General features: G+C 31.7%; 10 protein-coding genes across 12 annotated transcripts in view; 2 read left to right on the plus strand and 8 right to left on the minus strand.

Annotated features, from left to right (window-relative positions):
• Positions 1–3215, plus strand: part of LOC101252655 (uncharacterized) — a 9507-nt gene extending 6292 nt beyond the window's left edge. The window contains exons 4-7 of one of the 2 annotated variants that reach the window (XM_010317841.4): positions 547–748; positions 831–1130; positions 1220–1914; positions 2192–3215. In XM_010317841.4, coding sequence (XP_010316143.2) covers positions 547–748; positions 831–1130; positions 1220–1914; positions 2192–2818 — 1824 coding nt within the window. In that variant the 3' untranslated portion in view covers positions 2819–3215. The remainder of the gene's footprint in view (positions 1–546; positions 749–830; positions 1131–1219; positions 1915–2191) is intronic. The other variant, XM_010317842.4, reaches the window with a different exon arrangement.
• Positions 3216–4841: 1626 nt separating this feature from the next.
• Positions 4842–5453, minus strand: ERF-J1 (ethylene response factor J.1). The gene has a single exon (XM_010318975.2). The coding sequence runs from the start codon at positions 5451–5453 to the stop codon at positions 4842–4844; it is 612 nt and encodes a 203-aa protein (XP_010317277.2).
• Positions 5454–9463: 4010 nt separating this feature from the next.
• On the minus strand, positions 9464–12648 carry LOC138342200 (uncharacterized). The gene is made up of 5 exons (XM_069294422.1): positions 12583–12648; positions 11911–12016; positions 11593–11840; positions 10202–11384; positions 9464–10114 (listed from the first exon to the last, which is right to left on the minus strand). The coding sequence occupies exons 1-5, from the start codon at positions 12646–12648 to the stop codon at positions 9867–9869; spliced, it is 1851 nt and encodes a 616-aa protein (XP_069150523.1). The 3' UTR covers positions 9464–9866.
• Positions 12649–17414: 4766 nt separating this feature from the next.
• On the minus strand, positions 17415–18181 carry ERF-J2 (ethylene response factor J.2). Its single transcript, XM_004233583.4, has one exon. It carries the CDS (start codon positions 18136–18138, stop codon positions 17455–17457), a length of 684 nt encoding a protein of 227 aa, XP_004233631.1. The 5' UTR covers positions 18139–18181; the 3' UTR covers positions 17415–17454.
• A 2291-nt stretch (positions 18182–20472) lies between these two features.
• Positions 20473–20775, minus strand: LOC101251748 (ethylene-responsive transcription factor RAP2-6-like). The gene has a single exon (XM_004233582.4). It carries the CDS (start codon positions 20773–20775, stop codon positions 20473–20475), a length of 303 nt encoding a protein of 100 aa, XP_004233630.3.
• A 1714-nt stretch (positions 20776–22489) lies between these two features.
• LOC101244728 (caltractin) lies at positions 22490–24844 on the minus strand. Its single transcript, XM_004231987.5, has 7 exons — positions 24665–24844; positions 23455–23572; positions 23324–23360; positions 23230–23257; positions 22987–23139; positions 22802–22904; positions 22490–22713 (listed from the first exon to the last, which is right to left on the minus strand). Exons 1-7 carry the CDS (start codon positions 24665–24667, stop codon positions 22649–22651), a joined length of 507 nt encoding a protein of 168 aa, XP_004232035.1. The 5' UTR covers positions 24668–24844; the 3' UTR covers positions 22490–22648.
• Positions 24845–26429: 1585 nt separating this feature from the next.
• On the minus strand, positions 26430–29714 carry HSTF24 (heat stress transcription factor HsfB1). Its single transcript, NM_001321450.1, has 2 exons — positions 29080–29714; positions 26430–27432 (listed from the first exon to the last, which is right to left on the minus strand). Exons 1-2 carry the CDS (start codon positions 29281–29283, stop codon positions 26731–26733), a joined length of 906 nt encoding a protein of 301 aa, NP_001308379.1. The 5' UTR covers positions 29284–29714; the 3' UTR covers positions 26430–26730.
• A 7802-nt stretch (positions 29715–37516) lies between these two features.
• On the minus strand, positions 37517–38777 carry LOC101244139 (uncharacterized). Its single transcript, XM_004231985.5, has 2 exons — positions 38191–38777; positions 37517–37942 (listed from the first exon to the last, which is right to left on the minus strand). The coding sequence occupies exons 1-2, from the start codon at positions 38594–38596 to the stop codon at positions 37860–37862; spliced, it is 489 nt and encodes a 162-aa protein (XP_004232033.1). The 5' UTR covers positions 38597–38777; the 3' UTR covers positions 37517–37859.
• Positions 38778–44512: 5735 nt separating this feature from the next.
• LOC101243842 (uncharacterized) lies at positions 44513–52673 on the plus strand. 2 transcript variants are annotated; one of them, XM_004231984.5, is made up of 13 exons: positions 44513–44888; positions 45670–45708; positions 45799–45947; positions 46093–46168; positions 48050–48344; positions 48417–48526; positions 48627–48674; positions 48761–48970; positions 49201–49302; positions 49447–49577; positions 49729–49867; positions 52207–52374; positions 52447–52673. In XM_004231984.5, the coding sequence occupies exons 1-13, from the start codon at positions 44692–44694 to the stop codon at positions 52466–52468; spliced, it is 1686 nt and encodes a 561-aa protein (XP_004232032.1). In that variant the 5' UTR covers positions 44513–44691; the 3' UTR covers positions 52469–52673. The 2 variants fall into 2 exon arrangements, with proteins under 2 accessions (XP_004232032.1, XP_069150082.1); XM_069293981.1 differs by having other exon boundaries at positions 52450–52673.
• A 587-nt stretch (positions 52674–53260) lies between these two features.
• LOC101268820 (phenylalanine--tRNA ligase alpha subunit, cytoplasmic-like) lies at positions 53261–64165 on the minus strand. The gene is made up of 18 exons (XM_004231983.5): positions 63801–64165; positions 60122–60244; positions 59892–59984; positions 58808–58864; positions 58584–58639; positions 58366–58458; positions 57557–57647; positions 57397–57434; positions 57206–57244; positions 56509–56585; positions 56356–56440; positions 56180–56276; positions 55995–56091; positions 55051–55122; positions 54799–54865; positions 54595–54720; positions 53730–53784; positions 53261–53645 (listed from the first exon to the last, which is right to left on the minus strand). Exons 1-18 carry the CDS (start codon positions 63954–63956, stop codon positions 53595–53597), a joined length of 1473 nt encoding a protein of 490 aa, XP_004232031.1. The 5' UTR covers positions 63957–64165; the 3' UTR covers positions 53261–53594.
• Positions 64166–71243: the final 7078 nt, after the last annotated feature.

Below are 71243 nucleotides of genomic sequence, written 5' to 3' on the forward strand. Positions count from 1 at the left end.
TTTTATGCAGCCATGTAAGACCGCTTCAAGTTAGATCACTGTCATTCCTGTTATTAAATTGTATTCTGATTGAATAGGCTACAAAAAGTTTGATGCAATTGCAAACTTGATTGTAGAAAACGTAGTCTCATTGGGCACCTCTACTCCCAAAAGTTTCCACTGTGATAATTTGCTTCCTTGTTTTTCCCTCTGCTATCACTTTATTGATTATTAATTTTTCCTCTTGCAAACCCAAAATTAGAGTGACTTATCTTTTCCAAGTTATCAATATAGTATTAAAAGATACTTCATATCTGAGCCAAAATTCCAACACAATTTCTTTCTTGAACATCAGCTAGGTAATGTTTTATGTTGTGACTGGATTATGTTATCCTTGTTTTCATAAATGATACTAGATATTCACAATCTAACCCTTAGTCATTGGTGGTGCTATTGTTCGTTGGTCTTTTGTTTAGTAGATTGTTGACTATGAGATCTCTATTCGTTATGGTTTAATGTTCCTGTAATTGTTGGCTCCAAGAAATTTTCTCACTCACTTTGGCATAGGTTATGGCCTTGTCACAGAGCCAACTTGAAGAGGCTATGAGCCCTGCTAGGTTTGAAGCACATGCAGCTTCTGGTGGAGCTCACAGTAGTGCAGTCACTGAGCCCATTTTACCATCATCATCCATCTTAACGAAGGACAAAGCTTTTTCTATTGCTGCAAGTCCAATTAACTCGCTGCTTGCTGGCGAAAAAATTCAATTTGGTAACTTGACTAGTCATCTCATATATATGTATCTCAAGTTATGATTGTTTTATATGTATAATATAATCCCCCCTCTTACCAGGTGCTGTTACATCCCCAACGGTCCTTCATACTAGTAGTCGTGTTGTTTCACATGGGATTGGAGCTCCAGGGTCTAATCGATCTGAAGTACAAATTTCCCGTAATATTTCTCCAGATGAAAGTGATTGTACTCTTTTCTTTGAGAAAGATAAATGTGCCAATGATCCATGTCTAAATGTACAAGATTCTGAGGCTGAAGCAGAAGCAGCTGCTTCTGCTGTTGCTGTAGCAGCTATCAGCAATGATGAAATTGTTGGGAATGGACTTGGCTCTGCTATTTCAGAAGCTAAAAATTTTGAAGGTACAGAATTTGTTATGCCCAAATACGGCTTTGTTTATCATCTGATGGTTCTGTCAGTTGCCTGTATTAATCAGTTTGTGTTATGACAGGTGATCAGCAATTGAGCAGCCAATCAAGGGCAGAAGAGTCTCTTAGTGTATCTCTTCCTGCTGATCTCAATGTTGAAACTCCTCCGATATCATTGTGGCAGTCCCTACCAAGTCCCCAGAATTCTTCTAGCCAAATCCTATCTCATTTTCCTGGTGGCCCGCCATCTCATTTTCCTTTCTATGAGATGAATCCCGTGTTGGGTGGTCCTATTTTTGCCTTCGGTCCACATAAGGAATCGGGTGGCTCCCAATCACAGTCGCAGAAAGCTACTGTGTCTAGCTCAGGTCCACTTGGTGCATGGCAACAATGCCATTCTACGTTAGACTCATTCTACGGTCATCCAGCAGGTTTCACTGGCCCTTTCATAAGCCCACCTGGAGGTATCCCGGGAGTTCAAGGTCCTCCGCACATGGTGGTCTATAATCATTTTGCTCCAGTTGGACAGTATGGCCAGGTTGGATTAAGCTTTATGGGTACCACTTATTTACCTTCTGGAAAGCAGCCTGATTGGAAGCACACACCCTCATCCTCCGCAATGGGTATCAACGAGGCGGATATGAATAACGTAAATATTGCTGGTTCTCAGCGAAATTTATCGAATATGCCTTCTACCGTGCAGCACCTTGGCCCTGCTTCATCAATTATGCCCATAGCTGCTTCTCCTCTGGCCATGTTTGATGTTTCTCCTTTCCAGGTAAAGAATGCCATGCCATCAATTGATGATAACAAAAAAAGAGGGCTTGTAGAATCTTTCACCCCATCATAGTGGAGTTACTTGTCAATTTTAGTTGCTCACTTCTTTTTAATTTTAAAATAATCATAATTGTGTTCATTTCTTTCATCTTGTGAAGACCTATTGATTAATTTCTAAGAATATGAACTCTGTCATGCCTTAGATTTTTGTTATATGATCTATTAGTGCAAGCAGTTCTCTCATATAACATTTTACTTCGCTTTTTGTTTCAACTCAGTCTTCACCAGAAATGCCAGTCCAAGCTCGCTGGTCTCATGTCCCTGCATCGCCTCTTCATTCTGTTCCCATTTCTCACCCCTTGCAGCAGCAAGCTGAAGGTGCATTGCCTCCTAAATTTGGTCACGGTCATTCTGTTGATAAGTCATTGAGTACCAATAGGTTCTTGGAATCTCATCCTCCAGAAGACTCTGATGGTACCCCCAGTTTTAATATTGCGACAGTTGCCAATGCAGCTCAGTTTCCTGTTGAAATTGGTCTTGGAGATTCCTCCAAGCCAGGGGTTACTGGTGGTTCTGCTCAGAGTTTGGCCAGTCAAAGCTCCTCTGGATGTGCTAATGCAGAAACAGGCAACATTGATGCTCTCAGAAATGGTGTCAGCAACAGTGGTAAAGATCAAAGTGTCAGTGGTTTCAGAACGCAGACCCAGCAGAAGAATACCTCTGCAGGCTACAACTATCACAGGGGTGGTGGAATGTCTCAGAGAAATATGGCTGGAAATGATTGGTCCCATCGCAGAATGGGTTTCCATGGCAGAAATCAGTCCTTGGGTGCGGTTCCATCTACTAAGGTGAAACAAATATATGTGGCTAAGCAAACCCTTGGTGGGTCAAAAACCACGGGATGAGAAACCACATGGTTGTTTAGTGATCTTGATAGGTAAGGATCTGTTATTGAGTGAATATATGTCGTGGGACAATCAAGCTAGTTCTGGTGCCTATGGCCTCTGAAAATAACTTAATTTGGACTTTAGATAATTGGTTGGTGATTATAGTGATCCTCTCAATTTTGTCCGGAATATGGATTTACTAGTGGTTTGGCTGCTGAGATTTGAAATTAAACTGTGCCCGGCTGTTATCTGCAAAATTTTCGTCATCTGCTTATTGCTTTGGCTTCCATTCTTTGAACAAGCTATCTGTTAACATTAGTAGAATGCTCTTGTTTTGCCTGGAAACTGGAATGTTTGGAACTTTACTCAGTCATTGGCACTGTATAATGATAACTAAGTGGTTGGAGTTCTCTTAGTACTGTTTTGTTGCTGCAGTTTCTTTTGAGTTTTTAGTCGTAAAATTGTTCTCTTACTACTCTGTTTTGTTCAATGAGAAATGCTTTTTCTGCATTTAAGGGCACGCCAATGGTTATCTAGTTATATGAGATTTGAAGGCCTGCAAGTAATGCAATCTGAGATTGCGCATGTCAGGTTTCTGGGTATGGTTGATGTCTCAGTTGTACCAAAAAGAATCATGTGTTTTTGTAATGACAGAACACTCATCTTAAAGAAAATTTCTTTGTATTCTTAATAAAATAATTTATAATCATACAAATAGTTGAGGAGTATCTTTTATGTCACAAATATCACTAGTCTCCCTCTTTTAAAATTTGTGCCAACTCAATCAATGTCACCTGCAAGTTTTGACATGCTTCTTTAAATTAGCCCCAAGCGTCCTTACAATTACCAAATTAAGTACCACGTGAAATAGTTGAGTTGTACTTGAGCTAACTCGGACATACACATAAGCTAGTTTGGTTACGTACATTACATTTTATTTTGTTTTACATAAAATTTATAAAATAACACGTCTACTGAAACACAACCAATTGGACTGATAATTAATAGATGGATTGAGTTGCAACCAAACACTCATTATTTCTTCTATCATAACACGATCGCAAACCTTAAAGCAGGTTTTTGCGATTTGAACTAGCACATTTAGCAAATTGGGTTGGAGAAATAGTTTTTTGATAACAATTTTAATATCTTAAGAAGGTCCAGATATACCTTTTTTTATCGACAATCACTTGTATGTGGAAAAACACCCTGCTCATAAAGGTGAAAAAAATCACGATCTAAATGAGCCTCAATAGTCTTTAGATTACAAGGAACTAACTATCGTACAACTCGATCATCACCTAATACAAGAATTCTAGATTCTAAAACCATCAAGTATGAAACAAGTTCTTCAATGTGGTTCATCTTCGTATTAGACAACATCTGCACAACAAGTCAGAATTTCTTTTCGTATATACTCTTGCTTATTTGCTTGAGTAATGAGTTCAGCCTTTAGCTCTCAGTATATATACGACTTGCACTTCTATACTCGTACGTGAAAGTTCGGTTCATCATGTAAGATTAAACCCATCACGTGTAGATGAGGACAACATCTTCTCCACTACACTTTGTCTATCGTCAAAACTTCATCAGATTCGATAAATTAGAATTTTATTAATTAATAGATATCAATTAAAAATAGATTAAGAAAAATAGACTTTAATGTGGCATGAAGAAAATGACAGTTTGATAGATTTTTTTTTTTATAATTTCTGAAAAAACATAATAATAGTTGAATAATTTTATCAATTAAAGTAAATTTAGTAGTCAAATTCTAAAATGTTTGATAAGTTGGATGACTTTTCGAGGGAACTAACTTCACTCATTTTATATTATTTTTAGGACGAAAATAAATAAATGATTGCAACATTAATACTCGAGTACAATACTTAAAACAAGAAGATATTTGCTACCACTCCGTACTAGCCACCCAAGAGTAACCAAATAAAAAGAAATAAACAACAAAAACAACCTGCAAAACAAGAAGAAGATATTTTTCAGGTAAGACAAAAAACATTATAATAGTAGAAATTATTAAGGATCAGTGGGACATATCCTGCGTGATAAATTTGACAAGTCTATCATCTTCCAATGTGGCCCAAAAGTCATCACCATTATTATTATTCTCATCACCATTCATCACATTTTGGTCATTTTCATGTTCTTCCACTTTCATCATTGGGGAACTGTTGTCGTGATCATCAATATATTCCTTAAGAGGAAAGTTTGTTTTTGCCTTATTCCCTCTAAACTCTACGGCTTTTTTGTCATAAGCTCTAGCAGCATCTTCAGCAGTAACAAACGTACCAAGCCAAAGTCGTTGGGCTTTATGCGGGTCACGGATCTCGGCGGCCCATTTTCCCCATGGTCTTTGTCTCACTCCCCTAAATTCCTTCTTCGTATTCCTCCTCCTCCTCTGCTTCTTCTTCCCCAACTCCAACTCCACGTGTACTGGGTGAACATTGATACTCCTACGTGGCATTGAATTATCTGACGTGGCTGCATTTTCAACTTCCCATAAAAGCTGAGCAGCTTCTCCGTCGGCTCGACCATCAACGGCGGCTCCAGAGAAAACATGTTTGAGAGCTGACACCATGTAGTGAGATTCTTGTTGATGAGTCAGTTTGTGAGTAAAGCTAGATAAATTATCCATTATTTCCCCTTTCTAGTTCTATAATTGAAAAAATGAAATTACTCGTTTGTTTGTTGTTGTAAATGAAAATAATAATCAAGAGAGGAGTGTGGGCGTATTTATAAGGGTAGTATAGTAATATTGTGTGTATTTTTGGGGTGAGGTGGAACACTAGTCAGACACGAGGTTGACTTTGATGTAGGCCACGTATATTTTTGAGCCCTTTGATGACGTGCCTATTTTTGGAAGATGTGACAAAAGCCACTTTACATTTAACAGCACACCATTTCTAATAAAAGAAATGTAGTATTCGCAGCTTCTAGAAAACTCTTGGAACCTTCCATATATAGGAGCTTCCTTCATTCGGAGGTATCTAAGGAACATTCTACTTTTAAAATTCATCTTAGGTACTCATTCCGTCTGGATTTGTTTGTTATAGTTTTTATTTTTAGAATTAAATTATTTTTGATTAACATTTTGAAATGTATTTTTTCATCATATTAATATGTAAAAAATTATAATTTATAGTATTTTTTTCGAGTAATTCTCAAATATCTATTTTTTTGTTTAAAATAACGAATTAATGCAATCTAATTTATCTTTAAAGATTAATCAAATTGACTCAACATGACAAACAATTCTGGACGGAAAAAGTACTAAGTGACTTGCATAATTCAAAATTATTTTTAATTTAATATAATAAAGTATTTGCAAGGAGTTAAGCGTGTACTATTTTATCTTATGCAGCTTATTTTTATTTGTTAATTATATTAAAAAAAGTAATTATTGGCTCTTTTAGTTGATTTAGAAATTAACATATAATTTATTAATTTATTCTTATTTATTAATTATATTCAGTTTTCAACACATTTCTCAAGGAATAAAATACGTTATATCAAATATAATATATAGTAAAATAGTCATTCTACTTACTAGAGAAAAGTAATATCAAATAAAATTCTACTAAAGTAATATCAAATAAAATTCTACTAGTACATAATGATAATATATACATTATTTTTTCTTATATTTATTACTATTGAATAATCAATCCTTACGAGTATATCAAGTAAATATTGGAGAAGTAAGAATTAGTACTAATTTTCAGTATAAAAAGGTTTTACATACCTTAAAGAGGTCTGTACAAGAATAATTATAACTTCTATGCATTAATATATATATATATTATATTATATATATATAACAGTAACATGTATAGTGTATTTTATTTTGGTTGGGTGTGCGAGCGGTTAGCCATCTTTATGCCACTTGTGTGACCAATCTGCTGAGCCTCACGTTGAGGTTTGACATCAGCTGAATTAACGTGGTCTTTCTTTAGAAATAAAATATCAAATATGCACTTGACAACACAGCATTCTCGTATTCGTAGAATTACGACATGTAATTATCGAAGGTTCCAGAAACAACGACAGATGGAAGCCTCTACACAAAATTATCATTAAATATAAAAACTTCCTTTACCCACAGGCCACAGGAGTGGTAAACTTTTGTCTGGAGTTAAGATTAAAATATCAAATACAAAATATGTCAGAAGTATTAAATACTTTTTTATTTAAATATATAACTGATATTTTTTATTTTATTTCAAATAAATTAGTGTTATACATCATCCAGAAGTATTACAGCTATTACTCTACTTCTTTTCCTTTTAAATTAACGTTTATTTTAAGACATGAAGTTGCATCAATTTTTTTCTTTTTTTTAGAAGGTTTAAATTAAAAAAATTATTTATTTCAAAATAAAGAAATTACCTTATATGTGATCTTAAATATCCACGTCATTCATGTATTTGAAATGGTGACATATATAGGATATAATGTTAATGTTGAACTGAACTTTAATGATCGGACATTTCGTGTGTATATATATATATATATAATGTTGATCGTACTATTATCATTCAATAATTTTTTTTTTAGTTTTGGTTAATACTATTTTATGATGTGACACTTGATAACAATTTTTTGTTTGAATTAATTTTGTATGCATTTATTTTATCTATATCTTACTATTTCTTGAAGATATTTAAAAATATAAATTATTTGCATTGAACCATCACTATCAAATTCATTCCAACTTCAACAGTATTCTTCTCAAGTTGACTATTTGACTAAATGACAACCAATTTCCAAAGTCAAAAAGTGCTTTTTTTTTGCTTTCAAACTTCACAATATGATGTAGTAATAGTTTCAAATGGCCATAAAGGCGTCAATGCTAAATGTCTTAATCCGTAAGTTTCACTGGGACACTTTATTAAAAAATTGAGACTTTCCTATGCAAAGTTGTCAATTCACTAGAAAAGTTCTTTTACGTCTTTTACGCATAGTCAACTTATGTTTTAAATTTTTCACGTGTTCAATCAATTAAAAAAAATATTTAGTGATCTTTTACTATTATTGTTGGTATAGCAATATTTTATAAGTAATAGCTTTTACATTTTTTCTAAAAGAAAAGAATTCAGGCCGCCTTAAATGTGTTGTTCGATTCTTTTCTTGTTTGTATACCGATACTCAGATGGTATGTAAGTGTGCGCGTAAAATATCAAAAATTAAATTATTAAATTAAATTTTAAATTTTTTTAATTTGATATTCGATAATTAATTTATAATTTAATATCATTTGATATTTGATATTTTTCAAATACTGAATTATTTACTTAATAAAAATCATGTATCAATAGGTCTATAACACATTAGAATAAGTTCAAAAGAGAAAGTTAAAAATCTAAACATAAAAACGTCCCAAATGCATATGTTTAGTTGTATCAATATATTCTTCTTAACAATCTTCTTACTTGTTAATCTTCTATTATATCGGACCTTTACATAATCAAATAAAAATAATTGAAATAATAATATTAACTTTGTACTACAATAGGGTATAACTTTAATATAGTATAACTAAAATATCCTGCCGAAGTTAGATTTATCGATCACCAAAATTATCAAACTGAAATTTATAAATTGTACTATTTAATATCTACTTTTACCTACCAATAAATGAATCACCGAATTCAAAATTTGGAAATATTGAATCGAATACAGAAAGCCCACCTCTACTCTCTCTTTTAAAAAATAACTTTTATTATAATCTTAAATTAAAATGTATTTAGTTCAGATTTTAAAACTTATGGATCTTTAAAATGTTAAATTAAATAACTTGTTGATATAATAATAAAAAGAAGACATTCTTTTTTATTTTATTTTTTTCTATTAAGAAAAGAGTGCATATAAAAAAACTTACTGCTATATAATATGATTACAACCTCAACACTTGAGTACTAGAAGATATTCCCTACCACTCCTTAGTCCTTACAAAAGAAATTGAAGTAAAGGAGAAACAACCCAAAAAAAAAACATACATAAACCTAATTAAAGGATGAGAAGAACATATCCTGTGCGACAACTCCATCATCTTCCAACTTCACATAAAATATTCACCTGAAAGTTGTTGTACGGAGTTGTTAATGATTGACGTGCATAGATTCTATGTTGACTTTTGGAGATGTGGCTGGGGTGAGCTGGAACACAGGGTTGACTTATACGTAATTAACAACTCTAATAATTACTTGATGTGCCTATTTGCCCATGTGATTTCGTCAAACAGTTATTCCTCTCGACAGCAAAGCATCTTCGTACGTTATTTAAAAAATATCTTCATAGGTTCTACAAAGATCTTTATAAATTTTACTATATATATATAGGAGGTAGCTTACCATCCAAAAATTGGACTTTATATTTCTTTCTAATTTTTATTACTGTTTCCTCTTGCATAGTCCATATTAATAGGATTGTTGGGTATCTTTCTTTAAAAAAATTATTCTAGACATAAATAAAATATTTATCAATTATTTTAAAACTATTTTCATCATTAAAAATAAGAGCTGTTTGGATTTTAAATTAATTTTGTTTTGGTTGGCTGAAGGCTGTGTAAGGTGCTGAATCAGTAGTTGCACGCATACGTGGTGCGCCAGCCTTTATGCCATTCGTGCATATAAAACTGAGTGACAGCGTAACATTCTCGTATTTAGGAAGTAGAGACATGTCATCCTCGAAGGTTCTGGAAGGAAAATGTAAAAGCTTCTATTATCGGTTGTTTGTTAGTGGAAGATAATATAGAATAAATTATATGATGACATCTATATTGCTACAGTAATATTTTTAAAGCATGTTGCTTTTCAGAACGTACACTATGCTACAACCTACAGTCACTTGAACTTAAGATTTTAAAACGACAAAGTATATTATTATTTTTAAGATAAAAGAAATTCATAGATAACTCTATCATCACCAAAAAAAAATAAAAAATTCTGAAATATTGATAAAACAAAATATAACAAAAAAATTGAAAATGCAGTGATTTGGTCGATAAGTAAACATGGTCAATACACAAATTAAATTGTGCAACTTTTGATTAAGAGTAACAATCTTCATCATCTTCTTCTGGTGGATGAAAGTTGAGATCCGGACGAGGATACTTCACTACAGGAACCACATCATCGCGTATAGCTCTTCCTGCTTTTGTTTGTTGTTCTTCTGCAATATTGTCTCCAACACCCTCCTCTAGCGTTATAGGAGCAGCAACAATCGCTCTTCCTTGTGTTGTTGTATCCATAGGAGAAGATATAGGAAGATCAACGGTCAACTTTATTGGGGGAATTTCTGTATTTATATTTAAAAAAACTTAGTTATAAATAAGTATTTTCAATTCAATAAATAAAAGAAGTTATGATTTCGAATCTTCCTTACTAGAATAATATGAATTTTGATCGGAGTGCATCCTATTCCCATATAAGAGTTGAGGTGGAAGAGTATTTTTTCGTGGAGGTGTCTGATCTTTCTCGATGTAACTAGTGTTAACCGTTTTAGTTGACCCTGATGTGCGTGATCCCTCACCAAATACATCACATAATCGCCTACGTGGAGTGTATGTGCGTGATCCATCACCAAACACATAACGTAAACGCTTAGCCATAATCCGGATGTTCTCTTCTATTTCTGTTTTCTTTTGTTGCTTCGCAATAGCCACAGCTGCAAGATCTGACTGCTTCTTTGTTTTTTCCTCCAAAATCTTCTCTCGTTCACCCTTTTGAGCTTGATCATTAGCAGACATTTCCTTGTTAGATACTAGAGAGGGTTGTAATTGAGCTCCACGTATGGGCAGATTAACGGTCAATCGTATTCCAGGAGATCCCTGAATGTTCTCTTTTATTTCTGTTTTCTTTTGTTGTTTTGCATTAGCAACAGCTTCAAGAGCAACCTCTTTTTCTTGTGCCGCATCCTTTTTTTGTGTTGCCTCATGTTTTGCTTTTTCCTCCAAAATCTTCTTTCGTTTTTCCTTTTGCGCTTGATCATTAGTAGATATTTCCTTGTTAGACACTAAAGGAGGTTGTAATTGAGCTCGACCTATAGGCAGATCAACAGTCAATCGTATTCCAGGAGAACTCCGGATTGTCTCTTTTATTTCTGCTTTCTTTTGTTGTTTTGCAATAGCAACCTCTTTTTCTTGTGCTGCATCCTTTTTTTGTTCTGCCTCTTTTTTTGCTCTTTTCTCCAAAATCTTCTCTCGATTTTGCTTTTGCGCTTGATCATCAGTAGATGTTTCCTTGTTAGACACTAGAGGAGGTTGTAATTGAGCTCTACCTATGGGCAAATCAACGGTCAATTGTATTCCAGGGGATCCATCTTTTACTTTTGCTATCTTTTGTTGTTTTGCAGTGGCAAGAGCAACCTCTTTTTCTTGTGTTGCCTTTTCCTTCAAAATCTTCTCTCGTTCACCCTTTCGCACTTCATCATTAGTAGATATTTCCTTGTTAGACAGTAGAGAAGGATGTAATTGAGGCCCACCTATTGGAAGATCAACGGTCAATCGTATTCCAGGAGATCCTGTATTAATATTTGAAAAGACATTGTTATAAATAAGTATATTGAACTTAAAAAGTTATGATTTTGAAAAAATATATGTATTTTTTCTTACTAGAGCCTAATGAATTTGAATTGGGTTGCATCTCATTCCCAGTCAAGATTTGAGAATGTGGATGAATGTCATGTTGATTTTTTTGGTTGTCTATTTTAGTTGGTCTCTTAATTAGAATGGGTTCTCCAAGTGCTGATATGCTGCGTGATCCATCACCAAACACATCACACAATCGTTTACGTGGAGTGTATGTGCGTGATCCATCACCAAACACATAACGCAATCGCTTAGCCATGAATAGGATCTTATCTTCTACTTGGGCTTCCTTTTGTTGTTTGGCAACAACCTCTTTTCCTTCCTTCAAAACCTCCTTCTGTGCTTCATCATCGCTAGATACATCCTTGTGAGATCCATGTATGGGTAGATTAACAACTAAGCGCATTGCGTCAGTCAATTTTATGGTGCCAAATCCTGCATAAATTTTAAAGATTCAGTTATAAATAATATTTTTAAACCAAATTAATTTTGATTTCAGTCCTACTTTCACTTGCAGGATGAGGAATGACATCACTTGAAAAAATAGGAGGAACAAAATCATTCTCAGTGCCATTGGAATTGGACGAAGAAGTGTCTCTCTTGTTCTTCATCTGTCCAAAGAAATAAAAACAATCATATCATCATACGAGGAAATACAAATAATTGATTTGCACGTATTTGAATTAATTGAAAAAAACAAAATTAAAGTTAACTTTCTACTTTAAGTTACTTGGACTCGGGTTTGAATATTCGATATAAGTGCGGATCTAGAAATTGAATTCTCTGTAACCTAATTTTTTCTAAGATTTGGGGATACAGATCTATGTGTGGATACATGTACAAAAAGTTATAAATTTATATTATGTGAAAAAATCTAGGAGAAAATAATGATCAATAAGAAAATCAGATAAAATGAAAGAGAACAAAAATAGAAATTTATATATACAGCATATTCTATTTTCTTAATTTCACCTCAGGTTTTATTTTAATCACATACATTATTATATTTTTGTAGAAAATTTCTCCCTCGGATTTGATCGACGTATTAAAAGTTGGTTGACCAGAATAGGTACGGATCCCACAACTCACACCCATATTGTATCGACACGGATACACCAAAATAAAAAATTCAAGCAACTTAGCAATTTTCATAGATAACCAAATTAGAGAAACTTACATTCTTTTTATCCTTTGAAGACCTTTTCTCAGTCGAAGCATTGTCAGATTCTGATGATGAAGCCATATGTGCTTAATTGAAAGAAGCAAGATTAGTACTGTTTATGAGTGATGAAGTGAGAAAAATTAATAATGGAAGACTTCTATTTATAGCTCTTACATGTAATCTAGTCATTGATGATTTGTTGACCCTCTTGTCAAATATTTATAAGATTTACTTGCCATCAATTTAATTTGGTATATACATTTATTAAAATTCATAATTTGTTAAAATTGTTTTCCCAAAGCAATTAATTAAGAATTATTACATATTAATTGAATTACATGCGAATTGGAATAATATTTGACAATTATCAAATTGATTTATATTACAGCCTTTTATTATCGACTTCTTTTTTTACTTCATTAGAATTTGTATATTTTTTTTTTGTTTATTTTAATTCACGTAACAATTCTTCTGTAAAAGGATAATCATTATTTTTTTGAACTAAAAAAGAGAAATATTGATTAAATGTATAGGCTAAGGATATCTTATAATGATGAAATTAGTTATATTTATAATAATTGAAACCCCAATATTCATTTATACAATTGAAAATAGCATGCTATCAACCTTGGAGAACTGATGCGAAAGAAAAAAAATTTGAAAATAGCATATATTAATATCCATATAAGTACATTTCGATGTAGGAGATACCAAAAAAATAATTTAATTAAGGTCAAATTCTTAAAGATTGTAGTTAGTTCGATCTTAAATTATTTTCAATTATAATTTATGTAAGACTTTATCATTTTCAATCAAAACTAATTTATTTATATAGGCAATAGAAAATATCTCTACTTTTATATCACTTGACTCTCATTTCATGGATAGTTATTTTAATTACTTGTCCAATTATAAAATCAAAAGAATTTTTTTATATTCTCTTATTTTTATCTTTAGTATTAAATAACTGCATAAAGTAATAATAGTAATCAAAATAAAGCTTCAAAATAGTATTAATAATATTTATTTAGTGAATACACCTCTAATTATTATTTTAAGAGATGTCATATTAAAAATGAAGTAGTAAGAGAGTGGAATAAGAACAAAAGAGTATGCATACATACATGTACACACCTTTAATGCATATTATATTGAAATAATAATCATACAAATAATATTAATTATGTGAAAATTCACAAATATATTATTCTACTTACAATATTAATGAACTTAAGGAAAAAGTAATAAATACCTAATATATATATATATATATATATATATATATATATATATATATATATATATATATATATATATATGTAATATAAAAAGGGTAAGATGGACAATACGTAAAATAAAGGAGGAAGTCGATGATTATTCCAAATTGAGGAGGGAGTTTGATTCTAAAAAACAAAAATGAAGGATGAAAATGATTTTCACAACAAAATTATTACAATATTTCTTTTTGGTTCACTGATATGGTCAAGAAAAAATTTGAGTTGAGGATAACTATTCAATATTTTCATTAACACAATAACAACTAATATATCACAATTAAAAAAAAAATATTTAAAGTTTAGTATATGAATCATTTGCATTAACTATGATTCACACTTGAGCTCGTTTTCTCTAGTGCTTCCACAAATTATAAAATGAGGATTCTAGTATAAAGACAAAAAAAGAATAAAAATATAAAAAAGGCAGACAAAACATAGAATTTCAGTTTGATGATACAATAAATAATAACGAATGAAGTTTATTAAAGAAATTAATAAGATACCTGAGATTTTGTATTTTGTGTTATTGTTTGTGGAGATTTGGATGCAAATAATATTATTTCTTCAATGTTTTATCAGACAGTAGAATGAAATTTCGAATTGAATCTGAATATAATGAAATGATTCATGCACTCTTCAACAAATTAATGTGGTGACTTTTTGAGCTTTTCTTTTTCAATTAATATTGTAAATTTTTTAACATTCTAAAATGAGAAAATAGATGAATGGCCTTCTTAATTGGAAAAAAATCAAATATTATAAATGTTTTTCAATATTCTATAATAAGAAAATAGATAAATAGTCATCATAATTCCAAAGAACGCCACATCATCAAGTTAAGGATCCTCTTTTTCTTTTTAATTAATATTTAATAATATATTTTAACATTCTAAAAAAATAAAATTAAATATATAATAAACATTTTTTAATATTCTAAAATAAGAAAATAAATAATAGGTCATCTCAATTACTGGGCTGAGGATCCTCTTTTCTTTTTTTTGACTAATATTTTAAATTACTTATAACATTCTTAAATTGAAAAATAGATAAATCGTTTTAATTAAAAAAATGTAACATTACTAGGCTAAGAATCCCCTTTCCTTTTTAACTAATACTGTTAAAGAATGACAAAAGTCCCACATCGGTGATTAATGAGATGGGTGGACTCTTTATAAGGCTTGGGCAATCCTCCATCCTTTGAGCTAGCTTTTGGGGTGTGAGTTAGGCCTAAGACCTAATTTTACATGGTATCAGAGCAGGGCCCGTCTCACCCGATGTTGGGGTCCCCAAAATCAAAATTGTCCACGCACCAGATGCTAAGCACTTGGGGTGTTAAAGAATGACAAAAGTCCCACATCGGTGATTAATGAGATGGGTTGACTCTTTATAATGCTTGGGCAATCCTCCATTCTTTGAGCTAGCTTTTGGGGTGTGAGTTAGGCACCGTAATTGTTTTTTTTTTTAACATTTTAAGAATAAGAAAATAAATAATGAAAGATAATCTTAATTTAAAAAAGCCTCATATCACCGAGGTAAGGATCCTCTTCTATTTTTTTTAATCAATATTGTAAATGTCTTTAATATTCTAAAATAAGAAAATAAATAAATGGTCATTTTAATTTCAGGGAGGGTCAAATCACCGAGTTAAGGAATTGTTTAAAAAAAACTAATGTAGTAAATGTTCACTGATATTCTACAATAAGAAAATAGATAAATGATCATCTTAATTTCAGAGAGCGTCACATCATAGGCTAAGGATCCTATTTTTAAAAAAATAAATATAGTAAATGCTTTCTAACATTCTAAAATAAAAAAAAAAGATAGATAAATGATCTATCTTATTATTTTTAAAGAGTATCACATCAGCAGCCTAAGGATTTTTTATTTTATCTTTTTTAAAAAAAACTAATATTGTAGATATTTTTTGACATTTTAAAATAAGAAAATAGATAAATGGTAGAAAATCATCTCACCCCGATTATTAATTGAGTACCTATAAATATTATTAAGACTGTAAATTTTAAATAGGTATTGATCAAAATAATTTTAAATTTTAGTCAAAAATAAATTTTATATATAATATATGAATTTATATGATATTAGTAAATCATCTCATTTAGTTTAAAATGAACGTTTGCAAATATTAATGCTAATTTTATGTGCTGTGGAGTAAAATTTAAATGTTTAATCTAAAATAAGTTTATATATTTTTGTGTGGTAGCTAGTAAGTTATTTATCTGAAGTAAATTAAATGAGGTGTTTACTAATCAATTTGAATTAGTTATAATATTTATTTATCAATTTAACTGTTATTTATTTTAATTTGAGGTGATTTGACTAAAAAAACAATTCGATTCAAAATGTGATAAGGTGTCCACAATCCATTCAATAAAAAAATGACTAACACTGAGACTTATAATCACTAAAATTTCTATAATAAAGTTTTAAAATTTAATATTTTATCTTAGAAGGAAGAGAAATGACATTTTCAAATCCACGAAAAATTTACATAGATACTCATATTAACATACATGAAACGAACAAGATAAATACTTTCACCTTAAGCATTTTTTATGTTATAAGTAAATTTTAATAGAAACATATATTACATCTTCAAAATTATTTACAAAATCATTTACAAAACAATATATTATGTGTGTATGATAATAAAATGTATGTATATAATTTGTGCATTTAATTTAATTATTTCTTCAATTTTTTTAAAATGAAATTATGATATACCAAATATTATCAATAATTAAAAAATTTAAACCAAATAAAACCAAAGTCAAATAAAAGTGATTTATTTAATCAATTTGTTTGATTTGATTTCTTCGGTTTGCATCGATTTTTTTTTCAAATCTTAAATACCTCTAGTTTTATGTATGCATTTTTACGATAGTAGATTATCAAATTACTAAATATTAAGTGAATACACATAAATATTAGTAACATTATATCTCGTAAACTTGAGAAAAAGCTAGAAAAGTTCTTTTTTATGTATTTAAGACTATTAGTATTTCTTTTTTTAAAAAATATAATAAATGATTGCACCCTCTTTTAACAGTGCAATACATTACTAAATACTAGAGTCTACAAGATATTGCCTACCACTCCTTAGTAGCCACGCAAATGAAGTCGAAGCAAACGAAAAACCAATAGTTTGGAACCTAAAAATATAAAATGTTAATAAAAGTTTTAAAACGGTATATAAATTTTTATTTTAATCAAAAGGGTAAAATTGCTACAAGAGCAGCAATGTTATTTGCCCGAAAAAGCACCCAAAAAAGCAAAATCACTGCAATAACAACAATTTGCAAAATAATTTTTTTAAATAATTTTTTAATAAATTGCCTAAGCAGCAATTTTTATTTACTACTTATTTTTAAAAATCATTTAAAAAAATTATTTTAAAAATCGCTGCTATTGCAGCAATTTTATTTTTTCCGGCGAGCAACATCGCTGCTCTGGTAGCAATTTTGCCCTTTTGATTAAAATAAAAATTTATAAACCGTTTTAAAATTTTTGTTAATATTTTATAACTTTTAGATTCCGAACTCGAAAAAAACAAACCCAAAGAGATGAGATATTTTTCATCATACAGAAAAACCTAAGCCGAACATATCCATTTGACAAGTCCATCATCTTCTAACGTCTCCCAAAAGTCGTCTTCATCACCATTCTGTATACTACTACCATTTTCACCATTAACAGCCACGTCACCACCATTAAGGACTTGTACTAATAATTCTCTCTCTTCTTCCATTACTACACTAGCCAACTTGTTAATCTCATCATTGACCGCCCTAGCAGTATATTCTGAAATAGGAAAATTGGTTTTAGCCTTTTCACCTCTAAATTCTATAGCTTTTTTGTCGTAAGCTCTAGCAGCATCTTCAGCAGTAGCAAAAGTACCAAGCCAAAGTCGTTGGGCTTTATGCGGGTCACGGATCTCCGCGGCCCATTTTCCCCATGGTCTTTGTCTCACTCCCCTAAATTCCTTTTTCATATTCCTCCTTCTCCTCTTCTTCCCCTTCCCCAACTCCACATTAATGCTGCTCCTACGTGGCATCGAATTAGCTGACGTGGATGAACTACCACCGCTAGCATTTTGTACTTCCAACAAAAGCTGAGCAGCTTCTCCGTTCGCTCGGACGTCGCCGGCGCCGGCGCCGGAGACAACATGTCGTAGAGCTGACACCATGTAGTAAAGTTCTTGGTTTTCAGTCAGCTTGTGTGCGAGGGGATAACTGTTATTTTCTTCAAGTAGAGAATCTTGACGGAATCTATTCATTTTTTTTTTCTTAGCTGAATTTTGTCTGTTGTATGATATATAGAATTGTGTGCTTATTTATAGATTTCGTTTGGGTATATGTGGCTTCGGTAGAGTGAGCTTGGAATACTTGCTGCACACCAAGTTAACTCAAATGTAGGCCACGTAATGAACAACACTGATTACTCCACGTGGCTATTTAGCGAAAAATTGGCCCATGTGATACATTCGTAGGTTCTAAAGTTACTTAAAAAGGAAAATATCTTCGTAGGTTCTGGAAAGAACTTAGGACTTTCTATAAATAGAAGCTTCCTTCATTCGGGGTAACTACTACTCTGAATTGGATCAGAATCGAAGCTAGAATTTTCAATAAGAGAGTTTAAAATCTGAAAAAATAATCATACAAAATAGTCGAAGGAGGTTCGACATCTATTACATACCTAATAAATTATTTTAACCATATAAAAATAATATAATTTTCCGGAGGTTCGGATGAACTCGCTTAACATACTGTAGCTCCGACTGATTGGATTCTATATTTCTAATAATAAAATAAATTTTATACTAGTGAATTTAAGCATTATTACCTAATATTAGTAAAAAGAAAATACTCTCTTCGTTTAAAAAAATGATCTGTTTTTTCTTTTAATCCGTTTCAAAAAGAATGACCTCATTTCCACATGACTGTTTAAGATTACAAGATTAAAGAGTGATTTTATAAATTTAACTTAACTTTAATTTAAAACCACTAAATTTAAAAGTCTTATTTATACACTTAAACTCTATGTCAAATTAATTCAAATTATTCATTCTTCGTAAAAGAGAGAGTAGTACAATTCCCTCAGCTGGCCTCTGCTGTGTATTAATTGAATTATAGTGTATCCTATTAAAAAGAATTTTTATGATATAGATTTTAAAAAGTCAAATATTTTTTTTAAAATTTTTTAAACTATTCTCTTACAAAATATTAAGCGGTTAAAGAAATCTCACCGTATAAAGGGTAAATAAAAATAATTAATAATTTCTTAAAATTTTGAATATTCACTTAAAAGTTTCAAACAATTTATTTAATATAGAGCAGAGGGAGTTGTAATTTAAAATTATTTTTAAGTACGGTTAATATTCTCTCTATCTCATATTAGTTGATCATTTTTCTTTATACATATTAAAAAATCATAATAAAAAGATTATTTTACTAATTTACTTTTTGAAAAACTTTTTGAGAATTATCCAAATAAATATAAATACTTTTAAAAATAATTAATTACAAGAATAATATTAAAAAAATTAATTACTATTCTCTCTTTTTAATAAGATAACAACTAATATGAACCAAGACATTTTTATTTGGATTGACTTAAAAATAAACTTGTAAATCAAAAAAAAGAAAAAATTTAAATAACTTTTAAGTCAAAAATTAAAAAATAAGAAAATCCTATTTTTAACTTTTAAGTTATTTCACTTTTTTAAAATTTATTTATATTATATTGATATTTATTGAATACTTCCAAAAGGTAAAAAATTGACTCTGTTTTAAAGTTCATCTAAACACCTCTCTTAGTTTTGGAGTTCGATGGCTTGTGTAAGCTGCTGAATCACTAACTGCGTACTACGTGGTGTGCCATCTTGCCTCCATTTGACGGCTTTGCTAAGCCACGTAACACCTAGGAAGTTCACTCCGTTGTGCTGAATGACGTGGCTCTTACAGGCTTAATTAGTACTCCTGCTTCCTAAGGCAAATATACAGTTGACACCGCAATATTCGTAGAACATCTCATCCTCGAAGGTTCTGGAAGGAAAACCTAAAAGGGTTATTTTGTTGAACGAGATGACATCTAATTGATTAATAATATTTTTAAAGCATGTTATTTATTATTGTTATAAAGAACATGTTTTTAATCTATTTAACTATTCACTTCTAAATGAAGAATATTAATATTATTTATTTTTAAATGAGTTAAATATTCAATGGATAGATACTCCAATATACACATATTGATTACGCATTGTGCCACGCTTACTCAATACTTGTACAAGATATTTTCTACCACTCCTTAGTAGCCACTCAAACGACAAACAAACGAAAGAATAAAGATATTTTCAGACCCCATAAAACAACCTAATCTGAATAGAGGATCATATTTTGTGTTATCCGCTTGAAAAGTGCATCATCTTCTAACGTCTCCCAAAAGTCGTCCTCATCACAATTTTGCATACTATTACTCCTATTTTCACCATTTAATTCTCTCTCTTCTTCCATTACTACTGTTGGCGACATGTTAATCTCATCATTGATCGCCCTAGCAGTATATTCTGAAATAGGAAAATTGATTTTAGCCTTTTCACCTCTAAATTCTATAGTTTTTTGTCGTAAGCTCTAGCAGCATCTTCAGCAGTAGCAAACGTACCAAGCCAAAGTCGTTGGGCTTTATGCGGGTCACGTATCTCCGCAGCCCATTTTCCCCATGGTCTTTGTCTCACTCCCCTAAATTCCTTTTTCGTATTCCTCCTTCTCCTCTTCTTCCCCTTCTCTAACTCCACATCAATACTCCTACATGCCAAATTACCACTACTAGCATTTTCAACTTCCAACAAAAGCTGAGAAGCTTCATCGTTATCGCCGGTACCGGAGACAACATGTCGGAGAGCTGACACCATGTAGTAATTTTCTTGTTCTTGAGTCAGTTTGTGTGTGAGGGTATAGCTCACATTCTCTTGTTCAAGTAGAGAATCTTCGCATAAAATAGTCATTCAATCTTTTCACTCCTAAAATAAGCAAAACTGACACTCCTGAAATTTGTTGTAGTAGTATAGTAATGATAAAGTTGTGAGCTTATTTATAGACTTCGTTTTGACTTTTGGAACACACTGAATGTACACGAAGTTGACTTATATTTAAGCCACTTAAGGAGTCTTATCTCTTTTATATACGGTCAAATAGTCAACCTGGTCTTTCCACGTAACAGCAAGGCATATTCGTACATTCTATAGTTACTGAAAAAAGGATATATTTCGTACGTTTTAGGAGCTTTGACATTCGAAGGTAACAAAACATCCAAAAATCGAACTTTCTATTTCTAAATTTCAGAAGTTTTAATTAAATTGTTCGTGTATGATAAGGTCTTTAAAAGAAATATTTTAGACATAAATAAAATACTAGTATCTTTTTTTTTTATCAAACTTCTACTAATTATTTTTAAGTTAGTCTTCTTAAAAAAAAAATTCTCCGTCCTATTTTATGTGGCTCCGTATTATTTTCTTTTGATCAGTTTCCAAAAAAATGTCGTATTTTTTTATATAGTAAGTATTTAAAGGTATAATTCCTCTTTTACCTTTGTTGATTCCACTTAATCTTAAATAATACTTTAATATATTTATGAAAAGAGAGAAAAGTAAGTTCACTTTTGAAGGATAATTTGATAAACAATTCAAAGCTTTCATTTATTTTTTAAATTTCATACCGAATCAAGTGATGTCACATAAAATGAGATGGATGGAATAGTAATTAAGATTTTCTTTGTCTCAAGGATAAATAAGAAAAAAGTCTTAAGTCATAATTTATTTGTTTAAACTCTGAATTACTTATTTTAAATTATGGACAAAAAATCATTTTATATTAATGGTAAGAAGTCCTGGTAACAATGTATCTGAGGCAAACTCTTTTACAAAAAGCACTTGAGTTAGAGCTTGTATGACATGTTATTGAGTGCCCAAAAATAATTCTACTTTCACAGAATTAGAAAAACAAAAAGAAGTTAACAATAATATTTTTGTTAAGATTAGGAAAAAAATAACAATTAAATATTTAACGCTTCAATGTATAATATTGATTGAAAAATTGAATATGAACAATTTAATATAATAAAATAAAAATTTAATGTAATTTCTTCTAATCAATGTTTAAACTAGTTTCTTTTTTAATAAAATAGTCTTAATTAAAAGTACATTAATACTTATCTTTAATCGTAATTTAACTCTCAAAAATACTTTTTTTAAAAGATTAATCAAGTACAATTTACTTATAGAAAACGCCTTTTCAAATAAACTAGTCAAATACTAATTGTTTTTTTCAAAAACACATTTTTTCAAAAAAGATTTTTAAAAAAAAAGACTTTCTGAATATAACCGATTTTTATCGGCAATGCTAAATAAGTTCTTAGAGTGTGTTTGGTATGAAGGAAAACATTTTCTGGAAAGTGTTTTTCAATTTTCTCATGTTTGGTTGGGACAAAAGTTTTGAAAAATGTTTTCCAAATCAACTCATTTTCCTCAAAATTAAGGAAAATGATTTCCCTTCAAAAATTAAGGAAAACATTTTTCAAAACTCTCCTCTAATTTTAGATTACATTTTTTTTTTTTTGGAAAACAACAATTTAAAAATCAGCATGTATAATATATATGTGGATATATTATATACATATACACAATACAAGAGAGTACATAGATATGAAAAGTGAAAAAGAGAAGGACAAGCAACTTGTAAAAAAAAAAGAAGCTTTTTAAACTTGACAAATAATATGGTTTTGTACTACTAGTTTGCGAAGCTGGTTTTCCTCATCATCCTCATAAACTCTTCCGCACTTACTTCTCCATCACCTAATACAATAAGATCTACATCAGTATACTTATTAAAAAAATAGTATACTGAAATTTAAGGAAGATTTAATGTGAGAAACAAACTTACGATCACGATCTGCTGCCTCTATCATCTCTTGTATTTCTTTTGCGCTGAAATTTTCACCCAACTCCTTTGCAATTTGCTGAATATCAGCAGCAGATATTTTCCCCTGCATTCTCAAGATACATTATTATTACTAACGGATTGGTGGAGAACGATTCAAAACTACTCTGTGGATATTAAAGACTTACATTTTTATCTTGATCTAGTATGTTAAATGCTTTCGCGAGATCCTCTTTAGTGTCCCTCTCCCCTATCTTGGCCGTCATCATGTGTACAAATTCATCAAAATCAATTGCACCACTACCATCCTTGTCGACATCAGCAATCATTTGCTCAACTTGCTGATAACAAAATGGTCCGTTTGACATGTAGTAGTATTAATAAATCATAAACCAAAAGAGGACGTAAACTAAAAGGGATTGAAAAATTACCTCCTCTGTCATTTCAAATCCAAGGGCCCTGCAATACAAGTTACATTAGCACATAACTTAGATTGATTTAACTTGAGAAAAGAAATTACCAAACCTCATAGCAACATTCAGCTCACTGGCATCAATAGTTCCTGAACAGTAGCAGTTACAAAAAAATAAAAAAATTAAAGACAACACGCACAAAAATCTGTTAAAATATGTATTAGGATGGAAACAGTTCCATACCAGAGCCATCGGTGTCAAAGAGCTCGAATGCTTCTTTGATCTCTTGCCTTTTCTGCTGTGTAAGCCCAGGATGACGGTTTCTAGTCTCCTTTCTTGACATCTTTCTACTTACGCTTGCCTGATGATAAGATACACAAGTAGGCAAAATACAGTTTGTTCACAAGTAAAAGAAAAAATAGGAAATGAGATTTTACTTTCATTTGAAGTGTGGGATAAAGCATGAAAATCATAAGATGTAACCACAACATAGTTTAAACACATTGGCATCTTCCACGGATTCAGCCGTTAATTTACAATAATATTGCTCGGTAATCAGCCACAGCATAAAGCTCTCCATCTAGTTTTTCTTTTTTCCTATTAAACCTGAGGCGTGCGCCTAACTCACAAAATCATGTGTTACAGTCTTATAAATAAACTAAATCTCCCAATTTGTACTACTGCCAGCCAAAATTTCATTTTGAAAGAGCAAGCCATTGAAGAGAAAAGAAACGTGCAGATAAACCTTTCATAATAACCTAATCTACTAAAAAAAGTCAAAACGTTGACCATCTTCACCACCAGGCAAAAAAAATCCAAGATAATTATGTTGACCCTAACCAAAAGGTGCTAGATAGATAGGAAAAGCGAAGCCACACAAAGATGGCAAATGGCCCTATGTGTAAACCTTTGCCAAACGAGTCTCTATCTAATGAGATCAACAAAATTAATATGCAAAATTACTTATTCTAGTGTCACTGTCCTTTGAATCATCAATTTCATGATATTATAAGAAAATATCTTCACAATATTGACCAGGATAAGTAGATTTTGGTCAACATAAACTTATCAAAAGAAGCAAAATATAAAAAGAAACAGATATTTGTACCCAAATCAATAATCATCAAATTTTCTTCAAACAAATTATCTTAGTCGAACGACATTAAAAATATCCCTCCGAATGAGTAATTGACATCTGCTTTTTATAAATTTTGGGGGTCTTTGTTTTTTATCAGCAAACATAGAGAATATTAAATTGCATAATTCGGGAGATCCATGAAGAATAAAGCCAATTTTATCCTATAATTAGGTTGCAATTTAATATAATTTTTCAAAATGAATAACTTTGCAAACGCACTGCTGCGACGTGAAGATGATCTAATATAAAACATGACATCAATGGGAAAAAATGATATTTTTATTTTATGAAATAGAAAGTATAAAGAAGATTTACCATAATTTATATTGGGAAATCTGTGTCGCTGTATGTATAGGTTGATGTAATGCAAGACGCTGAGAGAAGAAGAGCGTTTGATATGATTTAAGTGGAGAGAAGAAATGTTTGAAGATCCGGGTTACGCTTAATGGGCCACTATTTTATTTAGGATTTTCTTGCTAATTTAGCCACCTGGCTAAAAAAATTTGAAAACATTCATCCGCTAGATTAGATTAGTTTCCAATGTATTAATAAAAAAAAAAATATATATATATATATACACACATTGCATTAATTAATTATATTGACGAACATTTGAATTAAAATCTTGACTGAGGTGTAGGTAAACTGTATAAATATAGTGTATATAAGTGGTATACATTGCAACAATTTATTTCTTCAACGAGTTAAAGTATTTTTTTTAATTGTCCCCTAAACAGACCTAAATTTGAGATGTGAATTCATCTCGATGCTTCGAGCTATTTGATATATTTATTTTAATTTTGTGAATTGAGAAAGATCACGGTTGAATTTTTAAATTTGAGCTTTAAAACTCTTCAACGGCAAATTTCAATGGACATTAGTTCAACTCAAAATAAAATTTTCGGACAAGGACTTGATAATGGAAAAATATCAGAGAGAGGGTGAAAAAACAACAAAGGAAGACGACATAGAAAACAGAGGATGAAGGTAAAAAATAAACAGAAAGAAATGTAAGATGAGGAGGGAAATGAACTTAGGAATTGTATTTACAGTTGACATATCCAAAATTTTATGTAGGAAGAATTCGATAAATGTAAATTTTTGAGGATATTTTCATTTTGGAAAATATATATATAAAAAATCATTCTCTTCTTTTCAAGAGAGAAGCTATAAAATACTGCTTCCAGAAATGGAAAAACAATTTCTGTTGCTACTCAAAAATATCTTCTCTTTTGTTACAAAACTTGACCAACACCAATGTGTGTACATTTATTTCTATATTCCGTGAAGAATTGGACATCTTTATATTAAAATCTGGAATAAATTCGATTTTAAGATAACAAAAAGTTTTAGTAAAAGTCTTGGTGCCACATAATATTGTAGTATCTTTAAATTACAAGTTTAAAAAATCTTCTATTCTACTGTCTACACAAGGGTTGACTAATTTTTCTTTATTTTAGAATTGTCATATTGAATCGACTCGCATCAATTGAACCAAAACAGAATAAATTTTTAAAATAAATTCTTGAAAACTCAATCAAACATGCTATATACCTGGACAACCTAGCTTCAAGAAGCATCAAATGAACATGTAACAGGTAGAAAACAGTTCAAATAAGAGTAAATTATGTGAATTGAACATATTAGTATGAGTGGTACATGAGACCACAATAACAGTTGAGCATATTACTATCGATTATGAAATCAACCTACAGTTGCATACTAAAAAGGTCAAATGTCAACCTCACAACATACTTATCATGATGTTAATTAAGACCATGACAAGACTTGTGCTTCAAAACAAATTACAAAACAACACTTATCATGGACATAAAAGACCATGACAAGACTTGTGCTTCAAAACAAAATTACAAAACAACACTTATCATGGACATAAAAGACCATGACAAGACTTGTGCTTCAAAACATATTACAAAACAAACACTTATCATGGACATATAATATCACAAGTAAAATGATAAATGTGTACACAATCTTGTCTTACGAAAAAAATAAGATTCAAAAGACATTCAGCCCAAATGAAATGCTTCCAGATCTCTAAATGCATATCAAACCAAAGTCACAAATCAAGAACCAATATTATTATTATTATTATAAGTTTCTGACTAGACAAAGCAAACTTGAGTTGCATTTGACTTAATAGCAGTCTGCATGTACTATATATATATAATTTCTAGTTGGTTTTGGGTGTACTACTCTTAGTAGTAATCTAAACCCTTTTTACTACTCATACTAATTAAATTCTCTATTTATTTTATTCATAAACATCGAACTTGTAAATCCAAAGGAAATTACTAAATCAAAAGGGAGAAGCTAATTTACTCTGCTCCAACCTCAACACATAATTCACCAACTTCACCTCAGTTACAAACCTTGCTGCTTTCTCCGGCCGTCGAAGACATTTTCATCCAAGGACCATTATAGTCCACAGTTTTCATCATTTTACCACGTCCACCACAAGTCTCAATATTATCATCCGGGCCCCTTTTCTTCTTCTTTTCTTTCAGCAACACACCAAATAGTTTCAGAGTATCACCCTTTTCGTCATCGTCTTCTTTATCATCGTTGTCATTATAACTACCCTGTTCTTCTAAATCTTTAACACCACCAACCTCCTTGACCAACTCTTCAAGGCTGGACCCCGATGGGGTTCCTTGGCTCATGATACGGTTGATCATATCGGGTGCAACCTTCACGTACTGGCTCAAGAAAGCAACCAACTCATTGCATTGTTTCTTCGCCTGCACCAGCTCTGAGCTCAGCATCTGGTTGTCTTTCTTTAGCTTCTCATTCTCATCCGACAAGTCCGTGAACTGGGACAACTTTCCCGGAGTGTCCACAGATCCCGGGTTCTTGGAGTCTGGGGACGAGGTAGAACTTGAACCTATGTCATCCCCAGAATTGTCCGGAGATGCTGAAGTCCCGGCTGCCACAGACTTTCCACCAGCTGGGATTGATGTCACGGTCTTCCGACGGCGTATAGCTGTGAGGAGCTCTTTCTGTCCTCTTTTGAAATTCTCATTGGCGAATTCCCATTTGTCAGGCACAATCTTTCGAAAACCCTGCATTCAAGATAAGCAAAAAAGATGAGCGCAAACTTTTCAGTGACAAAGAAATAGCCACAACTACTGTTATAGATAATCTTAACTATCTTGGTAATACTTGAGGTTGCTCTTCACCTAACATGTCTTAGTGATAAAAGATCTTTTGATAGAGGTATCAAATTTCTATTAAGTTTGGAGAAATAGTCCATCATGGATATGTGCATGTAACAAGCGAGGGCAAGAACCTATCCATACCAGATATTAACACCAAATCAATAAATGCATGCCATGTGTATAAATATACAATAACATAATAAGATCATGGTTAACAATCTGCATCTTCACTCCATTTAACAATGGGTAAAAGTCCATTAATCATTGTTTTCGCTATCAAGGGAAACCGTAACAAAAGCTTTTTTGGTATAACTCCAATAGTAACTTCTCTATTCTCTTTTCTAATTTTTTACTTTTAACACTCCAAAACCATAATTATTAGTATCTTCTTTTGGCTTCTAGAGGATTGGACTAGGTAAAAGATAGTTATCAAAAGGCCTTAAAAAAATAGAGTACTAAATTACTTGGGGAAATTTGAATGTAACTTTAATAAGCGAACTTATGCAGCTAAAATTGACCAACAACATTTTTCTTTCATAGTTTTGGGTTTTTAGGAAGATTCACCTTTCTTTTTTTCCTCTGGATATTGGAGAATATAAGAATAATAGTTTGTTTTGGGAAAAGAAAATCTAAAACCGAAGTAAAATTAGAAAAGAGTTAACAGTTTATTAAAGAAAAAAAAATTAGAAAAAAAGTATTTGAGAATGAATTTAATTTGTAAAGTTACTACTTTATATAAAGAATCATTACTTAAAAATCTCTTAAATTCTAAAATTCCAGCTACGAGTAAGACAAGGTCACTAGAGGAGAACATTGTTATGGGGAACACACATACAATCCACGTTTTCCAATTGGACTTTTGTCACCTTATTTGGAAAATGACATGTAAAATCCCCAAACGATAATTCACGGCACTGTTTCTACCTCTTTCCTTATCACCAACCACCGCGTGTAAGGTTCGGTTGATAAAAAGTTACAAAATACAGATCATTTCGTTTCTAAAAGTTCACATCTAACAATTCAATAAAGTTAAAATACTACTGTACATTTTTACTACTAATTTTTTTTTAAAAATAATTATAGTATAGACACATGATAGATATGGCTCTTTATGTCCTCGAAAGGTTGCATAATATATTTCTTTATTCCTCAGAGAGAGGAAGGGAAAATAAATAAAGAACCTATCTGATGTGTTACAGAATAAGATAATTGACTTCACGTCCTGCGGAGAAGATTTCTCGAACCTTCCCGAAAGCATCAGAAACTATCTTTTAAATATTACTTAAAAAAAAATGAAATATAATTTTTTACTTTATTCTTGATAAAAATACCATAGGAAATATGTCATACCTACCATCCCCTGTAATTTAGTTTAGCTTAAATTAAAGTTCTACCGATTTAGTTTGACTTGATACAAAATTATCGTAAAGTAACATTTAAAAAAACGTCTGTCAAAAAAAATTAAAAGTTGAAAACATCACATATTTTGTGAGTAACTAACAATTGAAATTGTTTAAACGATGCAATCGAAAGGATATAAAAGAGACGTACATAGGTGTTAAGCTGTCGAACGAAGCTGGAGAAATTATTGTGCTTGAAGTATTTGGGAAGCAAATCCTTTGCAAATTCAGCAGTTTTCCACACCACAAAGGTTGTGCCGATTTCATTCCAAGATATGACATCGTCAGTGGTCGCATCATCCACCAACTGATACGTCTTCAACAGAAACGGCGCCGGCGCTGTTCTTTGCGACATCCCCTCTTTCTCTAAATCTACCCAAATTTCCCCTTTTGGGGATTTTACTTATTAATTGACAAGATCCTATAAGAATTTTACAAATTTAAAAGAAATTAATTAGAAGGAGCAATAACTGAAAAGCAAAAGGGCAGTAAGAAATTCCCAATCCCAACAATAGAAACCGAAAAGAAAGACTAGAGAATGAACAAGATTATTTTTAGGACGATTGATGATAATCTTAGAATCTTCCATTGGCTACAACTTTGCCAATCTTCACCAACAACAACACGACCATAACTATCTTTTCTTGCTCTAAAAAAACTTGATTTGTTTTCTCTCTCTTATCCTTCAAGGTTTTGAAAATGGATGAGAGATTAAAAGAATGAGAAAAGCAAATTTAATCTAGTAAGAGGTTCTAGAAATATTTAGAAGACTTTTCGAAGAGTAACGAAGTCTAATAAGGCAGGGCCCATTGTTTAGAAAATACGCGCTTTTGTCGCATAGTGACAGGTGACCTCTTTTTTTTTTTTATTTAATTAAAATTAAAATAATGAAATGCACTAGAAGGAAATAGTGGGTGAAGGATGGATTTTAATTTCTTATTCAAAGTTTTTCTATAATACATAAATTGATAGATACCAACAATTGATAGATAAGTGTTTTGTGTTTAATTTCGATGCAATTCAATTAATTAGGTGGTGCATATTCATATTCTTCAATTGGTGAAGTTGAGTTTTCTTTTTTTATCTTTTGGGTACTTGATTTTCAAACTAATCTTAAAATAGTGTCTATTTTTTTTTATTTTTTTGTATGATTAAAATTTTGACAATATTATAACTTTACAAGTGGATGAGTTTTTTTCCTTTCTCACCTAACAAACTCCAATTTGCTTGCACGCTTAATGACTTTTTTCTTTTCTTTATTTCATAGGGCATTCTCAATTCTTCTTATCTCTCTCTAAAAAAACATTAACAATGACATACGTACTCATGTGAAAAGTCCAAAAAGAGATAGAATGTATATCAATTTTATTCTTATTTTTACAATTAGAAAGATATATTTATATGTAAAGATATGGTAAATATTATTCTTGTTTTTATGATTAGAAAAATAATTTTTTAGTATATTTATAGATAAAGTTATGATACTTGAACTTAACTTAATCTCAAAAGTTAGCTTATGAAGAAATATAAGGAGATCATCAGTTCATTCCTAACCAATGTGAAATTTTTACCCCACTCTAACATTATCTTCCTATTATCGTTTTATTTTTGGTGATTATATGGCCTTTTTTGGATCATATATAGAAAAGAAAGGGGTGAACTCATGATTTGAAGACTCTGAATACACTAATATTATTATAATTTAGTATTAGTGAAACTTTCAATTGAATACACTAATATTATTTTAATTTAGTATTAGTGAAACTTTCAATTGTCATATTTGTTCTACTATAATGATCATGAGTTCTGGCTGGGCTGGAACCGAGGTCGGGAGATCGGGTTCTTTGATCGGGTTAACAATACAAAGTATCATTAATTTTTTACTTTTCATGGCGCACTCAAACTAATATTTAATTTTTACTAATTTCTCAAGATAAATATACATATATATATAAATAATTTTTCAAAATTAACATATGCAGGTGTATCCTCACCAACCTATAAAGGCCAATCCCCCCTCCCCTCTCTCTATATATATAAAATATCCACTATATCATTCCATTATGTGCATGATTTACATTATTTTGACGAAAATGTAACACGTAGTAGAATTGGAAGAATTATGTAGTTGTTGTAGAAGGAAGAGGGAGCTTAGTGCGTAATGTGAGACTTTATGTTTAAACTTTGGATAGGTTACGATACTTTTGAAAAATAATGACGATGGTTGGCCGCCAATTTAGAAGTTTATAAAAAGGCATCGACTTTAAGGACAACTTTTTTGTTATGTGAAAGATATATTATTTATTTATCTTGCTACAAAATTATATGCTGTTATTATTACGTACTTACCATCACCACAACGTTATGACAAATACCAGTTGCTCCAATTAGGACATGCTAGTGATTAGTGAAGATATATAGCTAGAAATCCAGTAAAAATCTATACTAGATATGGATAAAAATTAAGATATAAAGTTGTTGTTTAATTTAGCCTTTTTAAAAATTAACGAAAAATACTATATTTGTTCTGTTTTAATTTTCATGATAATAGATAACAAAAATAGTATTTGTTGACTAATAGAACGACCACACTGCTGGTATTAACCAACGATTCCCAAAGAATTAGATACATGCATACAACGAGCTTTAGTTTAAATATGTTTTTTTTTAAAAAAAAAAAAAGATTTCTAGCTTTATTATTGCAGTGAATAAACTTCACTAAATCACTCGATAAGTAAAATTGCCTTAAAAAAATTAATTCTATCGACCCGTATTTTTTAAAGTTATTCAATTTGATTTACTCTTACATCAATTAAATGATTCATTTTCATTGTCTGGTCCAAATAAAATAAAACAAAAACGACTACACAAATTTTACAATTATGTACGGTCGATTTTTTTCAAAAAAGTACAAGCTTATTTTCCTGCAAATGTGATTGTTTTTCCTTTGATCTTTAAATACATATATAGAAATAATAATAGTAAATATTTTTTTTTTAAATATAGAGATTTGAGTTTAACATGGTGTAGTAAAACATACCGTCATGATGACGTTATTATTTAAAGAACAAGACTAATTAATGAAAATGGACAGTTTAATTTCCTGCCGCTTACGTATATGCTTCTATTAATCTCTTAATTGTGTAGTTAGGAAGTAGTCTAAATAAAAATGAAAATTATATAACCCTTAAAAGAAGTACTAGAAAACTTCATGTCCTTGCAACTAATTAGGGTTAGGTTTAAGTTGCATTCACTAAACTTGTACCTTGAAGACTTTAAGCCAAGAAATATGAAAGGCAAGAATATCCTACCACATAATTATTGCAAATCAAAGCTTACTTATTTGGTTAACTAATTAACAACTCCTTATTCAACCTTTACGTCTCTTTTTGTGTTGTTTCTAAGAAAACGACAAAAGAAGATATTAAAAGTGATGTTTATTAAGTATAATATAATATAATATATTCCTTACTTTGATTTTGACATATATCCCCAATGGTTTAATTTCCTTGCCGTGTGAACGCAGGTAATATGATGCTACAGCCTACAAGAATATTTAATATATACCAGATTATTTACTCTAATTTTATTTATTATTTTAAAAAAAAAAGGATATTATATCAAAATTGTCATGAAAATTACTTATGGCTGTAGGTATCTTTAGCACATCAGCAGAGGAATTGAGATTTATTATCCATTTACATGAATAAATTTATTTTTTTTAGATTTCTTATAAAGCTGATAATTTTTCAAATCTCTTACTAAAAAATTTTTATAAAACTAAAAACAGACTAGATAATCATATCCCTTAACTAATTTGAAGGTGTAGAGAAGTACTCCCACCATTTATTTTTTATCATCCACTAATTTAGAAACAGATTCTCACTTTTATTTATGAATTTTATTTTATTTCTGACACTAATTACTTATTCTTTAAATTATTATTGAAGACTTAAAATTATATATTAATTAATAAAAATATTATTAAAATATATTCATATAAATTATTATGCCATACAACACATATAAATTTTAAAATAAACAAGTAAAAGGATGGAAAGAGATATAATTAAAAAACATAAAGTTGTGTATATGCCCAAGTGCAACTGTCCAAGTGATAATTGAAAATGAAACTAGGAGTGTTCAAAATTAAAGTAAAGTGTTTCTCAAATTGCTTTACAAAATTAAATTTAAATTTTTTAAAAAAAAACAAAAGAGATGTGCCACATGGACTGATCAATCATCGAAAAAATAGGCGATATATATGGGATATTATATGTTCAAAGATGTTTTTTAAGGAGTTTCCATACAAAATTTGTTTATGTGAAAGTGACCCTAGCTACTCACTCTGCCCATACAAATCAAATCATTCAAACAAAAGAAATCTAATAAGGAGGCCACTATAGGTTGTAGTACACTAGGATTTGATTGAAACAACTTCTTGATAACAAGTGTATGATATTTTTTTTTTCGAGTTTATATAGTATGAATTTAAATTAGTTGAATAGATTAATGTTGAAAAGCAAAAATAGCCTCTGCTAAACAAATTTAAAAAATAATCATCGTTATAATTTTTAAACAAATTAAACTCCTTTTCTTTTTTTTTTAAGAAAATGGGTGTTATTTAATAAGTTGTGTTTGAACGCCACAATTGGAAATTTCAAAAATTAAGAATGAAGACTTGTTGAATTCAGTAGGTAGTTACATCAAGCTTTACATACAGTATTTAACTCTTCAATTTATTTTTCAATATTATTTCATATCTCACACTGGCTGTTATTCCTGGTCAATTTGGAGACCAGACAGCCCTATGAGTATAAATTCCCCTGTATTACCTTTTTTCTATATAATTACTTCATAATTTAACAAACGGCTCGATTAAAAAAAGTTTTTAATTCATTCATTTATTTTTATCACATTGTAATTTAATACGATATAAAATCGTGATGAAACTTTTTTCCATTCTATGTCTTGATTTAATAGTTTGTTAGTAGACAAATTAACCAGGAATGTTGTTAAAATACCACATTAGTACTCGTTGAGCGTCAAAGGATTGTACCAACTGATGAGCATTTGTAAGTATAGTTTGGCGTCACATTAATAAAATGTCAATGCCTCCCAATATAAAGAAGATTTTTTAAAAATTTTTTTTAACGTTTTTTAGTTTGTTTGGTATACCAAAATAATCAACCATTTGCATGAGATTTTACATATTATGTTTAATTTCTAAAACACCCTTGTATTGCGTTAGCATTACAACTTTGATTTGGTAAGTCAGAAAACTACGTCCTATCACTTCTCTAGTTGTTTAAATTAATTAAAATATTAACCTTCCAGTCGGCCATGGAATATATATATAACACGTACGTGCAAGTTGATAGTTATATACATAAATTATAATAATACTATGGTAATTATAATCTAGCATTTTTTCAATGATTTAAATTACGTCAATGTGTTTCCGAATCCCGTTTGATTTGTAGAATAAAGAATTTACTTTCCGTCAATTTGACCACCAAATAAACTTAGGCCTTAAAAATGTTAAAAATGTTTAACATTTTTAAGGCAATTACCATGGTTTTCGTTAGAAGTTATGGACTAATTTTACTCATTAAGATATTTATTCAAAATATCTTTTTCAGAGTCAACATTTCACACGTGGTAAACAAAACTTGCCGACACTATATCTACCGTCTATTCTCCTTATTTTATATTAATCGATTATTTGTCATTTTATGCAATATTAAAAAAGTTATAAATAAAAAAATTATTTTACTAAGTCATCAAAAAGAAATTTCTTAAAACTTTACACACAAAAAAAAAACTTCACAAAAAATTAATTGAAAAGATAATATTGAAAAAGATTAACTAAATTTTTTGATTTATTAAGATGCTAAATAAATATTAGAATATTATAGTTAGTATAATGACCAATTAGTATAAAATAGAGAATATATATATATATATATATATATATATATATATATGCAAATATGCAATCCTCATTATATCAATACAATGAAAAAAATATTTTTAAGTGATAATCAAAATTTATACAATTAACTCACAATAAATAAAACGAATAAAAATAAATAGAGTTCGAAGGGACATATTTATAGCGTGCCTTTACGCTTGAAAAGAAATATAGTGGCTTCCTTTGCTCCAATTATAAGGCCCAATCAAGCAAAATAATTGTTATTCAATGACCATTTGTGTATGTTCTAGGGATATCGAGAGGTTAATTAGTAACCATATATTTTTCCAGATACCAAATATAGATATACATAAATGATCTAGAAGAAAAATTTAAAATTCATTTGAACTATATTTTAGTCAACCTAAATTTATTTATGTGAATAATCTATTGAAATTGCTGAAAATATTGAACTATGAAACCCACAACACACATAAAGTGGACTTGGTACATAGTTGAAACCCGACTACTAAAAGCTCAGACAATTAAAATCTTAAATCCACCTATGCATTCCTGATGGTTAATGATCCTGCGTAGACATTTTGCAAAGGTTGTCCTTAAAGATAACACGAAATTTCACTTAAATATTTTAATTAGGTGTTATTTATTTTAGATTTTTCATGTCGATTTTTATCGTGTCATTTTGACAGTTTTTAGTTACATAGCTTAGTGAGTGTAATACACTCGTTGGCGGGTGAAAAACTAGTGATTTGTAATTTTTTTTGTTTTCTTCTTTCTTCTTCCCCATTTTCAGCCCCATTTCTGCATACTTGCAAACTTAAACACTCAACTATGGTGAATATAAATAGTTACAATAAAATAATTTTAAAAAATGATGGATAAATTTTTTAGAACTTTAGAAATAAATCATTTCAAGATTTAAATTATTCATGAGATCGTGTGCCAAGATGTTTTTGCAAAAAAGGAATTTGGAGACGAAAATCGGGGGAGGAACAGGGGTGCGCTTCTGCAAGTTGAGAGGCATTTGGAGAATGCAATTGTTGTGTGTGTGGGGGGGGGGGGGGGTGGGGGGGGGGGACGAGAGGAGGATGGGGTATTTTCCTGCTTAGGGTGGGGTTGTGTGGGCAAATATCGATATGGCATTGGCTTATTTGGTTACTTTTTATATTAGGAAAATTATGCGGATAAATAAATTTATACTATTTAATTACTCATCATAACTGTAGTTTGCTATAATATTCACTCGCGACTAACATTATACATTAATTACGTGGGCTGACTTCGAGTTTGTATAATTAATCATGTTTGTGTATGTACAATTCGCCAGGATATACAATAAATATGTATAATATACAATTTTTTAGCCTATATACATATTCAATTCCCCTCTCTGCCCTCTCTCGTCTCGCCTCTCTCAATCTCACTCGTGTCTCTCCTCTCTCTCCCGGTCTCGCTCGCCTCTCTCCTTCCTCTCCCAATCTCTCTTGCCATATATTCAATTACATATGTATAATATACAATTATCTAACCAATATACATATACAATTCACCTTTGTCCCACTCTTCCCCCCTCTCTCTCGCCTCTGTCCTCTCTCTCCCAATCTCGCTCGTCTCTCTCCTCCAAATAACATGTAGCTACAAATTGTAATTATCAAACTATAGCTATAGAGAGTAATTAATTATTTTTAAGTGGTTATATGTGAAAGTTTAAATATTGTTTTTGATACAAATAACAAATGTCGTTTAATCTAAAATGAACCTCATCCAGTTAGGGTGTCGAAGTGAAATTTCATGTCAAACTATCAATAGATTAAGCATGTAAAAACGATAAAAGAGTTTTAATATTTTTTTTAACATAACTAATTCAATGTATATACATGTTTGAAAACAGTTAATACGTCGGACAATAAACACTGACAGTTTTAAATTTGGTAAATGTCTCAGGTGGTCTTTTAACGTGAAAACTATTTGATAAATAACTTATCATATTTTGATCTATTAAACAACATTTGAGGGATAACTTACTTTCTCGATCGTAAATTACTTTTGACTCAATATCAAAACATTAAAAACGTATCAACTATAAAAATGTTCATTTCCCTTGTTATATAGGCCTGTCATCTAATACCATCAATGGAAGATCTATGTAGAGCAAAGGATCGTTAAAAATGTTCATTTTGCATGAGTGAAGCATTTCCAAAGTTCGTACATGAAAAAAAGAATTCACCACGCTCGCGATTGAAAAGATAACAATAGAGAATAATCTCTTAAACACCAGTTCATTGTAACCTTAAAATAAGGTTTGAAGAGTCAAAAGCAGATGAACCACACATGATGTCAAAATTGAACTAGCTTGAATTGATTGTAAGTAATGAATAACAATATTTCAAAAACACGAATCAGAATAATAAAATAAAGATATTTGCATATTACAGAGGAAAAGCTTGAAGGAAGAATATCAAAATCCCAGAAAGCAAGGTCCCTCAACTAAAAGAAGAATTGAGAAGTAGTAACTTCTAAGCATCAAGGCAAAGAGAACCTTTTCTTTCTTTAAGCTCACAATAAAATGCCATTGTATTAACAAATCAGCTAAAGAAACAACTTTTTGATATTTTCTTAGTGCACAAGACAATCTAGGCAAAAGAACAAAGCATTCCAAAGAGAAAAGTGAGTCTTTCAAATTAAAGAAGAACAAGTCATGTCCCACTTGCTGGATGATGTTACAAATGATGGAAATATCAACAAACAAAGCTACTAGCAATTAATTAAGATGGACCAGCTGTATATGTGGTTGCAACACAATCATCATACTAATAAAAATCATATCAACAGACTATTAGTCGCCAAGATTGAATAGGTTGATATTCAATCAATCTTAACTATAATTACTTTTTCAAATTAAGTATGAGTTAATCTTTTTTGCCCTGAAAAACAATAGTACTGGTACACAACAAATTACCATCATCTTCTTATTCATTCAATATATGCAGCTTCCATTAATACGAAGATTGACGCACCACACACGCAACCACCTGTGCCCATTGCCGCAACCTTGTCTTCACTGCCTGTGGATTATCTCCTACATTCATTTTTTTTTTTTCAAATATTAGCAACCATACGTTCAATTTTCTGAACCTTATCAAGAATAAAATTATGCATTGCTATTCAACTCAATAAGGAAAATTAACAAACTCAGGAATTTTCTGTAATCGAAAGGTAACCTCATGTCAAAATGTAAACGAATTTACGAAAGTTGAATAGGAATGGAATTTGTGTTGAACATTCTGATGTAATGATTTTGAAATAATGAAGGTTTTTAGAATTTACCTGGAAAGACAATGGTGTGGGGACTGACGGGAGGAAGGGTTGACTCGCAATTGGAGATGACCGATGATACAGAGGAAGTCTTTGAAAGAGTGTCGGTGTATTGTTTATTCACGGCGTAAAACAGGTCATACGCCGGAAAAGTATCAGACAATCGCTGATCCATTTCTGGCGAATCAAATCCAAACCCTAATTCGATACAGGCCTTAATCTCATCAAAGTCCTCATCGGTAACGCTCTTGCTCCGCCGTTTGAGGCAGCTTCCGTGGGTACCCTTCCGCCGCTGCCACGCCTCGTCGCGAAACGTGTCCGGTGACCAAGATTTCTGTTTGTACAAGGGAGACATCGCCGACGACGAGGGTTGTGAGAGGCGTGGTCCTGATAGCGGAGCTGCGGTGGGGTGTGACATGGAAAGAGCCCGACCAACCCAACCCCTATGAGAGGGTGGAGGGGAGCTCCGATGGCTCGGGCGTCTAGGTTATAGTGATTCAAAATAGGCTTGAAAAAAGGATTTATATTAGGAGAGAGAACGAAAATGGGCCCACATGACATCGGCTTGTGGGCCTTGCACGCTAGGTATTCGTTGGTCCAACTCATAATGATGTTTTACTTTCTTTAATTAGTCCCTTGCTTTTGTCAAAGTTACCCACTAATCTCGTGTAGACTTGGCGACTAAAAATAAAGCATAACTTACATAAATATCACTTACTCCTATTATTTTTATAATTACTTAAATTCAATATTTTTTTGATATTTCAGATACATAATTGAGGATTTAAATATATTATTGTTTGATACATTATGTATCAATCTGTTGCACTTATTAAGAGAAAAAAACTGTAAAATCAATTTAAAATTTTATGGTATCCATTTACCCACTAATCTCGTGTAAACTTGGCAACTAAAAATAAAGTATAACTTACATAAATATCACTTATTCCTATTATTTTTATAATTACATAAATTCCATAATATTTAGATATTTCATACAAGGAACCGGATATATTATTGTTGATACATTATGTATCAATCTGTTGCACTTACTAAGGGGAAAAAAGATCTAAAATCAATTTAAGATCTCATAGTATCCATTTGTTCCACTAATTAAGGGGAAAATTGAAAATTAAATTAAGATTCCACTAATTACGTTATTCCATTCAAAACTATTATCAAGAATTCAAAATCTTATAGTGTGTAACAATCCAAAAAAATCAAAAAATTAAGTTTCTTCTTCTTGTTCTCGTTCTCTCTGTTTCATAAAAAATTTGTCGAAATTTTGAAAAGCGGGATGAGTTATAAAGGATTGTATGGAATTGTTGTTGGACAAACGATTTCTTTTTTAAAAAATCTTCAAGTTTATCAAATATCTTTTCGATTTTGATTCAAAATTATCAAAAAATTTGAGATTCTAAATTCTTCTCCAGTCATTGAAGATCCTTTCCATTTTGTTCAAAATTGACAAAAATTTGAATTTCAAAATTATTCTCCTAGTTCATTGAAAATTCTTTCAATTCTGATTAAAAATTATCAAAATTTTCGAGAAGATATATCATGAAGATCCTTTTAATTTAAATTTATAAGTGTTATATTTCAACTTGGTACACTAAATAAGAAAGTGTTGCCCATAAAATTTTAGGTTTGACATCAATACATTATTATTTGACAATTGTTATATTACGGATATATTTAGTATAAATTCAAATTTACGTATCATAACTAAAAAATTAGTACATGATATATTATTATTTGAAATTATGAAGATCCCTTCGATTGAATTGATAGATATTATATTTTAACTAGATACATCAAATAAGTAAGTGTTGCCCATAAGATTATAAGTTTGAGATCGATAGATTATTGTTTGGTTATTGTTATGTATAAGATACATCTAGTATAAATTTGAATTTACGTATCATAACTAAAAAAATAGTGTTTGAAACATTATTATTTATGTCTGTTATTTTATTTGAAAAATACAACACTTTAAATTTTTTTAAAAATACATTATAGTAATTGTTTGAGATCGATACATTATTGTTTGGTAATTGTTATGTATCAGATACATTTAGTATAAATTTGAATTTACGTATCATAACTAAAATAAGCGTTGATACATTAATCGTTAAGTAAAATACATTATATTTTATACATGATACATTAATTTAATGCATGAGATACATTAATCTGATGCCCTAATACATTAATTTAATGCGCAAAAATGAGAGATTTTGAAAATTTGTAAAACAATAGATTTAAAGCTCGAGCATGTGTCCTTCCTCGATTTCTTCGCTCACAAATATATCACGAATATAATTTGATATTGTGTATGGAAATATATTCTTCTAAATTTGAATAACCGTAGAATATACATAGCAACGCCTAATACATGTTACATTTGGTAGAGACTGCTTTTCATTTCATAATGTAGTTTCACCAGCAAAAAAGAATCTCCTAAAACTGATTCTTTTGCAGGAAACAATATGAATACATCATATCTTTTACCTTTCCCTTATGCATATTGTGAAGGTGAAAATGGAGGAGAATTCGGTAATTTTTTGAAAACAAATTGTAAAGCGAAAACTTGAGTTGTTTTGAAAATATTTGTGGAGAGATATTATTGAAAATAGAGAGAATTAAATCTTAAAATTAAAAAATGAAGGAAGTAAAGATTGAGGGAGTGAAAATAGGAAGAGATAGAGTGAATAAAAACAGGAAGAGGTTGAGGGAGTGAAATAAGGAGTAAAATAGAAAAAAAATGTGTATAACTTTATGTATCTGGAACAATAGGTTTGAAAAGAAAAAGAGGAATTTTAGAAATATTTTTAAATGATAGGGAATAATAGAAATTATGGAAAATAAAAATGTGTATATAGGTAATTTATCCAAAAAATATATTCTAGAAAAATAATGTCGGGAAGTATCAATTTTATTAGCTCCCTCCATCCAATAATATTTTTTCGCTATTGACTTGGCATGAACCATAAGAAATAAATAACAAGAATAATATTAATAAATAATAAAAATATTATCTTTCTCTTTAAATATATAGTTTAGTGTTTTAGAAAAAATTGTTACTCCTATGTAGATATTAAATAATATTTAATAGCAAAATTAAATAATACAAAAAGTTAGTTTCTCTCTATTTTTCAAATTGAACGATTAATACAATATTGCATATTTAAGAAAAATATTTAAGAGCACAAATGAAAGGTTACTTTTCAATACAATCATTTTTATAGAAAATGTAGAGTAATTAGCAATCTTATTGAATGGGGAGAGGATATAAAAATAAAAAGAGAGTCTCACAAATTCACTTGAATTTCAAACAATTTATTTATTCTGCACTATAAAAAATAGTCTAACAATTCGAATAATATTTAAATAAAAAGTATTATATAGAAAAATATAGTGACTTAGAATGGGTTAAGTACATACATTCAGTGATAATTAATTAACTTAAATAATATATATCGATTTTTGAAAATAATCTATTCCGCTTATGTAAGATAAGATCATAAAATAAGATTTTGTATAAACATTATTTTTCTTACTCTTTTTGTATAATTACTTGATATATTATTGTAATATAATATCAATATTCCAAACACCATTTAGTAACGGATAAACGGTACATTTATTAATTATTAGGTGAGAAATATTTACTAACATTGGTTTTTTTTTTTTGAACAGAAATTGTTATCTTTTTATTAAAATATATTATTCATGAAATATTTAATACAAGTAATTATGTGTGATAAATAATAAGACATAACTTTAGTGCATGTTTGTAAGATTATTCAATTATAAAAATAAATTATTGCTTGGGTGGGTTGACATTGAGGAGTTCATGATAGCTCAACAACTACTATCAAATATGTGAAACGCAATTAGGATAGGTACAACTTCCATATATCACAATTCACAACGTAACAACTTAATTGTTACTCTTTTAGGCAAAAAGGAAAAAAAATGTTCACACTATGTAATCATCTTATTATAATCTATAACAGTACATTATATTTTTATATACACTTGTAAATAATACAAACTTGTTAGTTACTACTGATAATTTAGCCTTTTTTGTATATACATTTTCCTTTTGCTGACGAAACAAGTTAAATTAGAGATATTGAAATTAACGAACCAGAAATTTGAGAAATAGCGATATATAATTCTAATTCATTAATAATTTTTTTGATTGGACGGATACATATGCATACACGGATTTATGTATGTGTACTTATTTAAATAATCGATCTTCATGGAAAATAAACTTACTCGAAAATATTTAAGTTTAGGAAATATCTTAAATTTAATTTTTATATATAATTCTTAAATAATTTGGTGAGTGGTTTCAAGGACTTGTGACATGTATCTTGTGTATAAGACTACATTGATACACTTATTTTGTTTCATCTTTACTTTAAAGAATAATTGTCCAATGATATTTCTCTAGTTTAAAAAATCAAGAGATAATTTATTCTTTTGTATCTTATCTTTTCTATTGAATATTATTCACGTCTAATACATTTTCAGGGTAATTTAATAAATACTATCATATTATTTATTGTTTCTTAATGCATGTGTCAAGTTAATAGTGAACAATCATTATTGAATTGATGAAATATTTATTGAATCACTAATTAAAGTTAACGGATAAGTGTATAGCAAATTTTTTAATGAAAAACTACTTAATTAGGTATACATCACCATCATGTATACTAATCTCACCTCTATTTTCAAACGAATTACGTATATTATCATTTTTTAATATTTTATACCATATATTTTAAAAGAATATTTTGAATAAATCTCTAAATTCGAAACTCCCCATTATCCAATAAAAACCTAAAATTCCTAATAATAAATCAAAATTCCCTACACGATTAGTAATACGGCCAAATAGTACGGCCAAATAGTCATATTCCTTTAAAATGAGATTAATTAATTGTCTTTTACATTTAAGCACCTAAACTATGGCCTGTTAATTAGAAAAATTTCTCTCTCATCAACAATATACCCCTGCCAATCACCTTACCCAACCGTAACTCTCGTCACCCCCACCCCACGTCCTCCATCACTTAGCTCTATTATCTCTTTCCTTTCGTTCTCTCAAATCAAATCAAAGTTTTCATCTTCAATTATCAAAATCGAATCTCGATAATCAACATTATAGGTAGAAGTTTGTAAGTATTGTAACATTATTATCATGTATGTCTTTCCATGAATCTAAGATATTAAATTTCAATTAATTTAGTATTTTTAATATGTATCTCGAATATTCAAATCGACATTTACATATATCTGACAAGTATGTAAATGAAAAAATATGACATAGAAAAGTAATATAGTGATATTGGCCACTGTTGAAAAACTCATAATCCAAGGAAAACAACAAATTGATGCCAAGAAAATGAAATTTACCATTAGAGAATTAGTTTAGTTTTATGATCTCGTAATTATAGGAAGACTTGTTGAAATTGGTACACTAAGAAATATGTAGATATGTTGGAGTTGTTAATTAAGTCTCAATAATATTAGTTACAATAAATTTAATTCAAAATTATTATCTCAAATATTTAAATTGCGGATATATGTATCTGATTGATACACATATCCAAATGACAAAATTTGGTATAATAAGTAATATTCAAAATCTTTGGGAATCATAGTAATTAGGATCTAAACTAGTGAGATTTATGTCATTTGTTTTTTTTTTTTTATTTTAATTAAAGGGTTTAAAATCAAATTTTTATTCAATCTACTCTCTTCGTTCATTTTTAATTGCTATGTTCCGGTTTTTGAAAGTCAATTTGAGTAATTTTCAAAATTAAATTACAAAATTAAATTAGATCGTATTAATTCAATATATTTAAATAAAAAATTTTAAATATTCAAAAGTTATATAAAAAGTATGTAAATTATAACTTTTTACGATAATTAAAAATAAACGGAGAAACTTTTTACGACAATTAAAAATAAACGGAGAAAGTAATAAAATGCCACCAACTTTGGCAAGAATTCAAGAACGAATTTCAATCCTGAACCAATAGATCACGAAGAATCGTCATATTTCCTTTTTCAATTTTCTTTTTAGAAAATCAATTTTATAAATCCATCCTATATTTAAGAGCTATACATTTTAAAAAAAATCAATTTCAAATAAAATACATTTCCTTCTTAAAAAAAAAGGGACCAAAATCATATATTTTAATTAATCAAAAAATTAGATGCACTTGAGTCCCATATTACAAAAAAGCAAAATTAAAATTTATATATTATATAATATACTTATTATATATATTAATAGAAGGACAAATAAGCTATTGTATCGCTATTAACTTTTGGGTGGCCTTTTGCGTAATTTCACCGCGACAAACAAAAATAAGAACGCGATAATCACCCAAATACACAAGTATCCTAAAATTGAGAGTGAGGGAGGGTGTTAGGGTTTCCAATTCCGATTCTTCACCTGCAAATTAGGACCGAAGAAGAAAGAGAAAGATGTGGCATGAAGCTCGGAGGTCGGAGAAGAAAGTTCACGATATGATGGACGCTGCTCGTAAGAGAGCTCAAAGACGGGCCATCTATCTCGCTAAACGCCGTGGTGATCCACAGCAATCCATTCAAGCCATCGGCTCTCGTTGTCGTATCTACCGCGACGACGCTCTTTATCAAGCCACCGAGGATCAGCAGGGAATGTATGATCTTATTTTCATGTTTTTGTTTTTCCGTTCAAGTAATTCTAGGGCTTCACCTCTGTTGACACTGAATTTTATTATTAGTGGAATAGTGTTTGAGATGCTTCAATATGGAAAGTTTCATACATTTGGAATGCAAGAACCAACAAGTACAATACAATGAAACATGGTAGATATTGATTATTCAATTATTGTATAGAAAACAGACGACATTAACTACACAAGGATGCGTGTTTGCAGTGAACTAACTTTTTACTTCTTTATACTTGTTTGGTGTTTACAATTTAGGTTCTTAACTTCATGTTTTTCTAAGATAATTCGTTTGGTAAATTTCTGATTACATTTTCTTGTTCTGGTCCGCATCTCACTGGCGCATGTAAGGATTTTGTTGGAATCACCATCTTAATGTCATTGCTTTCAAGAGTTGAAATGTACAGGCCTACGGTAAAAACAATAGTCTAATAATAAGGATATTAGTACGCAAGTCATAATACCACCATCTTGTTTTCAAGCTCAAATTGTTTGATATTATACTTCTATATGCCTCTTCTTTCTCCCGATGAAATCAATCATCCTAAAAGTATTATTATTGTGCTGAGGAATTTTAGTATCATGATTTCCTAAGGTTTGGTGTTTACTGATCCAAAGTTATCAGAACATTTGAAACTAGTTAAGATTTATGTGGTGATGCTTATCATTCTCTTTCTGACTTAGATAAAATTTACATGCTGACAATGGTTTCATATTTTTTTAAGTGCTTATTTCTTTATATATGTATCAGGATACCTTGGAATGGGAAACAAGACATTTTGATTGACAGGTCACTCCACAACTCTTACAGTGATAGAACACTTTGTCATAGGAGATTTCGCTTTTTCATATAATTGACATTTTGACTATTATCCGACAGATTTGATGGCCGTGCTCTTCTTGATTTCATTCGTGATCCTAGTTCTCGACATCGTCGGGCCCCAGAAAGAACAGAGGAAGAGGAAGAACTAGAAGAGTTTGTTAATTTTCAGCGTTATCGGGATTTAATTAAGCATCGGCGTAGAGGATGTCGGTACTTTTTTGTTTTTTTTGACTATCCTTACATTTTGCTATTCATTATAGGATATTTCTTTCTTATTAGGCTTTTAGAAATAGTTCGGTGAATTTTTCGGGGGTACTTTCTCCTGCGCAAGTTAACACTATTTATTGACAGTTAAAGATGAAGAGGGTATGCAACATGTTAATCAGGAGATGGAGGCTAAAACCACTGCACTGCTCGGCTCTGACAGGTTTCTATTTCTGTCCTTATTTTTCACTTTAGAGCGTTTGCCTTTTAGTTGCCATTTGTTCACTCTCCCTACTCTGCAAAGAGCCGAAGATCAATAAAATAAGAGAAGGAAGAAGAAAATGTGAGAGTTTTCTATTCTCCATGGCCTTGGACCAAAGTTAAGTCTATTTAGGTTTAACCATTTGATTCAAACTTGTTGATCTCATTACTGATGTTGTGTAGCGTTCTGAATTTTGTTTGCTTTAAGTTGTGTCTACAATGTAGCAACTAGTGCTTAATATTTAATTAGTGCATAATCACTCTTTTTTTATTGTTTGAGTTGATAATCACTCATAACTCAAAGATATTAAAGAACTCTTTGAAGGAAGAGTTGCGCAGTTGGTCTTTTGAAAGAGGAAAATAATGCTTGAGGGGGTGGATCGATGGGGTGTTGCTCCATCCCCCCCCCCCTAACATGGAAAGTGAGAAATAGTAGAGGAATTAATGGAGAGTTGGCAGCACCAGAGAACACACAAAGCTTTGAAGCAAATCTGGAGAACTATACCGTTGTGCATATTCTGGACTATCTGGCTAGAAAGAAATAAAGCTTGTTTTGATGGGCATAAAGGCCATATATCTAGAGTTAAAAACAAGTATTTACATAATTTGTTTTGTTTGTGTTAAAGTAGTTTCCTTGATAATATACATCAATATATGGAGTTTTTGGAACTGCCAGGGAGATGTTGTAATTGACTGTATGGATATTCCCAGCAGTCTTTTTGTAACTTTTGATTTTGGTACCTTCTTGGTACTTAGTCAATAAACCTTTACCTTATCAAAAAAATTAATAAATAAAATAGTAGAGTGTTTGAAGGGGTTGACAATGATTTTTTGTAATTGAAGATTAGCCTCTGGTGTCTTGTTTTGGTGTACCCATGAGATACCTATATGTATAGAAGTTTGAGTTTCTTTTGTAGGGAGAACTATATCTTGATATAGGTTCTCTACTTTTTGTAGTATATGGGCTTTCCCCATCTTTAGGTGGGTGGATCACTAAATGATTTAATTTATTTTTTAAAATTTTTGGTTTGTTATATAAATAATTAATATCAGTAAATTTTAATTAAAAAATAATTTAATAGATTGAGTGATTTTTGAGGAAAGAGTGGATAGTTGAGTGACTTTCTGAGGAAAGAGTAGATAGTTGAGTGACTTTTGAGTTAAAATTCAAAGTTGAGTGACTTTCTGAGAAAGAAGTGCATAGTTGAGTGACTTTTGAGTGAAAATTGAAAGTTGAGTGACTTCTGAGAGAAGAGTGCATAGTTGAGTGACCATATGAGGTATTAACTCACTTTTTGTAGTATATGGGCTTTCCCCATCTTTAATAAAATTATTTAGCTTATTAATAAATTGAAGAACTGACTTCTGCCTTGTTTGTTATTAATATTCCTAGTAAAGAAAATCACTCTGTATAAAAAGTATATAGAACATTCTTGTATTCTAACAACCTAGATGTCTAATATTCATCATTTTCATGTGTGACATTTCCTTTATTATAATGTATGGTTTTTACTATCTTTCACAACTATTATTATTTTATTTTTCACTTTCTATCAACTTTTATAATGTGAAGGCAAAAATATACTTCTGTGGATGGGTATTGTCATTTTTGATGCTTAAATAAATGTTCACTATAGAGATGATAAGTTAGTACAGAGTTGTACTGGTAATATTTTGTGTCTTGAATTGTTTCAGTTCCGAGTGTTTTGCGATTAATTAAAACTTGTTATATGTTTGTGTGTTTTCTTGGTGGACTTTGATATAACACTTCTCAACCGGGTTTTTACATTATATAGTCTAATTTGCTAGGCACTTGTTGCTTTCTGAAATTTCGGTATTGCAGACCTCAGCTTTCTCAGCCTCCAGTGAGCAAGGGGTCGTATTCACAAGTGGGTTTCTCATATGATGGAGAGGGGAAAGATGAAGCTCACTTTTCGGATGGTGAAGAAGAAGATGAAGATGACGATGATGATGAGGAAGAAGAAGATTTTAACAGCGATGATAGCAACGATGAAGTGATGGAGTCAATTGCCAAGGATTATGGTGTGAAACGGTATGGATGGCTTGTCTACACGGACAAAAAGGCCAAGGAGGAAGAAAGGAGGCAAAGAGAAGTTATTAAGGGAGATCCTGCAATAGTAAGTTTGCTAGATGCACACTTGATTGTTGCAAAATTTTAGTGTGGTATCAGACTAATCATGCCTCTGCAGAGGAAGCTAAGTCGCAAAGAGAGAAGAAAAGCTTCTCAACTAGAAAGGGAGAGGGAAAGAGAAGCTGCCCGTATTACCGGTAGTAGAGTTCTTCATCATGATCCCTATCGGTACTTTAGTTCTTTTGCTTCTATCACACTTACTCGTGTATACTTAAAGTCAGGTTACTTGACTTGTTCGCTCACTCTGTTTTCTCTACCTCTTATGCAGTGAATCTCGTCGAAGTCCGACATATGAAGCTTATTCACGTTCCAGAAGGTTTCTTATCTTTTATATTTTATTTATGCACTTTTAAATGGCCAGTGGTCTTCCTAATGTTGCTTTAATCATTTTTCCATCTGCAGATCCAGGTCAAGGTCTCTCTCATACTCCCCTCCCCATTCAAGGCGCTACGAACGTGGAGGCAAATCTGATGATATTTACCAAGGCAAAGAAAGAACTCCGAAGATAGAGTATATTACTGAATTTGGTGGCGCAGATGATGAGAACAAGCCTAAAGTTGAAGGATATTCTCCACCACCATCTCCTCCACCTCGAACTGATCCATTAAGCCGGTCGGAGCACTTGACCTTTTATTCTTGCAAAGCTAGATTGGACAGTCTTTTCTCTGCTGCAGCTTTTCATCCATTTGTTAGCTGAGGAACTTAATGTGGTTTAGAATATATCACCATTTACACCTGTTCGAATAACTGTCAAGGGGAAGAGGGAGCAAGTCTCCATTTTCACTGTTCAGTTTGCATGATAACATGAAACATTTCTTGTTTAAAATCTCACTTTTCTGCAGGCCATCAACTGGTCGTATTCTTGAGGCCCTCCATGTAGATCCTGCATCTGGGGTATCTATTGATAAGGATAAGAGTGGCCAAATGTTGAAAACACCAACAAGGTGCATATTCTAACACCCTTCCACTTTCTGGTTATTTGACTGTTTGTTCTTTCCCTTCCCCACATATTTGTTTGTGCTTGTGTATGTGTCTCCTTAAAAAACAAACCAGTTACTAATTTGTACTCCCTTTTTTGGTCTTGGCAGTGCGTCTTCAGCACTATCTAAGTTGAACAAGACAACTAGTAGTTCAAGTCTCTCTAAACAGCAGGGTGAAAAGAAGGAAACACCTCAGGAGAGACTTAAGCGGATTATGAGCAAACAATTGAACAAACAAAGTATACATTACTTCATGTGCATCTCAGGAGTGATGTGTTTGTCTTCAATAATGTGCTGCATGCATCAATATAACAAGAATTAGGACTTATTGTTGCATGCATGTTTGCATACATTGGGTTGTACATTTTACCTAACTGATGTGTTTTGCAGTCAAGAAAGATACAGCTATTGAAACTGCCAAGAAAAGAGAACAAGAGAAACAGAGGCTTGAAAAGCTGGCAGAGACAAGCCGGGTAAGCCGGTATCGTCGCCGAAGCCGTAGTAGAAGTTACAGCCGTTCCCCTCGAAGGTACTAATGCTCAGCCTTTTTGTTATACTGTTTTTGATGTTTAGGAGAGTTGAATTTGTCGGAAGTAAACATTGTCTTGCCGGAGTTGATGATGATCTAATGTTCCTTACCTTTTCTCCTTGTTTCTTCCTTAATGGAAAGCGATTTCTGAATTTCTTGATTAGAAATTGAGTGATGACTGTCTACAAGTTGCATGCTAGTGGACTAGAGGCCGTCATTCCCGTCTAGAATGTTTGCTCGACTATTCACGTAGGTAACTTTTGTAATTTTCTTTACGGCTAACCTATTGTAGGTTCGGTGGTTTGGTGGGGGAGTAACTAAAGAGTAGATGAATTAAAATGGGTTGAGATCATATTGACTTTTCAAATAATTCGGTACTGAGGGTTAACTTAAAACAAGATTAACCTACCATTAAATTAAAGCTGTCTTCAGTTGTTGGTTCACTTCTGTTCCTTGCAGCAAGCATGCATGCACAGCTCCCTTCAGCCTTTAGTCTTCATCTGCATCTCCATCTCTCGTCAGTGTTACTTTTGGTGAAACTTTTTCAAAGAGTTCTGAAATCAAAGCTGCTCTTGATCCGTCAATATCAGAAATTTGAGATCCCTAACCTACTTAGCAGAAGACAAATCCCGGATAAACTGTGCCTCAAGTTTGTTCTCCATGGATTTTGTGATATTGAGGATTTGTTTTCTGTCTGTTGGGAACATGTAACCTTTAATAGAGCTGGCTTAGAATTGGACGAGGGGTGATGCCATTCAAAAACTGGTCCTTGATTTTTTGAAGTTAAGTATGTGAGTCTGTATTTTTTTTCCTTTTCTTTTGGGTGGTGGGGGTGTAGTCGAAGTAATGGACTGAAAAGGGAGTAGGCATTTGTTTGTTTTTCTTTCAAAATGCATTTGTTGTTGTCTGATGGAGAAGTCACATTTGAGCTCGTAACAAACTCGAAAAAAAAAAAGTAGAGAGTTGATTTTATTTGAGAAAAATACTGCTTAAGTTAAGGAATTCCTATTGTTCAGATGGAGAAAGATAAGTCGGGCGGAGTGGATCCATGGCAGGGGTCGTTAGAATGATCCTTTTGCATAAGCGTACGTTGGCGGTCCCTCTAGTGGGGGATTCCTATAGGGGTAGGGGTTAAGAATGTCCTCTTTCATAGGTTTCCGAAGAAAGGGATGAAAACACATTAGCTTTTAAACCTGAGTTTGGTGTGCCTTGAAGAGCCGAGAACTTCACGGACACTATCAATATCTATATCTGAGTGAGGAGTCGTAATTGATTAGAAAGTGGCTTTCTTCACTTTAGGAGCCACCGCAATCTATTTTGATAATCCAAACCAAGATAGATATATCCTAACCAAATAATCACCATGATCAGGCTTTGCCCTTACGTGTTTTCATAATACCGTAGGTATGATCTTGGGAATACCACATCGGGTCAATGAAACTGGAAAAGACGTGCTTGTTTCATTTGTTGGTGGACTCCTAGATGTAGTGTGAATCAGCCACTAATTTCCATGTTCTTTTAGAACAAAATTAATGGTTTTAAAAATTACATTAATGTACTGGAAAATGACATTCTATAATTAGTAGGACTACAAATGTTTGAAAAACTTGTACGGTAAAGTTGGGTGTTTCAGTTGAGATTGTTTTCTAATCAAGAAAAAATTTATCAATCCTAATAACTTAATGTTATGTATAGTGGGATAGAGGAAATGTCAAGGAGAAGTGCAGGAGAACATTATTGCTTGCGCTTGCATTCTTGGGGGAATGCAGACCAAAGTATGTGGTTAGATAGTTGTCGAGTGTTTGTTGAACCATTCTGCAGTTTCTGTTGATACACGGGCATGGATGTAGTTTTCTGTTTATGATTTGAGTTGGACGAGTTGAGTTATGACCCGTTGCTGCTCTATACTGAACTTAACCCACTTTGGCCCAAGCAAAAATATGGATGTTCAGGTAGATCAGTTCAATTACTCAACCCGTTTAACCCCTTCCCATTTGGCAACCTAGTCAGTAGACTTCTTGAATCCTTCAGCAGCGTTTGGTTCCTCAGTTTCTGGATCGGAAGAAGCTTCTAACATTGCCCAACTTACAGAAAACATCTTTAGAAGAAAAATTTGAAGTTCCGCTGTCACCTTGCCCCTGTTAGGCAGGAGTTCATTTTCTGCTCCCCCACTAATGATTACCTGTTATATACACTGATCTTTTTCTTTCTCAGGTTATCTAGTTTTAGTTCTGCACTCAAATTGAATAATATTTAGCAGCGTCTATTCTTCTGTTCGTTTTTAAAGAAAAAGTTGGTTGACTTTCTCATCATGAATCTCTTCTGTAAAATGGATGAAGGCATCGACGTAGCCGGAGTCCCAGCAGAGAAAGGAGTTCTCGTAGATATCGCTCACGTTCAAGGTCTGGCTCACGGTCGCGCACTCACTCTTGCTCACATTCGCCTTCGCATTCTCACTCCAGTTCACGCTCTCTTTCTCGTTCCATTTCCCGGTCTCGTTCACCTCGGTGAGTCCCGATTGTATATTTTGCCTTTTGGTTTTTGATGTGCTAGATGACTTACATGAGCTGATATTGCAGTAGGAGACGATCAAGATACTGATACTACAGGCATGAACGAGTGTTAGCTGTGGGCGATATATATTACTGATGTATTGTTGTACTGGTAAACTTATAGCTGAAGCTGAATTTGGGTTGATGATGTGAAGTTTTATTCATGAGTTGTGTTTATTGTTTTTGGTTGCTTTTTGAACTTGCTGAAGAATATTTAGCGTGACAATTATATTATTTCAGCTCCTTTAGTAGGATGATGCATCATTCCAGTACTTGTGCCCTATGTCCATAACCCCCTTAGATACTCCATCCGCAAGTGTTCACTTGGAAGCAAACCAGTGTACATTATGAGTATCTTTCATACATCTTATAGCTGGTAGCAGGTGTTATATATGAACCATTAACTTAAATTATTGCGTCAAAGCAAGCAGACTCTTCCTCGTTCTGTTAAGCGTCATGAGTCTGAATCAAGTTTTTTTTGTTAAGAGATCTTTATTTTAAAACACGGAGGATTATACTTCACTAGTTACAAGTTCTCTTGACATGAAAGAGTCTTTGTAATCAAATCAGGCCTTTTCATTCTAAACTTCACTTTTAAGATACATAGAGGTTTCCATTTTGACCATTTTATTGATGCGTTCCACTTAATATCTACATATATTACATGGAAATTAACTTGTAAGAGTGAGTCAATAAGGAAGATTCGAATGTTTCTTGATAGAAAAAATATGAAAAACAAGCAAACTACATCTGCATATTATAAATTTCAAGAAGTCGACATTGTCTAGACAGGAACAAATGATTCACTATCCCAACTAATTTATACGAGAGCTTGAATGCATTAAAGATAGAAGTGTTTGGGAGAGATATATTATACTCATTTGAGTTAATGTCATTGATTCAAGGAGCAGCAACACTCGTATCAACAACCTGTCCTTAGATACCCAAAATAAGTATATTGAAGGGACTAAATTTAGATATAACATCAAGAAACTTGTATATAGTGCGTCCTCCGATCTGATATTTAATCTTCACATTTGTATCAACAAAAAACATCTACGATCAAATATCGGCAAGAATCCTCCCATTGTAAATAAATGATCTCAACTTAGACTTCCCAGCAGAAAAATTTCATCTCAACTTTATTGCCCAGCAGAGTCAAAAATGCTGTATTACTAAAGTCCAAGCCGGCATATTGGGTTTCTTTTGATGAGACCTAGATCCACCTGCAAAAAGAAAAAAGAACAAGGTCAAACATTGACATCGCTGAGAAATTGTACCGCAGTTAATCACCGAAGTGCCAATTATACCTTGGGACCAAAAAGATCTCTGATGTTGTCAATTCCGTAGAGAATCATGGTGGGCCTGGTGCACGAAGACAAGTAAAATAACATGTGAACATAATTTCATTACATGAAATGCCCAATATAGATTTTACACAACACCCCAGGTATTTCGAATTACAGATTCAATGATACATTCTTGTCAACAGTGCAATCTAAACCAACAAAGAGACCATATCTACCCTCTGCTCCCCTCCCTTGTGGTAATTCAACCACAATCAGCTACTCCGGTCACGTTAATTACCAGCCCATAGTCCCTTTTCTCTCTCTCCCTCCCCACCCCCTTAATTCTCTTTTCTATCTTGGTCACATTTCTAAGTCCCGCAAATAACTGCAGCTACACTAAGAGACGACTTACAATCTGTCAACTAGCAAGAATTGCAATAATCAGTCAGAAACTATTGCAAGCATTGCTGAGAGAGAACCTAAGTGGTTGAGGCTTTCAACTTTTCAGCAGTTAACTTGGAGTGACACCAAAAACGAACTGATACCTTTTACTACTCTTGGGACCTAATTCTGTTATGCCACAAACCTCTCCAACTTGCAACTAAAAAAGCAGGCTAATGATCCAAAGTTCAAACCTAGAGCATTTAACTATCCCGTGTTTGCACAAGATAGATACTTCGCAGGTACACATAAACTTTGAGTGAAGAAAATAATGCAGACTAGTGTGGCTTTACTATGGTTAACAGTTCTCCTTACAGGTTTAATAACTAATAAGTTCAAACATACAAACAACTCCCACTTATATCAATACCGCCCAGCAACATAGGTACAAGAAGTTAGTTTTAATTTATAAATAAGAACATGTTGCTGTTAACAGATTGTATACCTCTCAAGGGAAAGGCCCCAGGCAATAACCCGAACATCTTCTGGCAGACCCATAGGAAGAAGCATTTCAGGCCTAAACATACCAGAATTTCCAACTTCTACCCATTTCTTAAAGCCTTCATGGTAGCTGACAAAACAAAAGGATATGATGACATTAATGCAGAGTTGAACAATTGTGTATTTACATTAAAGATATTACTACAACCTGAAAATTTCCATGCTGGGCTCAGTATAAGGGTTATAAGCAGGTTTGAACCGAAGCTTGGACATTCCTGTAATTAGAAAAAGAAAAGTAGACCACTAATTAGCCCTCTCATAATTAAGAGCTCATGTAAATGAGTTGGACGTGATACCAATGCAAGCTTTATCTTTTCTATGAGACCAAGGCTTGAGCAAACATTGATGTACTAAAACATAGAACATAAGCACGAATACAAGCACAGTGGTAGTTGGTCACCTAGACGAGAAAAGAAGTCATGAAGAACACCAATCAGGTCACCAAGAGTGAGTCCACGATCACATATTAAACCTGGAATAAGAAACCATGACAATATGTTCATGGAACTGTTAACAGGATAAAGTGTAACAAAGAATAAGTTTTACTTACAGTACTACCTAACACAGAGTTCAACACAAGTAGTAAGAGCTATGAAACGAATACCCTAAAGCCACATATTGGCGTTGTAATCACCTACAGTACAGAATAAATAGTATAGAGAAGTCTTTTGAGTTAAAGGGAAGTGTGTGTAACATTTGGTTTATGGCATAAAACTCTGAATTGCTAATTAAAGCTTTGTATAACAAACACAACATTTGGTTTTCAGTATAGAACTAGTAGATAACTTATACAGTGGTTAGACTGTATCAATCTATACTTGCTAACACCACTCATGCGAAAATTTATGCATGAAGAAGTGGAATAAGCATATCTGAAGACCCCTTAAAGTTGACAATCTCTAAAAAACAATCCATGTAATGTAATTATTATTCACCATATAACAATTCCTACATCATTATTCATGTAACGATCCTTGTATAATAAGCATGTGAACCAAACTGCACCCTAATTGTCATATGTCAAGAGGGGTATTGGCTCGTTGATAATGTGCTGTCATAGTAAGAAACAGAAATACTCTTCAGTATTCCCTACTTTTCCAACCTAAAACAGAAACCAAACCAATGTTCATAAAGTATCTAAAGCACAGCTCATTATAATTCTACTATGAGGAATTCAACCAGTAGTTGGGACTTGGGATGATAAATCAGTTTTGCTGGCACTTCAAGGACCAGTGTCTATCTGAGCTAAAGGTTTGGTACCGCGGAAGAACAAGAGAAGAAAAAAAATATATCAAGGAACCGGAAAACATGAGTGACACGAAATTTGTATAACTATATAGCAACCTTCTATCTGATGAAATTCAGCAAGATGTGTTCGATCAACTGCTTCATTTCTGAAAACACGATCAATAGAATAGTATTTCTTGGGGGCGAATGGCTTCTGCAATAATGTATAACACAGGTTTGAAATGCAATAAGTAAAATTAATATATGAAACGATGATTCTGGATATGGTGAATCATTTGGACCTTCGCTAATGCATACAACATTCTTGACGAAACAGCAGTAGTGTGTGTCCGCAAAAGATTCTTGTTCGCTTCCTCTCTTTTCCAATCATACCCATATCTAAGCAAGAAGAACTGTTAAATACTGAGTATAGAAACGTCAAAACCTTGATAAGTGTGAGTGACATTGAATACCATACCCCCTAGATTGGTAACCACCAGATTCATGAATTTCTTTTACCCGCTCAACATAATCTTCTGGAAGCATCTTTGTAGAGGAAGGTACTATATTCAAACAAATAATTCATTAGAAGAAACTCAGATGAGGCAGTAAAATGTAAACTCAAACTTACCTTTCAAAAAGAAAGTATCATGTGAATCACGGGCAGGGTGCTGTTGGGGCTGGAAAAGTGCATCGAAATTCCAAAAACTGCAAACCACATTAACATATACTTCTTTGACAAGAATTCAAACAAATACATATCCTAACAATTTTTACTAGAGAACATGACAGTGCACAAATAACCATTAGCTATAACCAGAGAAGACTCCTAAATGGATTACATTGTGAAATGTATGGTTTACCATCAGTTTGAGCTTGAAAGCTCATGAATATTGAATAGCTATATTTTACCATCCATCTTCAATAAATGTGACTGTTTACCATCAGAAGCTCATGAATGTTCAACATGAAAAAATAGTGTTTAGAAATTGGTCTACAGAAGAGGTACTTTGAAACTGTTATGTATCATGAAGTAGGAACTTTAGCAAGTAAAATGACAGCAGCCAAAACATGTTTCTCTAATGGAGGATAAAGTGGGCTTGATTCAAAATACTTACATATCAACCTCTTATCAAAGAGTCATGCAAAGAAGATTTCCCCTCCAATTATTCAGATAAAAGTAAAATGACTAGGAGATGTGCCATTTTCCTAGTTCAGTTATTTCATATAGCCTAACAACTTTTTACTTTGGGAAGATGTTCCATCAATGAAGGGCTCACTTGTATTTATGACTGGGGAAAAGACTAACAAAATAAATAATAGCTTACCTGCTTTCGACATAATTATTCGTTGGCATCTCCTCAAACCTGCATAATTCAAATGAAATGTTGCACTTACAGTCCACTACAGAGAATTTCCAAATAAATAATTAAATATATATATATAGACACATTCATCTATACACATGCATTTACAGAGTCTCCATATATAGACACAAGAAAAGGTCATTTAGTCATACCCCATATTAAGAAAAATTGTTTGTACCTGCCGCCTAACCTGCAACAAGATGGTAAGATTTAATCAACACGTGAGGGAAGAAAATTTGGCCTCAGTTAGCTAACAGAAAGAAAATCAATTTAAGGTCACAATCAATAATGAAAAAGGGAACCAAAACACGCCTTGAGCAATGGATGAAGATGGCCACCTTCAACTGGCTGACCTTTAGCACTGAAGTTGTACTCTTTAAATTCCAATTCCTTCCAGTCACCCCTTGAAAAGAACAAGCAACATATGTTAATTAGAACACAAACTAAATGCTTCGTCCATCATGGAATTAGTGGATCCCTACTTAGATTAATTATTCAAACACGTTAGTTTGTATGAAATAAATATTGAGTACTCCGAAACCATCAGTGAAAACTGCATATTGCAACTTTTCCCATTTACCCAGCCCATGAATTTGTTTTGTTTTTTATACATAAAAATACTAAGTGCTGTCCACTTTTTTGACTAGTAATTGAAAAACAGACCACATGTGAAAACTGGTAGAAATGTGGAAGTAAAAACTCTAAAAGCTAAAACACAAATAAGCTCGAGCCTCGAGCACATTGTCTTGGAGTTTGAATATCCTACATGTGAAACTCCAGGACAGTCGAAACTCTGAAGCATAAGTACTAGAGTTAGAATCTGAAGAAGAAGCTAAAAAAGTACACTTTCCTGGAGATCCACACGTAGGGACTTCTCAAACTCAAAAACAATGTCAAACTCCATCAATTTTTGGTGTTTGATTAAATTATAGAGCATTTACCAAATGCCTTGGCAATTGATACAAATTCCCTATTCAGGCACTATCCTTAAGTTGACTGTCACATTCCAAAATACTAGTTTTTCCAGTAATTTAACCCGAGCTGTGCGCATGACTGAATGACTTAGCTATCTTTTTACAGGAACTAACAGTTTTTTCTTTCCAAATGAGTCGGAAAGTTACCTCTGTAAATTTTCTCGAGTGAGATCAGTCGCTGCTCTTTTCCTTTTTGGGGCATATTCGGGACCTTTTCTTACGGAATTTCCTTTCCAAACCCTAGAAAGAGCAGCAGTAAGAAACATATTTAAGAACCAGCATTTGGAATATGTATTAGTAACTGTGAGATTACATCCTGTAAATATCAAGTGCTGGGGAAAGGATATTAAAGAATAGATAATTACTGCTGAATTATTAGTTTTCTTCGCTTTAGAGCATCAATATCCTCCTGATTGACAGCCTGCAAAGCATTGCTTTGTTACAGTCAAATTGATTAATATAATAGTCAACTAGCTACAAAAACCATAACTAATTTCCTGTGTGGGAGGAGAGCTATCAGTAAAGAAGAAAGGTGAGCAAAAAGTGAAGGGTTGGGGAATAAGATAACCACTGGCTACAAACTATATACCTCGTCATTTTGTATCCGCAACAGCAAATTTTTAACTTTGTCATCAGCATGTTGGACCTACATGAAGTCAACAAATAGACTAAAAGGCAGCCCTGTAAGAAATATTAAAATAACCACATGTTGATGTCACCTTCCCTTGCTGCCTCTACATTATAGCTCTCAGAGACCTCATTCAACATATATTGATAAGGAAAGGAAACAGTAAAACAAAAGAAGGCCACGTGCTATAAACTGAAGTAGATGGCAAACAAATAACCAGCAACAAAACATAGAAGGAGAAACAGAAAAATCCTGGAACCGCCACAAGGGAACAATTACTGTTTAATAATGTTGAGTATAGGCTAGAAATGGCACGTTACTAAGCAAGTAATAAAGGCTTTTTCAGACCTTCATGGTCATTGTCAAGCATGAGGGGATTCCTCATAATTTGACTACCCTAGTCCCCCAAGCAAGAACCACTGTGGATCAAGGAACAGATAAACTGCTATTCATCAATTAAGCAAGGTCATATGATGAGACTTATCCATTTATCTCACCTCTTTTCTCTAAAGAAAAAGATTATAGCAGAAGGGTCACGAAAAAGAACTTTCAGCAAAAGGGTCGCTACTCATAGATTTCCACATATTTTGCTCTCAAGTATTGGAGACACTTAGGTCCTAATCTTCAGGATGGTTGTAAAGATATAGTTTAGCACTTACAAGCTCAAGTAGAAGGGATAGGAGAAGAAAGTCAATTGTGATAGTGTGAAAAACTTTTAAGTAGAATGAGGTTAAAAACAAAATAAAAGTTGCAAAGACAGGAATACTACTACTACCTATCAAAATGAATTACGCGTGAGAGGCAGAGATAAGCAACTCCAAATGAGAGACGTTCAAGCAACAAAGAAGTAAGCTTAACAAGGGAATAATTTTTTGGTACCAAAGGTTATAAAATTTTGTTTTAGGCAAGGATTGGGAGAAGGTGCAGTTTTTCATCAATTGAAAAAACTGTGGTCATAACAAGAATGATATATTAGACATACAGAGGAGAATGAGCAAAAGTACACTTCCGATAAAATAAAATAAAATTAGAAAAATTAAACTACCTTCCTTGAGACATGTGTCTTTGCCATCTCCACCCACTTGTTCTTTATAGCTTGCTGGCAACCAATTTTATAAACTGCAGGATCCAATTTTTTCTGCATCCAGATAGGCCATTAGTCAAAAGAGAGCTCACAAATTAAAGAATTTTGTAATGTTTGATGTAAAAGCAATCTGAAATAGCGCATGAAAAAAAAAACTTAGTAAATACACTAAAAACCAAATACTCTGCAACCTGCAACTCTTCCCGCGCAATTCCCTCCGGTGGTACTGCTGAGAAAAGCTGAAATTCAGGAGAACCTACAGCAGCATAAGTTTTCCCCTCTTCAGTAAGCACCCATCTCTCTCTCCTAATGTCCTGCACAATTCAACAAATTCAAATATTATTTCACATTCGTTCAAGCTAGTGTAACACACCCAAATTTCTCACTATATTAAAAAGAGAATCGGCATACAATTACAACTTCAAGACCTTGATAGCAATACTCAAACTACTCAATTACATCGGAAATATTGAAATTACAAGTAACTAAGGATAGAGATAAGAATGGAGATGAGAAGTTTAGACTCAAAGAAAGGGGATGAGAGCACTAGACGTTTTTTCCAACACTTAGCATAAGCCTATTTTTCCTGGAACGTGCTATTTATTAACCTGGATCCCACACATAACCCCTTAATATGGTATTGGGCTGCTTTGCTATAACTGGTCTCGGCTCATTCATAACAATACCCCCAACCTCAATAAGAACCTTGTCCTCAAGGTTCGAGTAGGCATAAGCATCCCCTAGTATAGTAAGGTTGGTAAGCAACAACCAAGCAACTTGGTTGGCAGCCTGGAGTATTATAGACATGGTTGCATCATTCTTTCTTAGCTGCTGATTAACATGGCAAAGACGTGTATTAATATGAGATGTGTCCGAAAGAGCAATGCACCTAATGATGTAACTCAAACTTGTCGAAGCACTATTGGCAGACACATAACGGACCTTTGTCATATTTTCTAGCCACAGATGGCTAATAGGAGCTGCAATGCCCTTCTCGTTCCATTCTTCCTTAATTGTCACCCCGAAACAGTCGTGAATTCCCTTGTATGGTTTTGAGAGCCTACCAGCCTTGAACTTCTCATCTTGATTTTGGATCAAAAGTTCCACACGCTCAATAGAGGCAGCAGGGGTCTTTGATACAGCAGCAGAAACTTCACCCATGAGAAAGTCAGTGGCAAAAGCTGCAGATCCTTTCTCTTGAGGAGCCTGCGCCAACACAGGTGATGCAGTTGAGGTGATCCGTGATAGATCCTGAGTGGTTTGTCCTCTCTGCAGTCCAGCGTAGGGGTAGTTTCCATAATCAAAGTGCCTCTGGTAAAGAGCAGGCTGAGCGCCCCATAGCGAGCATGGACATCTTGGGATACTTTTGAGCTCAAGTGCAACTGGTTAGCTGCCTTCTGGAAAACAGTTGGGTGTGGGTTCATATCTTCCTTTGCAACATTAAACAAAACTTTTACCTCCAACACTTGTATCATGCTAACAAGCCGTGATACAGCGAAGATGCAGCACTGATGTTTGTTGGAAGTTGGCCACCAAAACATCATGTTTTACCGCATAATATTCACTGAAGAAACGTGAATATGCTCTTAAAAGACATGTAAATGCATTGCAGTTATCGACTGCCGAGAACCCCTTGAACCAGTAGGACTTTACACACCCTAATTGTCCGGGATCCCACATTCTACTCATATGATTTGAATACACAAGTAAGAAAAACATGTCAACACATCCCAACGATAGTAGTTCCTAACGTTCTTTATATAAACGGTTAAGAGCCATAACCCGAAACCTATTCCTAGATCTCATACACCAAGATCCACTGCAGTGATTGGAATGGTTACAATAAGCAGAAGGAAATCGGCAACAAGATTAAATGGAGATTGGCTCAAAATATGCTGACCACTGAATCCCCCAATAGATTTTCTACTTTCAGCGGCAAGAAGCAATCCAACAGAATGCATCGCACTTATCGATATAGCACTCTCATTCTCCAAGAAGTATTTATCAAGAAATAAATCTTCCATATCCTTGTAAATGTCTCTAAATCAGCTGTCCGTTTAGGAGAGCCACTACCAAGAAAGTTAGCAACTACATACCTCGTTAGCATATCTTGTTCGAGATGTCGATTCGACATCATGGCTTCTCGACCAACAAGAGAAACTACGCAAGTTGCTAATGGATATACTATGCCAATAATTTGCACATGCAAGCCAGAGTACCAGATGCATCCTTTTGAGGAGATTTGTCAAAAAAAGCAACATATCTTGTAAAGTTTCCTCATCCACACTATCAGATCCTTTCATATCCATTAACACCTTAGTTAGGGACCTTATCTATAATCTATCATTAAGTTCAGGAATGCCAGAGCTTACAGTTGTGTATGGAATTTCATTGAACACCTGACCTTCGATGATGGAAGAAGGTTCATGTACCAAATTTAATTCTACTGATTTTACATTCCCAATTTGAGGAGTGCCCAGGCGGAGAGTTGCAATCTCAACATTACTTACAGTAAGCAATACCAAGGAATCCACATGGGTATACTTCTCAGGCAATTTCTCGAACATATGGACTACCTCCGTGTTTCTACTTGTGACGTCATCTTCCAAGTAAGATGAATGTGTGACATGACTTAGATCTACAACTGCAGCAGCAGAGGTCGCCGGAGGAACAAATGTAGCATAAAGCTCATAGTCAAAATAGGCACGATAAGTACCTGCCATACTCAACGAAGCTATGAAGGTTCATTGTGGAAATTGCATGAGCAATTTTTCCATCACATGCTTCCAATCAAAGAATTGCTTGTTATGCAACCAAGTAAACCAAGTAAGAGCTTCACCATCAAGGTAGAAACAAGGAAGAGGTAGCCAGTCCTTTTGGGGGGAACCAAGGTAGTTGAAATACTGCTCGGCCCGAAGAATCCAACCCTCTGGCTCGTTGCCACCACTAAATCGGTCTAATACCACCATTATCATTTGGAGTACGAACAATGAAAGCACCAGTGTAACAAACCAAATTTCTCACTATATCAAAGAGAATTGGAATACAATTACAACTTTAAGACCTTAATTGCAATACTCAAACTACTCAATTACAATGGAAATATTGAAATAAAGAATAACTAATGATAGAGATAAGAATGGAGATGAGAAGCTTAGACTCAAAGAAGGCGATGAGAGCACTAGACATATTTCCCAACAATTTGCATAAGCCTATTTTCCCTGGAATGTGCTATGTATTAACCTGGATCCTACACATAATGCCTTAATATGGTATTGACCTGCTTTGCTATAACATTTGTACAGATGTTTTTACATAAAAAGGCAGAACAAAACTATTTTCAAAATCAGTACCAGTATGTTACTGCGTAGAGTAAAAACTAGCTGAAAGTTACAGTTTCTCCACTACATCCTCATGTCTTCAATAAAACCATGAACACAAATCATATTTCTACCTTATAGCCCCGTACTAAAAGAATAAACTGTGTAAAGCCTATGCTATCTTTCCCTCGGATAACATGTCCTTTCCAGCCACGCAGTCCAAATAATATGTAATGGGGGTGTGATCTAGCAAAGCATCATCAATCAGGTTCTCTGACTCTGCGGGAAAATCCGCAAGCGTCTTATCTCCTTTGACATAACCCGAGGTACTACAAAAAGACTTTAAAACAGTGACCAAATTGCAACAATTGATTGCAATGGGGGATGAATGACTGGTCTTTTCCATAGACTACTCAAGATACCGCAGTTACGGCATAGAGAAAAAACTGAAATTTGAAGTTTATCATGAGTCAAACAAGCATCCGTAGCTGCAACCTAACCAAAAGAGGATAGAACGAAAATTCAACTAGTAGAAAGACGAACAAAGTACCTGAGCATCCACGAATCGAAATCCATGGAGTCTGCGTATGACATTGAGGATCTCGTCATGGCCAAAACCAAAATCTTGAGCAAATTTTGCAGAATTTGAAATCTCATCGTTGTCTTTGAGATATGCCAATATAGCGTCTTCAGCTTCGTCCGCCATACTCTCACTCTCTCTAGGGTTCTGCTAGGGAGAAACAAATGAACGGCGCTATCTGTTAGGGAGAAACAAATTAACGGCGATTTTACTTTAACGACTTCCAGGGATGGATTTGTTTTAATACAAGTTCTGCTTTTATCAGTTAGGTATAATGGATAAATTATGCTCGAATAAGTTAGGCTCTAATTGGGTTGGATTAGTTTTCATTCCTCGTTTAATTTGCTTATAGAAATATTCTCTTATTTAGTTTATTTTATATATTTTTTACAAGCTTTAATAATTTATTTTTTATAATAAAATTTTTATTTTATTTTGTTTAAATATTTTTGTGTGTATTATCATGATTGTGTCACCTGTTTTTTAAATAATATTGTCGTGTATTTTTAAAATTATTTTTATCTTATTTAGCTTAAATATTTTTTGTGTATATAGTTTCATAATTGCGCCATGTATTTTTAAAATTAAAGTTTTATCTTATTTAACTCAAAAAATAAACTTTCATCTTATTTACTTTTTAAAAAAATCTATCTTATTTAGCTTAAAAATGAAATTTTCATCTTATGTAGCTTAAAAATAAAATTTTTATTTTAAGTTTATTAAAATAAGAGAATTTTTATTGTTAAAGTTATCTATATCTTAATTGATATATAAAATATAATTTTTAAGTGAGTAATAAACTATTTAATTAAAAGTATGTATTTTGATAGTGGGATGAACAATTTTAAGAGAAATTCAATATATAAATAATCATAAGAATTAGGCAAATAATACAACTTATAATATATTCATAAATAGAAATTGTATTTATAAAATGTAATTTTTTTAATAGGAAAATACATTATCATAAGAACAATGACTAATTAAGGTAGTTATGTTGTTATAAATGTTGTTAAAAGATATGTTAATATACACAAATATAAAAGTGGTTCACAAAATAAAGTTTAAGGGGACTATTTTTATTATTTTACATAATTTATCATGTCATTACTATTCCACCCCTAGTGAAAATAATGAATTATCTCGTCCTTTGCAATCAAATAATGATTTAAAGACCACTCAAAGATTATCTTAGGATTAACTCGTCTTATCCATCACACGAAAGACTCCCAAGAGCAAATTTATTTTCATTTAACAAATAAATAGTACCTCCCCAAATAATTAAAAGATTTGAGCATAATAAAAGGTTTAATTCAAATACTTTGTTCGTATTACTAATTTTAATAATACCAAAAATAAATTAAAATTATGTATATCGTCTTTTATTCACCTATATACTAGTATTAGCAATAATTGTCATATTACTCATGTCTCATGCAGTGTATGGTCATTTAATTTAGAGAAAAGGGTCAAAATTACTTCTGAACTATGTGAAATAGACCATTTATACCACTTGTTACATTTTGAAATAAAAAAATACTCTGCTATTATCCTTAGAACCACATATACCATCAAGAGTTAAAACTCCATGTTTTTATTGACATGGCAAGCCATGTGGGATTAATCACTCCACCTAAGCATTTCCAATTAGGATCCACTACAAAAGAAATAGACTTTTAGCAACGACAATAATCGTCACAAAAGACCGAAAAATCGTCACTAAAAGTTTATAACATTAAATTCTAATTTTGTGTTTTTTTTCTTCATTATTTTTTAAAAAACAAAAATGATATCGATTAAGTAGGAGTTTGAAGACACTGTATGATTTATTTTTATGTTATATGTAAATGTATAAAATGTACAATGATGCATTATATAGTAGGAGATGTGAATTGAGAAGAAATTTTCATGATTTTCGTAATAATATTGGGTATTTTTAATATTGATTTTGCAAGTTATTATTAGAAAATTAGGTTGCAATCTAAAATTGATTATCATATTTTTCTTGTTGAAAAAATAAGTTTTACTAGCGAATGTTTGTTGGAACCTTAGTCATCACTAAAAATCACTCATAACCTTCAGTGATAATATTTTGGAATTTTATGGAAACTTTGTCGCCACTAAATGTAATGTTCTTTTGCGGTGAATCTTAGTTGGCAACTTTAGGTGGAGGGATTAATCTCATATGGCATGCCACATAACTAAAAAATTGAGGTGTTAACTCTTGACTGTATTTGTGGTCTCTTAGGATAACGACATGGATATTTTTGATCCTAGAATGTAATGGATGATATAAGTGGTTTATTTCACATAGTTCAGGGACAATTTTGACCATTTCCCTTTAATTTATGTTATTATTTGTTATTTTATACTTTGAATAACATATTATCTAATTATAGTAATTATTGTGTCATTATTTATTGTTTTTGTTAGAATATGTTGCTTTTGTTATTATTATTTCTACTACCACTTTTTTTAATGGACTATTTTAGACTAAAAAATAATTATTTGAGTATATCAAAAATAACAAATTTAAATTTAAAGTATTTTAGCAACTTTACATTTCATTTTGTAGGACTATGTTAGACGTTATTGTAATTTAACTAAAAATTGGTGTGAGATTTAATTTCACTCCTTTTAACATAACTATTTTTTTAATTTCGAACTTTCAAAAAAATAATAATATATAATTCAATATTTATATGATTATATTCATCCGCCTCCCAACAAATATTAGTACTCTCCTGTCCCATTTCAACAATTCTCTGAGCTCTAAATTAAACTGAAAATTGTTTTTAATTTAATTTTCAGAAATAGGTATTGTGTAATAATTAAAAGGAATTTATTAGACGTTTAATAAGGTAATAGTACTAGAGATATCTCATGGGCCGATACGTCTTCCTCATTCTGAAGTTTAATAAGGCCTTACTTCAGAATACCGGCCCAAACTTCATATTATTGGGTCCAAAGTTAGATTAAGAGTCGCTTGGATTGATATAAGAAGTATCTTTTGAATGTTACATATAAGGAAAAATTACTAAGCTAGACAACTTTATTTTACCTATTTTTAATATTTTCTTACTTTTTTATTAAAATTTAAAAATTCTTTTTTTTACATTCAATGATACTTAACTGACTTTTTACGTTGAACTCAAAACTAGACCTTCCATTGGGTGTAAAAAAGTCGGTTAAATTATAGTTTTGAGTTCCAACATAAAAAGTCAGTTAAATATCATTAGATGTAAAAAAGAAATTTTTGAATATTAATAAAAGAGTAAGAAAATATTAAAAATAGTTTTTCCAAAAAATTATGCCTCCTTTGCTCAAAGTCCATTAGAAGTTTTCGAATTTTGGGCCGTTCACATATCAAAACTAATGGATTCCACCTACATTACTCTACGCTATATTTCCATACGTTTTAAATTGACAATCACTGGCTAGGCTAGAAAAATTATTTACAAATGACACACGTTTATTATTTAATTAGGTATACAATACGTCTCTTTCTATGTAGATCTGATTTTTTAAGGGGCACAGTACTACTTTACTATATATCATTATATAATTGTTAGTTTGTATTAATCATGATATTAAGTAATTTAATTCATAATTATTTTATCTCTGTTGACGTTTGAACCATACCACACTAATTAATTATCACTTTGAGTGACCATTGGACACACCCTTAAGTAGTTGATCTTTTGTGTAATCATTGTGATTATAGTTGTTATATATCCAAAAAGTTTGGGTTTGTCCTTGATAAAATATCATTTTGTTGTGTTGCTTTTTTTATGTCCCTATTAATCTAGGCTGGTTATCTATTTAATATGGTCACATTAAATAACTTCTACTAAATATTCAAGCAATTGATTTCTCAAGGATCCATATTTTCCGAAACTACTTATTATTAGATTATATTAGGTTTTGATTGTTATAGCTATCGTATATTATTTAATTTTCAATGATAGATTTATCCCCATAGATCCTAGCTCTCTTGATGATTTTTGTTTTAAAGTTTAATTATAAGCAGCACATGGAAATGTGAATACATATTTGTAGGAATTTTCTATATAATTTCTCTCTTTATATATATATATATTTGTGTTAAGTATACCTACCAAATGATGATTCATTATGGTATAAATGTGACCATTACTTGAACCGTCAATATCTTACCCATGTATATCTCTTTACTGAAGAATAAGTTAAGTCTAATATTGGATCCAATTAATTAAACAAAATCTATACTTAATTGCCCTCTATGACCACCTCAACCACACCCCATGTTTGAAGATTAATTAATTATACTAAGATCAAGATTTGTACACAAAGTGATGTACTTGGGAATCAAATTGACAAGGGTGAATTATATTTGGCCATATTTTCAATAACTCAATCACTACTAAATGAGAAGTTCTTACGTGTGAGTTAATCAACCGTAGAACTCAAATGAATGATTTAATAAGAAAAATAACGTAACACTGTGAGAAATTGCCATCTTCGATTAGATTGTTAAGGGTCAGCAATTTACATAAATATACGAAGAAATTGCGATATTTAGATGGATCATCCAGATTTTCAAAAGTCAGATCTGAAATTTTTTAATTTATAATAGTTACTGAATCTTAAAATATGATAATTTATTACGTTTTGAGCTATAAATTATTTATAGGGCAACTTTCACATATAGCAAATAAAAAATTTATATTTTTATGCTATAACAAAGTTTGCATAATTGCGCTCCATAGCAAACATAGAAACTGTATAATTCTATACATAAACAGTTGAAACAAATTTTATAAAACGAAGTGTATAAAACAAGAAAGAGAAAGACACTTGGGCAGAGAACTGTATAAAAACGAAGTGTATGAAACAAATTGTATTATTATAAGTGTATAGAACGATTATATACAAATTGAATTTATATAAAATGAGAAAGAGAGAAAGACAAAAGAGACTTGACAAGGAATATACAATTGAATTGAACTGTATAAAACGAGAAAGAGAGAAATTAGATACAATTTGAAATTGTTTAAACGAGAAAGAGAGAAAAGCAAAAGAAACTGGGCAGGGGAGTACTTTTATTGTAGAATTATAAGTGTATAGGACGAAAATACATGTACTTACATGTATATATATAATTTTCCCACGCTTTATACAAACAGAAACACAATTTATACATTTTGTTTCTGTTTGTATAAGTGAGAAAGGCGAGGGTGGCGAGCGAGATCTGGAAGAGGGGAGAGAGGGGAACAAAAATATATGTATTTATACAATTTTTCTCTGCTTTATACAATTAGAAACAATTTTTATACTCTTGTATTTGTATAAAAAGTGAGAGAGATTGGAGGAGAGTGGCAATGCGAGATATTTGGGAGAGAGACGCCTGACAATTTTTTGCAAATTGAGCATAATTAAATCAAACCCTAGTCACTCTATTTATTTTAGGTTATTAGTTTGCTATTATATACAATTTCCCCTTATTTATATCTATTACATGGGCTTTTCAACAGAAATACATTATTTATATCAAGTATAAATTTAAGGAATCCCATAGTGTAATACAATAATTACATTCTGTCCCGACAAATTTAGTATTTACAATAATCCCTTAAAATTGCTGTGGCGTGATACATTAGTATGTTGTGATATATGGTAAATGATACACAGTAAGTTAAAACTGTTAAGATTAAAAGGGGGAAAAACGGAACATTTAAATTTGTTATCTAAATCAGCTTAAATTACGATGACAGTTTATTAATAAGCATTAATTCAACACGTAATTAGATAACAATTACAAATTTTGAAAATTCAAGATTATATCATCTAGTTTGAAGACATTTTTATGAACATCCAGTTATTAAACTTATTGACTAATACATGATAACAATTTTCAAAAACTCGTGATACATAGAAAATCATATGATACACATCAAATTCATGTATCAATGCATCGTCTAAATACTATAACACACTGAGTCGATATGTATCATCAAGCACACTTGATGGCGCAGTTATTAAACTTATTGACTGATACATGATAACAATTTTTAAAAACTCTTGATACATAGGAAATCATATGATACACATCTAATTCATGTATCAATGCATCGACTAACACACTATAACACACTGAGTTACTTATGTATTAAACTTATTGTCTGATACATGATAACAATTTTCAAAAAATCATGATACATATGAGATTTCTTTACTAAAATTTTTACTAATTTCAACAACAATGGTTGCTGCTTCTTTTCTCTTTTTTTTTTTGGTGTATTTTGTCAACCTTTGATTTAGATGATTCGCCAAAATCTTTGTTTGAATCCTTCCGAACATTCATAGGATCATGCAAAGACTTTTTTCTATTTTCTTTCCAATTTTCATCGTCCGAATCATAATTCCTTCTATTAGTAAAAGGATCCATTAATATGATGTAATAGAACAATGAAAAAAAAAAGAACGGATGATGGAGTAAGAAGAAAAAGGAGACCTAGAGACGGCTGATGTAATATAGTAATGAGCAAGAAGAAAAAAAAGAAAAAATTAAGAACAGATGATGGATTAAGAAGAAGAAGAACTATAGACGGATGATCAAAGCTATTAAATTTTGCTAAATCTATTTATCACATATCCAATCCCTCCGTGATGATCATCTTGTATAAAAGAGTTTTTTATTTATGTATATATAAAATGCTTACGTAATTTTGTTACAAATTATGGTCATGTTTATAAATCCACATTAGGGCCAATAGGATATCGTCTGCATTTTTAATTACTGTTTTTTGTTTTTGCTCTATTTATTAAAAAAAATATATGAAAAGAAAAAACTACATCCTCCTAACTATGTCATTTGAAGTTAATAAATTACTTTCTTCGTCCCAAATTATATAACATAATTCACTAACCATAAAAATTTTAAAAAAGTTAAAGACTTTGAAATTTATGGTTCCAAATAAATCACTTTAAATCACCCCATTTTTCTTGACTATGAAAAAAAATAAAAACAAAATCGCTTTCATTAATATTTTGAAATGACAGTTGGTGTTCTATTTTTCAACGTTTTATATATTAGAAAAGAACATGCCAAAAGTCAAACAAATTAAAATTATATTGCGACTTGCATGTAGTGGCAGGCAAAACATGAAACCATTTTTCAGTCCATCGTTTTGAAATGGTTACCAGTTTTATATCAAGTTACTAACGGATTGAAAGTTTTAATGTGCAGTTAAATTCGTAAATAAATTACATTATTAATTACAAAGAGAATGAACTTGTACCCTTAATTTATGCCTGAAATTTCAAAGACACATTTATAATATATCAAGGTCCTATTACCATTGAACTTATTTTATAAAAAATTTTCTACCCATTTTGGATCTACGTGGTACTATCTTATCCGTCCAACGCGTA

Source organism: Solanum lycopersicum, chromosome 2 (genome assembly GCF_036512215.1).
Source record: "Solanum lycopersicum chromosome 2, SLM_r2.1".
NCBI classification, from domain to species: domain Eukaryota; kingdom Viridiplantae; phylum Streptophyta; class Magnoliopsida; order Solanales; family Solanaceae; genus Solanum; species Solanum lycopersicum.

Coding starts and splice junctions, on each gene's coding strand:
- ERF-J1 (XM_010318975.2), bottom strand. CDS start 5,453: ATGGATAATTTATCTAGCTTTACTCACAAACTGACTCATCAACAAGAA.
- HSTF24 (NM_001321450.1), bottom strand. CDS start 29,283: ATGTCGCAAAGAACAGCGCCGGCGCCGTTTCTGTTGAAGACGTATCAG. Junction 27,433..29,079: donor TTCGACAGCTTAACACCTAT/GTACGTCTCTTT, acceptor TCTTGAATGCAG/GGTTTTCGAAAGATTGTGCC.
- LOC101243842 (XM_004231984.5), top strand. CDS start 44,692: ATGTGGCATGAAGCTCGGAGGTCGGAGAAGAAAGTTCACGATATGATG. Junction 48,527..48,626: donor CTTCATCATGATCCCTATCG/GTACTTTAGTTC, acceptor CCTCTTATGCAG/TGAATCTCGTCGAAGTCCGA. Junction 48,675..48,760: donor GCTTATTCACGTTCCAGAAG/GTTTCTTATCTT, acceptor TTCCATCTGCAG/ATCCAGGTCAAGGTCTCTCT.
- LOC138342200 (XM_069294422.1), bottom strand. CDS start 12,648: ATGGCTTCATCATCAGAATCTGACAATGCTTCGACTGAGAAAAGGTCT. Junction 12,017..12,582: donor CTTCAAAGGATAAAAAGAAT/GTAAGTTTCTCT, acceptor TTCTTTGGACAG/ATGAAGAACAAGAGAGACAC. Junction 10,115..10,201: donor TCAAAATTCATATTATTCTA/GTAAGGAAGATT, acceptor ATATAAATACAG/AAATTCCCCCAATAAAGTTG.
- LOC101251748 (XM_004233582.4), bottom strand. CDS start 20,775: ATGGTGTCAGCTCTCCGACATGTTGTCTCCGGTACCGGCGATAACGAT.
- LOC101244728 (XM_004231987.5), bottom strand. Junction 23,361..23,454: donor CTTTGACACCGATGGCTCTG/GTATGGAACTGT, acceptor GCTACTGTTCAG/GAACTATTGATGCCAGTGAG. Junction 22,714..22,801: donor AGAGGCAGCAGATCGTGATC/GTAAGTTTGTTT, acceptor TTATTGTATTAG/GTGATGGAGAAGTAAGTGCG.
- ERF-J2 (XM_004233583.4), bottom strand. CDS start 18,138: ATGAATAGATTCCGTCAAGATTCTCTACTTGAAGAAAATAACAGTTAT.
- LOC101244139 (XM_004231985.5), bottom strand. CDS start 38,596: ATGTCACACCCCACCGCAGCTCCGCTATCAGGACCACGCCTCTCACAA. Junction 37,943..38,190: donor CCACACCATTGTCTTTCCAG/GTAAATTCTAAA, acceptor AAATGAATGTAG/GAGATAATCCACAGGCAGTG.
- LOC101268820 (XM_004231983.5), bottom strand. CDS start 63,956: ATGGCGGACGAAGCTGAAGACGCTATATTGGCATATCTCAAAGACAAC. Junction 56,277..56,355: donor GGTGGTTACCAATCTAGGGG/GTATGGTATTCA, acceptor CTTCTTGCTTAG/ATATGGGTATGATTGGAAAA. Junction 54,866..55,050: donor TGACTTCTTTTCTCGTCTAG/GTGACCAACTAC, acceptor TTCTAATTACAG/GAATGTCCAAGCTTCGGTTC.